This window comes from Peromyscus maniculatus, chromosome 9, assembly GCF_049852395.1.
Source record: "Peromyscus maniculatus bairdii isolate BWxNUB_F1_BW_parent chromosome 9, HU_Pman_BW_mat_3.1, whole genome shotgun sequence".
Lineage (NCBI taxonomy): Eukaryota > Metazoa > Chordata > Mammalia > Rodentia > Cricetidae > Peromyscus > Peromyscus maniculatus.
The window spans coordinates 77842694-77914406 of NC_134860.1; the positions used below are offsets into that span (position 1 = coordinate 77842694).

The following is a 71713-nucleotide window of genomic DNA, read 5'->3' on the forward strand; positions in this document are numbered from 1 at the left end:
ATCCAGAGGGCATATATCTCTTAATACCAGTATTCCAAGCAAACTATTTTGGGAGACATTCCCTGCATTTTTCTGACGGGAACATCATCTATCTCTGCATCTTACTGAAAAGACAGTAACATCAGAAGAGTGAAGTTTTCATTGTCCACAGGCAGGAGGAGCCCATGGTAGTTAGATCCTAGGATCCTTCTTCCCCTGTCCCCGTGTGCATTTTCAAGTTATTAAAGAGCCACCCAGTGCCAGAAGTCCCAATGGGAAGATAGAACCCCAGTTAGGTCTGGGGGAGGCTTCTGTTCAGTTCCCATCACCAATCAGCTGTGCCCTGTCCAGCCAGCCACGCTCATTCTTTTCCTTTCCTTTGTGTATGAAACTAGTGGGTTTCTCTTTCCTTTCTTCCCCCTTCTTTTCCTTCCTTCCTTTCGGTGATGTGTGTGTACGTGTGTGTGTGTGTGTGTGTGTGTGTGTGTGCAAAATTGATTAACCGATTTAGTTCCACCCTTCAGTAGAACTAAACACATTCATATTTATATGCTACTGACATGACCATCTTCCCAATTCAGACTCCACAGCTGTGAGTTAAGAGCGTCTCCGTCCCTTCCCTCCTCCCTCCTGGAATTCTTTCTAGCTCTATGAATTTGACCACGTGTCCCTCAGGTAAGTGGACTCTCAAAGCACTTTTCCCTTTGTCTCTGGCTACTTTCAGTTTCCACGATGGCTTCCAAGTTCATCCATGCTATAGGGTGTGTCAGAATTTCATTCTCTTTTTAAGTACAGAACACTCCATCATGTGTCCAGATCGTATTCTGCTTACCCATTCATCAGTTGCATTGATCAACTTTCTACTACTATAACAAATGCCCGAGACAACCAGTTTAAAAGAGAAGAGCTGGTTTGGGGTTTTAGTTTTTTTCCCTCTTTCTGGCTCTGTTTTCAGGTTTTCTAGTGGATAATTGTTTGGAGCTGTTGCTGTGGTCCTGCCATAAGGCCACAGATCACAGTGACAGTGTGTGACAAAGCTATTTATCTCATGGCTAAGACTCTGAAGACAGCGAGGGGAACAGGAAAGAGTGAGTCTTAGTATTTTCTTCAAGGGCATGTCCTGAAGGACAAAACTTCTTCCTACACCCACCTCTAACAGTGCCCACCACCTCCCAATAGTGCCAGTCTGGGAACTAAGTTGTTAACACATGGGTTTGGGGTGATGTTCCTGACTCAGAATACAGCATCTGCCAATGGACATTTGGGTTTTGTCTTCCGGTTGTTGTGAGATAATGTTGCCCAGAACACTGCTGCACAGATATCTGTTTGAAAACCTGCTTGAGTTCTTTCGTGTTTGTATCCAGAAGTAAAATTGCTGATCATACACAATTCTGTACTTTTTTTTTTTTTTTATAGAAATTGCCATGCTGTACTATGAAACTTCAAATTCCTACTGGCAATGTACATGGGTTCTGATTTCTCTTCATCCTTTCCAACACTTGTCCTTAGATATTTTGCATTTATTTATTTCTTTGTGTGTTTACTTAAACAGAATCTCACCAAGTCATCCAACTTGGCTTTGAACTCCTGGGCTCTGGTGATGTTCCTGCCTCATCCTTCTGAGTACCACAGTTGGCTTATTTTTAGTTATTGATGATAGACATTTCTAGTGGGTCTTAGATGTTACCTCATGCCTTTGATTTGTATTTCCCTGGTCACCAGTGAAGATGGATATATCTCATTTTGATTATATTCCCCCTTGGCTGGCTTTTGGTGATTCCTGCCTTAAAATTTCTGTGCATCTTAACCACGTGACCTGCTAACTCAGTAAACTTTGTTTTCCGTCATGGGTGAGGTAGAACCTGGCTCCCTGACTGGCAACATCAGCATCACCTGGGAGCTTGTTAGAAATGCAAGCTCTTGGGCCTTGCTCGGACCTCTCGAGTCAGAGCCTGCGTCTGCACCAGCTCCCCAGGGAATCTGTGTGACGTGGAAGCAGAAGAAGCACTGCTCAGAGGCAGTGTGGCTCTACCAGAGCAGAATGGGAATTTTTTCCCCTTTTAATTTTGGTTCTAGGATGATCCTGATCTGGTATTTCCACCACTTCTTGTATTACAACTCCAGAACTCGAGACCAAACTGCATTTCTGATGGTGCAGGTCATAAATGTCTGGCCCTTCTTAACCCTGAGATGAATAGTTTTTCACTAGGATTTAATCAGATCAGTCCATGTCTACACAGTTTCTATCTATTTCTCTTTCAAACATCAATGCAGCCAGTAGCTGCACCTTCTGTTTCTTTCCAGAAGGTGTGTATGGGGGTCGGGAGGGGGAGGCACATATTCCCAGGTTTGCTTTTGGTGGCCTGTCTGACACTGTGTTTTATTTCTTAACTGCTCTGTGTAAAATGCTTGTAGGCAATTCCCTTCTTAACCTCCAGCTGGGGCTTTGTGCAGCTGAGGTGGTTATTAGCTCAGCAAGTTAGTGACATCAATCCATTCCTTGTCTTGTGGGACTGTATGCCTTTAATGAGACCACTCCCTGAGTGTCCACTTCTGAGCTCCTGGGACAGGCACAGAGGTCAGAGGTGAGGCACTTCTTGTACAGTGTACAAAGACCCTTTGAATCAATGCCACCGTGTGCCACACATGGCGCGCGCGCGCGAGATCATTAGCTTTCGAAAACAGTTTTGAATCAGGTCGGTTTCTGCAAATGACAATAGTGAACGTGATACCCATCCTAGTAGGTGCAGTCCCCTTGAACCTGGGGCTGGCTTCTTCTTACCGTGTCCTCTCATGACAGATGTGCTCTCAGTGGCTTGCTGAACTCTCCTTCCACTGACAGCTGTCTTAGTGACGTGAGCCTTATTCTTGTTTGAACTTAGTTTTAATCACATGAAGTACTCGTGTAGCAAGAGTTTGAAGCTAAAACAGTTCACTTCTTGCCATGCTTAGGCAGAAGGATGCCCGAGTGGAAGGACTGGGAGGGAGTCATTTCCACGTAAATCGATTCTCAGTGCCAATAAGTTTACTCTGCTATAGGTGAGTGTCTACTCAGGTGAGTGCAGGAGAGGGCCTTTTAGGGCGTGGGCAGCAGAGCTTCAGCTGGGCTGGATCTGCACTCCCTCCTCTAATGTCTCCAAGCCCACTGCGTTCACTCCATTCCTCTGCAAGCTGGTGGCTGCTTCTGGCATGGCCTGGGATGGAGGGAGATGCTGCGATTCCAGCGGACAGACTGGGGATTCTGGAGAGGCTTTCTTGTTCTATGAAAGATGGTTCCTCCCCATCATGTTGCACCTGGAGGTGAAGCTTGACGTCTACCTGTGGCATTCCCATGAGTCCAAGCCTGCAGCCAGAGCTGTCAACAGCAGAGGAACTGCTAGAAGGACTGGGGACCTCTGTGGCATCACTGAGCAACATACACTGTTGATCCTGACCTGGGGTGTCTGTTGGTGAGACAGTAAATGGCCTCATTGTTTCAACCAATTTCGCTTGAGATTTTTGTTTCCAGCAGCCAAAGGCATCCTAAGAGGCACACGTAGAAAACAGGATAGCTCCCCAATATTTTAGTCCTTTGGGCTACTTTAGTCTTCAGCACTAGAAGCTTCTGGGAGGAAACAGATCCATATTCCAAAGGAGACTACGAATTCCAGACACAAACTAGAAAATGTTACGTTTACTTTCATGTTAGGTTACTGACTCTGCACTTCCCTTCACTAACATAGACAATTAAGATTTGGTTATTTTATGTCCACTGACTTCCATGCCTTTTGGATGTGGAAGGTAAATGTATATCTAGTGTTGTGGGATATTATTTTAACTATGTAAAGATGTGTTACATTTGTTCATGCTGTGGGATATTGCTTTAACTGTGTAAAGGTGTGATACATTTGTTTCTGCTGCATTTGTTTAATGATGTAAGGATGTGTTACATTTGTGTGTGCTACATTTGTTTAGCTATCAAAGATGTGTTGCATTTGTTTCACCTTGCCTGCCTAAGGCACCTGATTGGTCTAATAAAAAGCTGAATGGCCAATAGGTAGGCAGGAGAGGTGGGTCAGGCAGGCAGAGAGAATAAGTAGGAGGAGAAAGCTAGGCTTGAGAGAGAAAAACAAGAGAGAGAAGAAGGTAATGAGTGAGAAAAAGAGAGACATGCTTGGGTCCAGAAGCCGCCAGCCAGACATGAGAAGTAGTGAAAGTAATATATACAGAAAGAAAGAAAAGAGAGAGAGAAAGAAAAAGGTAAAAAGCCCCAAGACAAAAATGTAGATAAAGAGAAACAGGTTAAGTTATAAGAGCTAGCAAGAAACGAGCCTATGCTAAGGCTGAGCATTCATACCTAATAATAAGTCTCTGTGTCATGATTTGGGAGCTGGTTGGTGGCCCAAAAAAGAAGACCTGGTCCAGTCCAGTATCTTTTATCTCCCTGGAGTCCATGGGGGAGCTGTGGGTTCATCTACCACACAGCTCACAGGCCCTCTTAATCACAATATATGTTTTAACTGCAATGCTTTGGTGGTAGGGGAAATTTTATTTGTAAATTAATTTGAGGTGAAATGTTAGTATTCTTCTGAATAGTTGATTCATTTACATGGTGCACAGAGTTCAGAAGCTTATCCATAGTGATGAAGAGGTCATTTCCTTACTCACAGCCCCAGGCACCCAGTTAGTTCATTGTCCTTGTGGCACTTGTGGGTTCTGTTTCCTTAAAGGAAAACCTATCTCCTGATGTGTCTGCCGAGGCCTCAGGTCCACATACCACACCAGCCTGCCAGGTGGCTCCAGTCTCCTGGAGAAGATGCACGGAACTCTAGATGGAGACTGGCGGTGTTTGCTCTGGTCCTGCTGGGAGGGGGCAGAGGAGTCACTGACTGGGGCTGCCTGTTGCGGACCCTGCTGGTTCTGTTGGCCTCACCTGTGGAGCAGGGCAGCCGAGCTGACGCTGCTCTTGTCAGTCTGCTACTGAGACAGCTGAGGTCACGCTGAGAGTTCTCCAAGAAAATGGGAGTCCAACACCAACTGATTGCAGAAAACTGAAAGCAGGTCACCTCACTGGGGACCCCAGAAGGGATCAACATTTTCTTTGAATATTTAGAAGTCTATACCGCTTGAATAACTTTTGTGTGAGCTAAATAAACATAAATGTGAAAATAAAGGGGTATGGAACCACTGTCATGGGTTCAAATTAGTTAGCTCTGCTACTTAATATCCTTCTAGAGGTCCAGGAAGTCTTAGGGTTTGGGTATATTCCGGCCCCCAACTCCCCCACTCTAGGCATTGAGTTTTTCTGTTGGCATCTTGTTGCCAAGACAGGAGTAAAACATGGAAAATCAGAATCTAATTTGTATAGTGGACGATTGCTATCATCATCTGGAATAGTGTGTGGGTGAGGAGCATCAGCCCAAGAGGAATGTAAGCCTGTCGTCTTCCCTAGACTTCGGGATGACTTGCTGTTAGGTATCTAGAGAGTGCGTGCATGTGTGCTGGCCAGGACCGTAGAGTAAGTGCCGCTGGGAAACAGAGCGGTGGCAGGACTCCTCCCACGGGGCCACAACTGTTCCAGAATGAGAGGAATTACAAGGCAGCCTCTGTGAAGGCTGTGGGCAGCTGAGTAGAACAGTATCAAGAGCCAGGGGCTTAGCTTGGGTCAATAAATGACAGTTGACTGGCTTGGAAAAAGCCAGCATTGTGAGGGTCCAAGCGCGGTCCGCCGTGGGAGACCCACAACTGGAACGGGATCCTGTCATATTTGTTCTGGCAGCTTCTTCGGTAAAGCCACGCTAAGCTCCATCTGGGATACTGTCAGGTATGAAAACCCACTTCATCTGCAGACGCCTTTCACAGGCCTCCAGGCACCGGCGGTTTAATCTGTTTAGATTGCGAGGCCGCCAGAGACACTGCCCCTCTGTGGAAGGCTGCCACAGCTCAGAGGGACTCTGATTTGCTTTATTTCATTTTTTTTTTTTTTCCTCTGGAAAAGCAGGCCTCTCTGAATTAAGACTCAATCCACTGGGCCAAGAATTTGTGGTCGCCATGGCAACTGTACCTTTTCTACCCGAGAAGGTCCTTTTCTTTCTCACAAGGCGGTTTTCTGAGATCCCCCCAGCCCAAAGAGGCCTCCCCGTGGGCTCAGAGGATCACTTTAAGAAGGGTGCTGTGGGCACCATGTGCCGATGTCCCGTTGACGGCGTCCTATCTGTTGCTTTCTACTGTCCCCCGCCTAGGCCCAACTCAAACAATTATTTGTAAATTGGGTAAAATTGGGCTTTAGCAGTTGGCCCTCAGCTTTCACATCTCTTCTTCTTTAGCCGAAGTAAAGCTGCCAAACTTCTCCTGGAGCGGCACAGATAGGAATTACGTGGAAGGCTCCAGAATTCAAGGGCCTGCGTTTGAACCAAAGCCTGGCCATTTACTAAGCTGCTTTTCTCCGGTAAGGTTTTTCTTCTATAAAATGGGGCTAGCAGGACTTTCCTCACTGGGCTCGGAGAGGATGAAATCAGGATTTGGTATGGGAAGTGCTTGGCGTGGTGCCTGGCAAGTAGAGAGAACTCCCAGAGAAGCCGTTCTGCTTATGATAATGTGCTGAGTGTGCGCATGGCTGTGTCGGCCTGAGGTGATACAAGAGAGCCATAAAAAGAGGCTACCTGTTGCCACAGGCCTTACCCCACCCCAGCGATGGGCAGGCATCCCCAGCAGCTTCCACACTCACTTGGTTCCCAGCCTGACCCCCGGGGCATCAATTGCTCGCAGACTTGCCTTTGCCACCCACAGTCTAATGTACATATCTTGGCTTGACCCGATCCTGATAACGGCTGCTCTTCTGATAGCACAACTGGATTGTTTCCCGGTTCTCATTCTTTCTTGGTGTGATACCGTCTCCAGAGCTGACTTTCTCTTCCCCATGCAGTTAGAGGTGCCCATAGAGAAGACTCTTATTCTAGATTTATGTGTCCAGCTCAGCATCTCTGCAAGCGTCTTGCAGTCTCTCCTTTGTCAGCCCAACCCTTCCCAGTGGACACAGTGGGGGAGCTCAGGCCAGGGCACTTGCCATCGTGACAACTACCTGTATCCTTAGGAAATGCCCACTTTCTACCATATACCTGGTTTGCCTCAGCCCAAAGCTGACCTCTCGGATCCTCCTGGCTCCTCTTTTTTTTTTTTCTTCCATTTTTATTTATTAAGAAAATTTCTGCTCCACATACCACCTACAGACCCCCCCTCCTCCCACCCACCCCCAGCCCTCTCTCCCAAACCAATCCACATTCCCACATCCCCCAAATCAAGGTCTCCCATGAGGAGTCAGCAGAGCCCAGCACACTGAGCCTAGACAGGTCCAAGCCCCTTCCCACTGCACCAAGGCTGTGCAAGGTGTCACACCACAGGCAACGGATTCCAGAAGCCTGCCCATAGACCAGGGACAGATCCCGATCCCCCTGCCTGGGTGCCCCCCAAACAGTTCGAGCCAAACAACTGTCTTGCCTATCCAGAGAGCCTAGTCCAGTCCCATGGGGTCTCCATAGCCACCAGTCCGCAGTTCATGGGCTTCCACCAGTGTGGCTGGTCATCTCTGCATGCCTTCCCATCATGATCTCCACATCCCTCGCCTGCAGAATCCCTCCTCTCTCTCATCAATTGGATTCCCGGAGCTCAGGCTGGTGCCTGGCCATGGATCTCTGCATCTGCCTCCATCAGTCACTAGACAAAGGCTCTATGATGACAGCTAAGTTATTCGCTAGACCAGTCACCAGAGTAGACCGGTCTAGGCACCCTCTGGACCACTGATCCCGGCTCCTCTTTACATAATGGAATTTCCTGTGTGCTTTGGGAGTGCTTACAGACTTACATTCTTCTTCATTTAGAAGGCTGCTTACAAGTTAGTGCCTTCAATTCAATGTACTGAGTTTTATTTGACAGATACCACTAGGCAGTTGAAGAGATGAAGCAACTGCAGTCAGTGGCAAAAGCAAATTCTCCACCAAGCTCCAAGTTCACTTAGTAACAGCACCATACTCTGCCATTATACTGTGTTATAGCTTACCATACAAATTTACACTATTTATTAGTGTGTTTATTAATTTATGAGCACCAGCATTTATTTGTACTAATAAGGAGTTTTTGGTATGTGGGTTGTCTTAGTTAGGGTTACTATTATTGTGATGAAACACCATGACCAAAAAGCAACTTTGGGAGGAAAAGTTTTATTTGGCTTACACTTCCATATCACTGTTCATCTTAGAAGGAAGTCAGGACAGGAACTCAAACAGGGCAGGAACCTGGAGGCAGGAGCTGATGCAGGGGCCATGGAGGGGTGCTGCTTACTGGCTTGCTCCTCATGGCTTGTTCAGCCTGCTTTCTTGTAGAACCCAGTGCTGTGGATATTGCTCTATATAAATAAAACACTGATGGCCAGTGACCAGGCAGGAAGTAGGTTGCCAGGCAGGAAGTAGGTGGGACAAGGAGAGAGGAGAATTTTGGGAAGCGGAAGGCTGAGGGGGAGACACTGCAGCCACCGCCAGGACAAGCAGCATGTAAAGACTCTGGTAAGCCACCAGCCACGTGGCAAGGTATAGATTTATAAAAATGGGTTAATTTAAGATAAAAGAACAGTTAGCAAGAAGCCTGCCATGGCCATACAGTTTATAAGTGATATAAGCATCTGAGTGATTATTTTATAAGTGGATTGTGGGACTGCAGGGCTTGGGGAACCTGGAGAGAAGTCCTCCAGCAACAACCCAGGACCTCTAGCCCAGGATGGCACCACTCACAATGGGCTGGGTCCTCCCCCATCAATCACCAATTGAGAAAATGCTCCACAGGCTTGCTTATAGCTTCATCTTATGGAGGCATTTTCTCAGTCGAGGCTCCCTCCTCTCTGATGATTCTGGCTTGTGTCCAGTTGACATCAAACTAGCCAGGGAAGTCTGAATTGAGATTTGCTGTGTCTATGAAGCTTACACTTGGGGTGGGTGAGATGCCTCGGTGCTTGTTGTCAAGCCTCATGACCTCAGTTTGATCCCTGTTACCTGTATGGTGGAGAGGATGGACTTTTGCAAGTTATATCTTCTGACCTCCACGTGAACCCTTCCACATATATACGCAATGAATAAAAAATGTAAGATATAAATGAACAGAAAGAAGAAATATATACTCAGGGGGATGGCTTGGTTAATAAAACGCTTGCTGTGTAAACATGGAGACCCGAGTTTTAGTCCCATCACCAGTATAAAAAGCCAAGCACTTCAGAAATCATCCTCATGCTAAGGGGCAAGAGGGGAGGTGAACACAGGGGGATTCCTGGAACTTGGTGGCAGGCCAGCATAGCTGCCTCAGTGAGAGAACGTGTCTCAAAACATAAGGTGGAGAGTGACGGAGGATGACACTCAACATTAACCTCTGGCCTCTATCTGCATGCACACACACACATATGCATGCATACCTGTGGTGGTAATCTAATTGTACTGAAATGTGATTTTGATTGTATGTTAATAAATAAAGTTGCCCGGGGGTCAGAGCTATTAGAGCCATAGACAGAGTGTGGCGGTGGTGGCACACGCCTTTAATCCCATAGATCTCTGTGTGTTCAGGGATACAGCCAGCATTGGAGACATATGCCTTTAAGACCAAGGGGGCTGGACATTCAGACAGTGACAAGGCAGTCACGTGTTTGGGTTTACAAGCAATGAGAAGGCAGAACAATAATACTATAAAAAAACCATACAGACAGGAAGTAGCTCTCTTTCGGGAAGCTGGGACACAGCAGGCGGAAGGGTGAAATTTTAGCTCTGAGCTCTGACCTCTCAGCTTTCTCTTTTACATTGTTTCTGTGTTTCTTATTTAATAAGACGGTTGGATACATCTACATCTGGCGCCCAACGTGGGGCTCGAACCCACGACCCTGAGATTAAGAGTCTCATGCTCTACCGACTGAGCTCGTCACGTGTTTGGGTTTACAACCCCCTTGGTCTTAAAGGCATATGTCTCCAATGCTGGCTGTATCCCTGAATACACAGAGATCTATGGGATTAAAGGCATGTGCCACCACCGCCACACTCTGTCTATGGCTCTAATAGCTCTGACCCCCGGGCAACTTTATTTATTAACATACAATCAAAATCACATTTCAGTACAATTAGATTACCACCACACATACCAGGATACACATATGTATATACAAGTGAGAATATACATACATGTAACACATAATCTCCAAGGCTTAGCACATATCATAATGATTATATGTCTATATATATATATATATATATATATATATATATATATATATATATATAGACATATATATGGGTTATTTCAAGATAGGGTCTCACTATGTAGATCTAGCTGTCCTGTAACTCACTGTGCAGACCAGGCTGGACTTGAACTCAGAGGGATCCGCCTGCCTCTGACTCCTGAGTGCTGGGATTAAAGGTATGAAGCCACTACACCTGGCAAGATGATAATATTTTGGTTATGTTCAATGGATATGATTAAAATCATTTCACTTATTTTTATTTGCTCTTTGGTCCTGAGAACTGAATCTAGGTTTGTACCCTTGCTAAGTAAGTGCTTACTTAAGCTACACTCTGGGCCCCTCTTTTCACTTTTTAAATATGATTACTGTGATAGAACAATTAAAATTATTCACATGGCTCATATTTCTACTGACTAGCACCGCTCTTCACCGGATTCTCTCAGCAATAACTTAGGAATGAAGGAAATAGATATTAGTTTAGGCATTCTAATCAGAAAGGGATTTAACACAGGCATCAGGCATTTACAATAAACCACTGAGAAGGCTGGAGGGATGAAATGAGTGTGTCTGGGCTCTCCTCACCTTTCGGGTGAGAATTACAAAGTCACTGCCTGGTGAGGGGGGTTAGAGGGCTGCAGGAACATTCTACTGGTGGTCCCAGGTGCCCCACAACACCCAAGCAGGTGACTGACAATAGATTTAGCTGGACTTGGCAAACACTCGCCTGTGAGGATGCCCGTGTGTCCACTATTGTTACTGGAGGAAGGACAGTGGCTATTGAACCTCCCTTCTGTCTTCCAAGTCTCAAACCCCATGCAACCCCTCTGACATCCCAGATTTTCCATGCCTGTAGTTCCCAAATTTCCAGCATCATAGTGTGCAGGAGAAAAAGGATTTATGTGGATCATTGAAAATATAAAGAAAAAAAAAAAGCAACCTCAAAAGTACCACCACTACCCAAACTATCAAAACCAAAAGCCCAACAAAAACCATAATACTTGGCGTGGAACTCAGAATCATATTCATCTTAGGGCGGGGCACAGTTCTTGGCACATCCATATGTTCAATAAATGTTGAAAAGTGCCCTCTCTCTCCTCTGTTTATGTTGGTTCTATTATTTTGATATTGTAAATAATGCTGTGATGGAGCTCGCTCTGGTGTGTGTGTGTGTGTGTGTGTGTGTGTGTGTGTGTGTGTGTGTGTGTTGGCTAGCTATGCTTGCTCGTGTAAACAGTTGTGGAGCTAGCGGCTGACATTGGTTATCTTCCTTGACCTTTCTTCACTTTTATTTATCCTGTGACAATTTTACACAGGTAAGGCTTGTATCCTGATCCTGCCCACCCTCATCCCCACTCTGTTCCCTCCAGGTAGACCTAACATCCCCACTAATGTCCCCCTCCCCACATCATGTCCTTGGTTCTTGTTGTTTATTGTTTGTTTGTTGTTTTCTGTTTAACCCGCTGAGTCCAATAAGTGCTGCCTGTTGGAATGGTGACTGATTTTGTTGGCCCGATCTTTCTGAGTTTTATTGTCTTGAGACAGGGCTTCACCATGTAGCCCTGGCTGGCCTAGAACTAGACTAGGCTAGCCTCATAGAGATCTACCTGCCCCTGCTTCCTGAGCACTGAGATTAAAGGAGTGTACCACGATGACTGGCCGGCCCTTTCATTTTTGAGTCAGGGTCTCTCACTGGACCTGGGTCTCATTAATTTGGCTAGACTGGTTGTCCCATGAGCTAGAGGGATCTATCTATCCCCATTCCTGCCCCCTCCACCTCCCACTGCTGGGGTTTCAGCGATACATTGTCATGACTGGCTTTTACATAGATGCTGAGGATCCAGACTCAGGTCCTTGTTCTTGCCCAGCAAGCACTGGACCCTCGGAGCCCTCTCCCCAACGCCCGAGTGTCCTTTTTGAAACGCGTTTTCTGGAGATAGCAATTCAGGAGCGGGATTGCCCGAGGTGGCTGTTGTTTGGTTTAGACATGAAAATTGTATAGGGAGGCTGGCTTCATGGCAATGTTACTAGCCTGTGCGCAATCCCCGTTTGCCCACTTTTGCTCGGATTTAATGGCTATGAGGAGAGCTTCCTTTGCTTTGGTTTGATATCAAAAGGGGCAGGGGTGGAGCGGAGCTGGCTGACCCGGTGATAGAAATCCCCATTCCTTTCAGCTGCCGAGAACTTTGTCCGGCTTCAGCCTTCCCCACTGTTTCATGGGTTCTCCTATTAACATTAACTAAAAGGAACGGAAAACTTTGAATTCCTGGATCCTTTCCTTCTGCCAGTGGGAGGTGAGAATAATTACACAGACATTTGACATTTGTGCCCGAGAAGGAAATGATAGTAATACCAAAATGAACCTTCTATTTTCTTCTCAGAATCTTGCTGGGTTTCATGGCAGGGGCCCATAAGGTGATGGCTTATATATTTACAAATTAAGAACTCATCATCCTTATTTCTGCATAAGGAGTGGGGGATGACCCTGAGGATGTAGCAATGAGACAGATGCAACCAGAGAGGGAGTTGGTTTTCTTCCCTGAACCATGGTAAAGGTAACATGATACCATAAAGGATGGTAAGGACATGGTAAGGAGTGACTATACAAATAATTCTTAGCAATGTGCCTGGCTCAGAGTTAGTAAGTGCGCAGTAAACAGTGGCTGCTGGAGATGCAGGTGAAGGTGTGTGAGTTCCCCACCTGAGCATGGACGCCTGCGGCCGCTTGCATCCTGAACAGTGCTTTATTTTTATGACCAGCAGTCAAGTGAAGAGAGTGTTAACACTGAGTTGGGAAATACAATCATCTGTAAAAGATGTGTGTCCATTCTGGGCTTTATGAGGAGGAAGATGTGTGCCAGGCACCCAGAATTACAATGTGTGGAGTCATAGAATGGCTGAGCTGGCAGGGATCTCTGACATCATTCATGTATAAATGGAGACCCGAGAAAGTTAAGCATACAAGATCCCCCAGCAAGTCTCCAGACCTCAGAGCACAAGCTGGAGCTTTAGACTCTCAGACCAGTATCTCTGCTACCAGGGTGCTGGTTAATGTCGTGGGCACAAGCTGGAGGTAATGGTGGAAAGCAACTCTGTCTCAGATATTTTCCCTGCAAAGAGAAGAGAAGATATTTTACTAGAGATCCAGCTTTCCTGAATTAGTGATTCCAATGGTGTGTGTGTGTGTGTGTTTGTGTGTGTGTGCGCGCACGCATGTGCATGCATGTGCGCGTGTGTGCATGTGTGCTTATGTGCACATGTGCATATACTTACTCCTGTGTGTGTTTGTGGTGTATGCATGTGTCCATGTTTGTGTATATGCATATGTGCATTAGTGTGTGTGCGCGCGCGTGTGCGTGTGTGTGTGCGTGTGTGTGTGTGTGTGTGTGTGTGTGTGTGTGTGTGTGTGTGTGTAGGGTAGAGGTTGACAATGATTGTCTTCTTTGGTTGCTTTCCAGTATATTTTTTTTGAGACAGTTTCTCACTGGACGTGAGGCTCATTGCTTCAGTGAGACAGACTAGCCAGTGAACTCTTTGGAGGGCTCTGTCTGTCTTTGCTTCCCCACATTGCTGGGTAATGTAGACCCAGGCTGCTGTGCCTGCCTTTTTACCTGGGTTCTGTGGATTCAGACTCGGGTTCTCATACTTGCACTGCAAGCCCCTCCTGAACTGAGCCATCTCTCTGGGCCCTGCAGTCTTTCTGAGAACAAAGACTATGTTTTCACGTTAACCCGTTACATGATCGCTCCTGTTCCAGCAGGTATAGTGGCTGTAAACTTGATATGCAGGCTTAGGGAAAGTGTACAGGAGTACTAGCCTCTAAGCACAGCATCACTCCACAGGGAAGATGTCCTTGCATTGGAAAAGTGGCTGCACCCGTATTGTGTATTCAAACTACCAATCATGACTGGACAGCACCTCGATTCATGAACAGCTCATAACTGCTACTACCTCATGAGATGACTTTCACACCGTGTGCTGTAGAAAACTGCTGCTTTCTTTTAGTTTTGAAGAGGTCCCAAAAGGGATCGTTAGTAAAAAAATAAAGGGGAGCAGCAGGCCAAGGTGAAGCTGTCATCTGGAAGAAATTGAGGTTTGAATAGAAAGAAAGTAAATAAAACCCATGCAAACAAAGGTCTTTCTTGTTCTGTCTTTTATGGGCAATGGTAAACTGATATCCAGTTTGAAATGTTGGCCTCCATTATCTGAAAGCCAAAGTATTTGGGGGCAGTTATGGTTCATTGACTGTAATGAAAAACAGTGACCATGAAAACTGAAGCTTCAGCATCCAGGCTTGGGCTTTTTCTGATATTAGACACTGGACATAGGATAGATTCACATTCAAAATCCCAGGAAAGAGCAGGAGGGCACAGGCAGGTGCCCCTTGGGGCAGTTTTGGGGCTGATGTGGCTGCGAGCGAACAAGTCAGCTAGCACCAGGACGCCCCAGTGGTTCCTCTTCATAAAATAAAGACACTAGAAAAGAATTGTCTAGAAGATCCATCTCTAAACACCACAAATTAACCATAGGTTGACAACAAATGAAGCAGTTTTCATTTTCTCTTCAAAATTTTTGGAGCTTTGGGTAAAGACAGTAGGAATCTGTGGCCCCTGCATCTAAATATGCTTCTGTCCCCTCCCACCAACTCAGCTGAACAGAGCTGTAGCTTTGAAAGCATGTAAAATACTTATTTTGGGTGCTTAAAAAATTGTAATGGCTGTAAAAGTATGTATCACATGATAGGTGCTCCATAAATAGCTTTATTATTCTTGTTATCTTGGTGTAGAAAAGAATTATTGCTAGGTTGATAAACCCAGAGCATTTAACCCCTCAGATAGTCACAAGGAAGGACATTGGGTCTAGTATTAACAATATAGGTGAAGAAACTATACCATCTGAAGTGTCCAACTGTGGCTACACCAAATGACTATAAAGTTTGTGGCTTCAGACAGTGTAAATCATTACTTCATAGGCCCATCTGGGCTTTCTGCCTCTAGTCTCTGATGGTTGAAATCAAAGTGTGGGCAAGGTGAGATTTCTTTCTGGAAACTCTGGGTGTGAATTTGCTTTTAAGCATATTGAAAACGTTACCTGAATTAAGTTCCTGGCAAGTTGTAAGGGCTGGCGTTCTTGTTTATATGATGGCTACCAGGCAGAGGCTGATCTTTTAGGATGCTGCTTGGATCCTTCTTATGTTTCTCATATTTTATGTCCTTTTTCCTCTGAGTCCTTTTTTGCTCAGAATTCCCCCCAATTTTTTCCTTTGCCTGACTCTCTTTGCCACATTGGGCTTACTGGATAACTGAAGCTGATCTCTGTGTTTTATAGTCCGTTATCTTATTCATATCTGCACAAAGTCCCCTGTCCACAGGCCCCAGGGATTAGGGTCTAGACATGTTTGCCTGTCAGGCCCTCTGGGGGACAAGCAGCAAAGACAAAGCCACATTCAGATGAAACTAAGGGCAGAAGACTTTGGGGGAATCTGAAAAAGTATGGCGTGGGTTAGCGGGGTGTCTCTAGAGGATCTCTGTGGGCTTTCGGTGTTTGTTTGTTTTGCACCCAACACTGGAAAATGTACCTTCTTCATGCTCTCTGGTGTTTGTGGGTTTGCCACCTACAGGGTTACCTTGACCCCATCACACAAATAGACCCATGGCCTGAAATGGGTCAGTTAGATGGTTTCTCTCCCAGGAACTGTAGACATCTGCAGGCACCGGAAGTAACTAGAATGTAACCCATGGGATGCCTGATGTCCTGGGGTGAGTGAGGGGTGGTCTGTGAGGGATGATGTGGATCAGTTCTTCATGGCGCCTGCCTATTCAGCTTGTCCCCCAACATGGGGAACCCCAGTGTTCTTCCGTGAAATCCCCTCTCTGGCTTGAGTTACTCCCAGTTGAGTTTTGCTGCTTCTACCAAACAGATCTTAACTGCCATGCTGTCTCTCCATATCCCGGCTGCTGCCAGCATTATGCAAAAGATCAATTATTCAGGATTCCTTGCTTACAACGACTCTGGGAACTAATCATCGACACAGTTTCTGGTGTGCAATAGTGTTTCTGACTCTGAACCATGTCTTTTTAATGCTTCCTTCATTAACCCTGATAAACTTGGATCAGACACACAGAAAAGTATTTAATAACATGGAATGCTTCAGAAAGCTGGTCCCATTAAAAGCATCAGCTAGCTGGTTAGAAATCACCACTGCCTTTAACCTGTTATTACCTAGTGCATACAAATTATTACTGCACAATGCCATTTTCACCCAGGATGATGGCCTACATTGTAAAACTTCAAGTATGAAATATTTTCTGTTTATTTCTGCTGGGAAGTAGGCAATACAACCAGCTTCCTTGTTTGTTTTTTATTATTCGCGGTTTTACGGGTAAGTCGAAATTACATGGCACATTCATTTCTCCGGCTCACTCCTCATGAAGGGATCAAGGCCGTGCCATCGTGGGGAAATTGAGATTCAAGTTGCATACAGGGAGGGCACCTACGGTTGTATTTCTGGCAGGGTGAGTCTAAGAGCATGTTCCCAAGATGCTCTATTATAGACAGGCGGGTCGAAGGAGGTCGCTTCTCCTCTTACGTTAGGTATGACCGTGGCTCTTACTGTGGGGTTTTGGGATCTGTTCCGATCATTTGAAAGGTAGTGATTATGCAGGGGCAGAAAAGTGGCCCCTGCCTGGCATGCATAAGAAAGGCTTTGGTGTGGAATATGATATTCATTCCAGTTCGTTCTTAAGAGAGTTACCGTGAGCGTGGTTCCACCCAGCCTCTCACAAGGTCACACATCAGTGCTCAAGTTAGTTCTCTGCAGATTAGGATGCAATGAGTGTGCCTGCTGAGGTATCTACCCAGACCCCTCACTATGCCTCTTCAGACCCCAGGAACCCAATTTTTCTATATAAGAAATTCAGAGAGACAATTCAGTTCCTCAGCCTAATTTCCCTCTTAGGTAGGAGAACACTCTCAGAGACAATTCTGTCCAGTAATGATAGTAATAGAGGCACATAACCACCTCCTGGATTGATATCATGCTGCCTTTCCAAGGAGACAGAGAGCTAGAAGGGCTTCTCTCATTCAGAAGACAAGGAGCTGTGGCTCCCTCTTGAGTTCCCAGGAGACCCTGTGGTGATTAGCCTGAAAGGATGCATGCTCTTCGCAAAATTCTCCCCACCCCTTTCTATATTTCCATAGCTTCTGTGTGTGTGTGTGTGTGTGTGTGTGTGTGTGTGTGTGTGTGCATATGAAATGACCAATGTGGGGGTGTTTTCCTTAGTTACTCTTCTACTTTATTGTTTGAGGCAGGGTCTCTCACTAGGCTGTCTAGCCAGCACACGCCCAGGGTTCTCCTATCTCTGCCTTCTTAGCAGAGATTACAGATACCCGCCACTGGACCTGGCTCTTTATTTGCATGCTGGGGATCTGGACTCAAGTCCTGTGCTTGCATGGCCAGCTCTTTTCCGTCTGAGCCATCTCTCCAGCCCTGCAAAGGGAGCTTCTGATGTCACCTTATGTGGAAGCCTCCCTCACTTTCTCTCTCTTCCTCTTCTTTCCTTTCTTAGAAGATGGTGCTGTCAGCATGTTATGCCTGCCATCATACCAGGTGGCTTCTTTTCCAGCTCATGGTAAATCCGTGGTGCTTTTCTAGTCTTGGGGCCCCTCAGGAGCCCTCTAGTCATGCACAGGACAATGGCCTCCTGGAGGGCCAGTCAGCTGCCTCTCCACTGCCCGGGATGCATTGTTTTCCTCTATGGCGACTGGGCTAACGTTTCATTTCTTTAACACAGAGGCATTGTTATTGACTAGTTTTGAAGGGAAATTTATTTTCCTCCACCCTCTTAAACCATAACTTTGACACCCCTCCTCCTCCTCTTCATAATAGGCACAGTAGGATGTTCAATTACAGCTAAAAGCCCTAGATTAAAGTGACAGATTAAGAGGCTCTGCAGGTTGCAGCTCTAATGTGCATTTCACCTGTTAGTTTATTTTTTAACCCTTAGGTGCCAGGCTTCAGAAAAGCCTTTTGACAGAAATGCTACTTGCTAGAACATCCTGGGTGGCTCAGACCCCTCTGCTGGTGCCAGGATTGACTTTGGGGAGAGCCAGGCACAGGGCATTGTGTGCGGGGTACTGCCCACAGCCACGGCGTTTGGGATTCCTGGCCTAGGTTAGAAGCTCCAGTCACAGAAAATGACTCAAGGAGTCCTCCAGACACCCCCTTCTTGCTGCAGCTGCCTGCCAGGCCCAGAGCCTGGCACACAGTGGTTCCTCTGTAAAGTCTGCAGAATGAAAGAAAGAAAGGGTACAGTAGAGAGGCGTAAGCAGCAGCTTAAGGGGACAGCCACTGACCCACCTATTCTTGTCTAAATTACAAAAGGAAAAAATAGGCTCTTTCCACCCCCTCCCCCCAGCTTGGCTTCCTCGGGGTTGTGGGGACTTCAAAGGGCATATTTCTTGCTCACATTCACTCTGCCCCTCTTCCTGCTCTCCACAAACAAGCCTTCCTGGTGAGACTGCGCCTCCAGAAAAATCAAAACAAACCAACATACAAACAAAAAGATTCTAGATTCTAAAGGCTGAAATTCTAGCTGTGGTATTCCAGATGCTCTTGGGGTCAAAAGTACCTCCAGAAGACTGTTTCTCAGCACCCCCTCCATCCTGTTTGGCAGGAATATGGAAGCCACCCCAGACCTAGTGATTTCCTGTGGATGTCGAGTGAGGTACTGTTTCAGGGTGGGCTCACTCCTGATTTCTACGGGGGGTGTTGGCTGAGCACATCTCTGCCTTCTGCTCAAGTGTCCCCAGATGGCTCACGGCTCCTGGATTCCCTGTGCTTACAGCACTGAGGAGCAGGAGTGCCATTGCAGAGTACTACCAGGCTATCCCCTTATTTGGGGGGGGGGGGCAGGGGAGGAGGGGCTTCCTTGAACCAGAGCAGGGTCTAATTTTTGTCTGAGTAGATCGCCTCTTCCAGCTGCTCCTGGGGTGCCTGTTACTTTCCTTCTGTGCATTTAATCTTTCTGTGGGTTTTATCCCCCCCCCCCTGAGCTTTTTATTCCTTGAGGGTGGACATCGTCTTTTCTATTTCACATTTTCAGTGTTCAATACAGGGCACAGGCTATTATAAGCATGGATGAAAAGTGTTGAGGAAGACAAGGGAGGGTATGACTGGGCGGGGAAGACAGAAGATGCCAAGGGAGGAGGGGAGGGAGAGGGGGAGGGGGAGGGAGGGGAGGGGGAAGGAGGTGGGAAGAAAGACACAGGTTAGAAAGCTAGTTTCTGTCTTTAATTAGTCCAGAAAGCGAGGGCTGTCCACATCCCCGTGCATGTGGGCTTCTGGCTTAAGAGCTGATGGTTAAAAACCCTCTCACTTGTCTCCATTATGTGATGGTACCATCATCACATCCAAGGTCTCCTTCTCATCTCCTCCATGGAGGAGGCTTATTGTTAGGAACGATTCCAGTCTTAAGCCCTGTTTTGAAGTCAGGGACTGTTGGTATTCTACATTTAGCCTTTATCAGCAGCCAGTTGGTGTCTAGTAATGGCAAATGATTTGAACAAGAGGCAAATTGTATAGCAAGGATCTGAAAAGGTCAGAGCAGTTGTGTCTAGAAACTGCCGTGAGCACACAGAAAAACCTGCACTCGGAACATTAATTGTAGACAATTACTATGCCCCACTAAATTAGATTAGAAGTAGATCTAGTTAGTTCCTGGCCCTTCTGCAATGAGCAGGCAGGGGTAGAGCTTCCTGGCATAAATGATGTGCCCATGAATGGGAATAGTGCTGGCCTGGGATGTTCCCAGTGGTCCTCAGATCCTGGAAAAAAAATATGATAATGTCTTAATTACTTTTCTAGTGCTGTGAAGAGACACTACGATGAAAGCGACTTATAAAAGAAAGCATTTAATTTGGGGTTCATGGTTCCAGAGGATGAGTACATGCCCATCATGGCTGGGAGCAGAACAGCAAGGAGGAAGGCATGGTGCTGAAACAGTAGCTGAGAACTTATTTACATGTTGAGACAATCACCACAAGGCAGAGACAGAGACAGAGAAATGGAGGGAGAGAGCACAGGGAGCTAATTGGATTGGCACAGGCTTTTAAACCTCAAAGCCTTCCCTGAGTGACGCACCTCCTCCAGCAAGGCCACGCCCCCTAGTCCTTCCCAAACAGTTTCACTAATGGAGGACCAAGCATTCAAATACAGGAGCCCATGGAGGCCATTCGCATTCAAACCACCACAGGTGACATGTCAGGGAGGGACTGAGCAACCTGTCTTCCTCAATTTCTGTGGTCGGTCCACCCTGCTGATAGCCTTGAACAGATGGTGGTGACTTTGGGGGCCTGGGAGAGCTCAAGCCACCCTGCTAAGGTATTAGCTTTGCCTTCACCTAACTTGGAATAGGATCCTTCTGTGTGCTGAGGTACAATCTACCCCCAACTGTGACACAGTCATTCTATGTGTCATGGTTAGTGTCAGGCACTTTGGAGTCACAGAAACCTAAGTTCAGGTTCTTCACTGTCTTTGTGATCATGGCTAATAACCCACACCTCTTGAGCTTCAACTTACCCTGTTTGTGAAAATGAGCATGCTAACACCCACATCATGCATGTTACAGCATGACAGAATGTGCGACTAACCTGTAGTAGAGGTTATGGGGCAGGCCCTCAGCCAAACATGGGGTCTGGAGACAGAGAATGTTTTGGTGGGTGTGTCCAACCTTTTGACTTTGTCAACATGACAACACCGTCTACAAAATTAATGCTTGGAAAATGTACAAATTAATTGGGGAAAAAAAAGAAAAGAAAAAGAAAAAAATAAGAGAATCAAATCACAACAAATCTCATAATCTTTTAAATAAGTTTATAATTTTGATTTCATAGTTATCCTCAGAGGCATACAGCCCATGAGCCAGAGGTTGGGCACATCTGTGTCTATGGCTTACTGCCCAGAGAAGAATGTGGAGTCCGGAGATCCCATAGGCCAAAAGGACCTAGACACCGTGGTCATCTGTCTGAGTGACTGGGTTCTCCCTCTGTGGGATGTCCGTGTTCATGAGATGTGAAACGTAGCATGCACTGACATCATTTTAATAAGGCTCAGGCACTTCCACAGGATGCTCCAGAGTCTTCGCTGAAACCATGCCGCTGTCAAAAGCTGACATAATAACCACATTTCAGAAGAGACTCCCGGGGACATCCTGCTCATTTCCTTTCAGGCAGTTCGTTTACCTGCAGATGCTGGACCCGCTGCTCTGCTCTGGAGCATCTGCCGATTGACACGATCCCGTAAGTTAATTTTGCAGCTGAGTGGACTGAGGTCCCAGAAAGCCAAGGGCCTGAAGTGGAAAATATCGAGCAGGTGACTCATTAAGCCTTGAGTCTTGAGGACCCGAGGCCCTCGGAACGGCCTATGCACGGCTGATCTTATTGGATATTAGGAAGCCTGATTGGACTGTGGCCTCATTTTAGGCCAGTGTGAGGAGGGAGGGAAGAGGGGTTGAGGGGGGGGGCGTGGAAAGAGAGAGGATGCTGCCAGGGTTTTAAATGCATTTATTCTCCCATTCAGCTTACTTTGAATTGCCATCATCCACATGACACTAAAACTCTCTTCTACCTTTATTGTTCTGTCTGGGGTGCTAGGAAACATGCCCATTTCTTTAACTGTCCTGTTCCCTGTCCCGATTAGGCAGGGGCCATGTCTTATGTCTTTGCTTTCCTGAGAGGATAAGGTGCGTGTTGTGATTTCTGGTCATCTCCCATCTACCCTAATGGACACCTCAACTCCATTTTCTGGTTTCAGGGCACATTCTCCTCATTACAGTCAGCGATGGGTGCCATCTTTTTGGTCTGGGCTGTGGGCTGTCTCCTTTGGTCTGGACTGTCCTTTTCTCTCCTCGATCCCCCTGGGCTTCAGGTATACATACACTCTACTCATATCAATCCAAGTTCTTTCTCCCTGTGAGCTTTCTAGGGGGTACTCTTCACCTTCACTTTCTCACCTGTGGGGCCCCCCAGACTTCCACTCCCCAGGGTTTCATGCATTATCCTCAGATTTTATGATCTTTTCCCAAGAACTCACTCATCCTTGTGCCTCCAGGCTCTGTGTGGGGGAGCAGTGACCCTCAAAGCTGAACTGGGATAAGGGGTGGGGGGGTTGATATGAAAATAGATATTAGTTGGCAAGGAAAAGAGGTATAGAGAATAAAAAAAAAGGAGCTTTCTTATTTGAGGGTTTCTTGGTATTTTGAAGGATTTCTCTAATCCAAACCGTAATTGTTCATTCTCTGGGTTCCTACTTCTTTCTTTACATGGTACAAATATTAATTTGATATTCTATATATAGACCGGAAATCAGACTTAAGCTGTGTTGTTAATTGGTTGCCTTCTGGTTGAGTTCAGGATGAGTGACAGGTTTCGAGCCTTTCTTTCTGGCTTGTGAAAGCTAAATTTCTGTGCTTCAGCCATTTGGACCAGCCATGAAGCAGGGGGCACCCACGAAGGGACCAGTGGGTGCTGGGACACACGTCAGGCGGGGAGTCACTGGTTTGTGTGCAAGGCCAGCCTCACCCAGCTTCATTGTCAGGAGTATCTTCCTGTGTTGGAACAGAGGGCTGCCTGGGATGAGAAAATGCCGCTTACCCCTTGTCACCACCCATCTCTCTTTTCAAAGGACCAACATTTGAATAACGCCCCAACCAAGCATCCCTGAAACTTGACCTTAAGACCAAGAGGCTTCCTTTCCTTGTGAAAACCAATCTCACTCTAAGTCGGCCTCTGTGTCTGTCTCCAGCTTCCCAGGAGATTTCTGTGAACTTCATCAACATCACTGACAAACTGGGAGATGCCCAAATCTCACCAGAAATCAATCAACTGTTACAACTTCAGGGGGAAAAAGTTGCTTTGTTTCTGACTTGTACCACAAACGGCAGCTCCAATCTGTCACCATGACTGAGAACATGTCACAACAATCTGTTTTTATTCTTTAGGAGGGAAGAACAACATCTCCCTCTCCTCTAGCTACAGCTAATTTGGAAAATTTGCAAGCTGACATGCAACTTGATTAAAATGACCTGGAGCCACGGATTCTTTTAAAATGCAACTCAGTGCTCACAAGCCCAGACCTTTTGTGGTCCAGTTAATCTCCTTCAAAGCTCTCCCCCCTCTCTCTCCCTCTCCCCTCCCTCCCTCCCTTTCCCTCTGACTCTCTCTCTCTCTCTCTCTCTCTCTCTCTCTCTCTCTCTCTCTCTCTCTCTCTCTCTCTCTCTTTCCCTCTGTCTTTGTCTCTCTCTTTCTCTCTCGTGCATGTGCGTGTGTGTGTGTAAAGGAAAGAGCTGTGAGTTCAATCCAAAAAGATTTTAAATTATTTTCCTTTTCAACGCTATTGTCATCGTGGTTTTCCTTCATAGGACAGGAGAAGGAAAACAGGGTGACATGTCTAAAGGTTTGTGTGGATTTCCCAATCCTGGGCAAGAGTGCAGATCCATGGTGCAAATAATGCATCATGTTGAAGCTGGAGACTATTTCGATGCACTTCACCCCCTTCCCGTCATTTTATGTAGGGATTTGTTCTGGTTTGAATGAGTTTCCTCAGTTTGTCAAGCTCTGGCTACAGAGATTAATGATATTTCCTTTAAAAAAAGAAACAAATTGGGTTCTGGGGATGTAGCTCAGTTGGTAGAGTGCTTGCTTAGAATGTATGAAGGCCTGGGGACCCATAAGCTGGGTACGGTGGCACATGTCTGTAATCCTAGCATTTGGGAGATGGAGGAAGGAGGATCAGAAGTTCAAGATGATCCTTGGCTACATAGCAAGTTTGGAACTAGCCTTGGCTGTGTGAGACTCTATCTTTAAATATATAAAAATGAATAAATAACCAAACAGGTAAGACAAAGCAATAACCATTTGATTGATGGCAGTCTTGGGAAACACAGGGTTCTTTAAGTTGGAAACTGAGGCAGCATTTAGGAGTCAGAGTGTAGGTTTGTTTTATAAATACCCTCATGTGACTCCTTGGCTTTCTTTATGATTTCTACAAATGTGCATTTTTGGCCCATCATGGAGGAAGGGAGGGAGGTTGTTACTGTAAGAGGTGTTAATACGGGTTGACATGGGTGCCCACAGTTGTTTTGTTCACCAAGACAATGTATAATTATCAGGAGACAATATATAATTACATGTTGAATTGTGTGCTGCACACTGTAAGTGTTGGCGTTCTGATTCGGAGAGGGGAGAGCTAATACTGGCTGAGATCGTGCAAAGGCAGACACTCATTTGTCGGGACTGTACAGTAATGAGAATCATTCCTGAATCCCGTTGCCTTGGCAACCAATTCTAAAATGATGTCGATAAAGAGCTAGCAACACTTATCAATGAAGCCAGTGTGCCTTGGGAAGGACAGCTGCTGCAAACAAGGAAGCCAGCATCAGGCCAAACTGGCTTCTAGGGACATGTCCCTGTTGAAAGTCTGGTAGAGGTATGACATGAGGGGGTCAAATATGAAGGCCCTGGCCACCATCAGCAGCCCCCTCACACCCTGCCAAATGCGTGTCTACTGCTGAGATTGTCTGGTATTCATTGGTCTGCTCTTGCTCAGGGCAGATCTTTGGCAGGGGTCACTTTGGTGTGGAAGGGCTATCACTGAGATGCCAGAAAGGTATCCCAGGGTGTGTGAATGTGGAGCAGCACCCCTGTTTGTAAGGCACAGAGAGGTCCTGGGAAGCAAGGAGGAATGGAAGCCTTCTCTCCTCTGGCCTTTGTTCTATTCGGGTTTTGCAGGGGGTGAGGGAGGGTAATACTGTTAACTCCCTTTTCCAGATGAGCAAGGAGGGCTAAGTGTCTACACTGCATCTTAGAGGTGAGTGAGAGCTAACCCAGGGGCTCAGTCTGTCCTGCCCACTAGTCAGAGGTGGGAGTCTGGCCGGAACCCTGTTGCCTGCTCACCTGCCCAGACCTGAGCCTTTAGTCATGGAAGACTCAGCAGAAGCCTGGCAAGGGTCTCCTTGTGGTTCTGGGTTTAAATCCTGCCTGAGCCATGGAAACTGAACAAGGAACAAGACTCTTGGTGTGGGAGCAGGATGGGGATCGCCGACTCCTGTGTCCCCTGGGCAGAGGCACGTGAGGCACCTGTTCAGGTGACTCCTCTGCTTTGGAGGGTATCAAGACGGACAGTTCCCCTCGATATAATATTTCACCCTGGCAATGTCAATTTAAATGTTTGCATTTTAAATTAAAGGTTGCATTTTCAACGTTTCTTTTTTTATATTAGCCAGTCTTGTCCAGCTTTTCCTTATCCACTTTAATTATGCTGTTTTAAGTGATGTACCATCAAACACAGACTGGCTACATCCAGATCAAAACAGCAACCCAGCCATCTTCCGGATAGGAAACGTCGACAATTGTTTACATTAGTGTCAAGTCTGAGACGGGAAGAGTGAAGGGGGGTGATTTGCATGCTGTTAAAGGCCGTCTCTAAAAAAAACACCCAGGGAAAAAGACGAGAGCACAATCGCCTTCAGAGGCATCTGTTAGAGTCCCGGACTCCTAGGTGGAACAAAACCACATAAAACTCCTCTGTGCCCTTGTTAATTACAGAGTACCAGATTGGACGGTGGTACTCCCTCTATGTTTATCCCAAAAGCCACTGCTCCTTTCTCGCCCTCCCCCTTCCCTCCCTCCCTTCCTCTTGATCAAGTCTAGACTATTTGTCAAATACAGCTCTTTGTACTGGAGAACAGGCTAGAGAGACCCTGCTCCTACGCGGTTGCCCTTCCAGCAGTAAATACACACAGGTTTTAATGACCCCTGCTTAAAGTCTTATGGGCTCACAAAGAAGAGAACCAGACAGGCCTCGGGGAGCCACTTTCTGTCTCTGCTCTAGCATGAAAGAATTTTTGGAGAAAGGATTTTGTTCAAGGAGAGGCTTTTTTGGCAGAGGAATGGAATGACTAAAGGCATGATAATAAATGGGGGAGGGGTCTAGGGATTTGTGGAGATGGCTCAGTGAGAATTTTCTGTCAACCTGACACAAACTAGAGTCATCCGAAAAGAGAGAACCCCAATTGAGAAAATGCCTCTCAAATATGGCTATTGGGCATTTCCTTAATTAGTGATTGATGTGGGAGGGCCCAGCCAATTGTGAGCTGTGGTCCTGGGTTCTGTAAGAAATCAGGCTGAGCAGGCTATGATGAGCAATCCAGTAAGCAGAGCTCCTCTCCACGGCCTCTGCATCAGCTCCTGCCTTCAGGTTCCTGCCCTGTTTGAGTTCCTGTCCTGACTTCCTTCAATGATGAACAGTGACATAGAAGTGTAAGCCAAACAAACCCTTTCCTTCCCAGTTAGCTTTTGGTCACAGTGTTTCATCACAGCAATAGTAACCCTGACTAGGACCGACGTAAGTGCTTGCTGTGTGGTGGTACATGCCCTCGACCACAGCACCGGAGGGTGAGATAGATTCTGTGTGTTAACTGGCAAGCCTATATGACCAAAATGGTGAGTTCTCAGTTCAGTGAAAAACCCTGTCTCAAAAATAATGTGGAGAAGTATTGAAGAAGTGATCACTGGCTTCCACACTTGCCCACATGAATACCACCCCCCCACCCCTCCCACCCCACACACGGGGGGGGGGAGGGGAGAAATAAATTAATTATTGGATATAGTAGAGATACCTCACAAGAGCTGCCATAGAGGCACCCAGAGACTGCATGTCCCGTGCATTTGTATCTAACTGAAATGGGTGACTACTTCTCACCATGCTTAAGGTGATCTGTAACTGAGCCTGTTCTTCCGTTCTGTCTTCCAATCCATGAATTCTCAGCAGGGGAAAAGGTCGAGATTGTTCAGTGGGTAAAAAGTGCTTGCTGTACAGGACCTGAGTTAGATCCCCAGAACCCATGGTGTGGTGGTAGCTACCTGTAACCCCAATGCTGAGGAGACAGAGACAGGAGGGTCTCCGGGGCTTGCTGCCCCCCAGAATATCTGTCTGAATCAGCCAGCTCTACATTCAGGGAGAGACCCTGTCTCAAAATAAAATGGAAGCCAGATGTGGAAGACTCCTGACATCTGCCTATGGCCTTCATATGTACTTGCGCCCATGTGCATGCACACTTACACACACAGACACAGACACAGACACACACACACACTCACACTCACACTCAGGGAAAGTCACAAAGTGAGATAGACCCTGACTCCTACCTCCACACTGGTAACACTTGCATTGTACTGTCATGTGAGCAAAGAGGTAAAGAGAAAACGTGTATTCAGGAAGACACTGAATTTGTTGTTACGGTAGCTGTTTTTCTCCCAACAGGGCCACTTGTGCAACTGGGTGGCATCTGAATATTTGTTCAATTAAAAACGGAAATGAAAAAAATTTCACAGTCCATTTTGGGAAGCAGTGAATTCAACATAGTTGCAGAACGCTGCAAAGTTTTAATTTACCAAAGCATCTTCACAAATCCCCAAGAGCTCTGCAGAGAAGTGTTTGCTAAACATCTGGCCATATGACCCATTCCGGGCTTGCCATCCCATTGCCATCCGCAGACATCAGCTAGAGGAACCTGGGGTGCCCTGTGGGGTGAGTGTGCCATAGAAGAGTGAGGTAGGAAAGATGAGAGTGGACTTCCTTCCTTCCTTCCTTCCTTCCTTCCTTCCTTCCTTCCTTCCTTCCTTCCTTCCTTCCTTCCTTCCTCCCTCCCTCCCTCCCTCCCTCCCTCCCTCCCTCCCTCCCTTCCTTCTTTCCCTCTCAAACTCTGGCTCTCTGGTTTTCTCTTAGCCCACACGTTTCCCGTCTTTGTACACACAGCTCTGCCTTGGTCATTCTTCATTCATATACTCAACTTTTTTCTTCTTAAAATCCAGCTACCTTGTGAACTGTATCTCTCCCCACCCCTAAGTCAGAGCAAACCCCTCCCCCACCTGGCCTTGGTAGTATATCACACCTGCCTCCATTTCCTAATGACTTGGTTCTCCTGTCCAGTGTGGGAAGTGACTCAGGGTTTGTGACCCTCATTAGAACCAAGTCCCCTATGAAGCCAGTGCATCAAATGTCTCTGTTATAACCTTTGTACTGAAGTTTAGTGTACTCACAACACAGTACCCATGGTGTGACTACCAACCTGAGTAGATTTCCATGGCATCATCTCACTCGAATAACCAGTATTCCAGTCAAGAAGCCGTAGTATCAGCACTTGAGCCCCTGGGTCCCCCTTCCAGTCACCTTCCTGACTAGGGCAGCTTCCAGCCTGCTTTCCACCTCCGTAGATTACATTTTCCCTTGCAATTATATTGAGTAGGAATTTTGTGCATTTTAGACAAATGTTGTAGGCAATGATTTGTTTCCCATCCCCAAGGTGAAGCATCATTTGCTCACCTGCCTCTGCTGAGCACTGAGGCGGTGTCCAGTTTTACTCTATAGATAAGGCAGCTGTTTGTGTCTGTTGGTGAGCACAGGGATGCCTTTCTGCTGGGTGTGGTCTTGGAAGTGGGATTGCTGGGTGGCCTGATGCGGCTGTGGATACTGTGAATGATTTCTAAATCCGTTTCCATAGTTCCTCCCCCACCAGCAGCATGCTTGTTCCAGATGCTTTCTTGCAACTCTTGGCAATTCCTCGCATGCTCTTTTGGACATTCCCGTAATGCATTTCAGCTCTAGTCAACATTTCCCTCATGAGTGTTGAACACACTTGCTATGTATATTGCCCATCTGGATATTATCTTTTGGGATGTGTATAAACCTTTTGTGCATCTTCTATTGTTTTTGTGTGTTTTTCTTAATCCCTATAAAAGTTCTTTATTCTAGTATGAGTCTAGTTAAAAAATATCTCCTCAATGTCTGACCAGGTGCAGTTAGTTTCCACCTTCAATAAAATATTGCTATATCAAATAGATAAAAATGTCATTTATAGACCTCTAGTTCTGAGTGGACTTTACCACTAAGCAAAGCCTGTTCCCTTCATACCAAACCCCTACAGAATAGCTAAAGGGGGCATATCCATCACATTGCAAGTTTGGATGAGGTTCACAAATATCTTTGGTCCCAGGTAGGTCTCCTGATGGGCAGATACTGACAGCTCGCCCACAATGAGTGCTGGGCCATTCAGTCTAGATCCTGGAGACATTGTTCCAGTGATGGGATGGTCTTCATTCACTTACTCACTTATCCCATAAGTAGTTATTGAGTCTAGGCATTCTTGTGACTTAGGCTATACCAGTAATAAAAGTACATGCTTGTTTTCATGGAGCTTTCACTCTAGTGAAAGAGAGACAATGCACATAATAAGCACAACCTGCTCTTAAATGGTGCAGAGTCCTAAGCAAGAGATTAGTGAAGCCCAGTCGGGAATGTGTAGGGGGCAGTTGACAGTATGATAAGAGGGTGAGCTTGGGGGTTGGCAAGTTGGCTCAGTGGCTAGAGCACTTGCTGCTTTTGTTGAGGATCTGAGCTCAATTCCCAGTATCCACGTTGGGCAGCTCACTACTGCCTGGAACTCCAGCTCCAGGGTGTCTGACGTCCTCTTTAGGCCATCTGTACTCATGTACACATGCATGCACACGCACACAATTAAAATGAAAGAAATCTTTTTTTTATGAATATAGAACAATGAACACCTTTATTACATGAGCTATGAATGATGCTTTATTCACCTTTCTGGGCTGTGATCTTCCTCAGATAGAACTCCAGCTACTCGCCTTCTAGCGCATAGTCATCTGCTCTGCCACACTGGCCTGGTCTTGAGGCGATACAGGCAAGAAGCTTGCCCTGCTGGAACTGCTCCTCCAGAAGACTGCTGATTTTAGCGTTCTTTTTCCTTTCATCATATTTCTTTTGGAATTTCTTTGATTGTTTTTTGTTTAATATTTCTTCCTCTTCAGGAGTCAACTTGGCCCCCCTCTTGTGGCTCAGGGGCAGCGCCTAGTGAGACTCATACCACGGTCAGTATGGGTGCTGTCGATAAGCACGATGCAGTTCTTCACCAGGGTCTTGGTGCAGACCAGCTCGTTATTGGATGCATTGTAGACAACATCAATGATCCTTGTTTACCGAGTACAACACTCAGAGCCCCAGGAAAAGTTCCTCACATCCAATCTTAGGGCACAGATACTTCTTATTGCCTCCTCGGACTCGGACTGTGTGTATACGATGAGGGCCAATCTTCATGTTGGCAGCAGGCCGACCCAGCTCGTACTTCCGCTTCTTGTGGTAGTAGGGCTTTCTCTTACCCCCGGTCCTGCGGCGCTTGTGCCAGTTGTCTCGAGAGATGCCCATCGCTCGGCGCTGGCTGAAAGAAATCTTCTTAAAGTTAAGGTAAGCTTGGACAGAGAGTGAAGAAGAATGGGCAGCTGGGAGGATGTCTGCTGAGCATCCATGGAAGAGGGAGCTCCTGCCGAGGCCCTCAGTGGGAGTGTGTCTGCCATGTCCAGGGAGTATCAAGAAGGAAATGAGGTCACTGGAAGACTAAGAGAGACACCATGGCAGATCCTAGGAGGCCATCCAGAAGGGCTTGCTGTGACATGGGTCGTTGGTGACCTCAGCAGAGGAGTGACATGATCCCTTTTGTGCAGGACATTGCTCCAGCTGCTGTGTCAGGAAGAGAGAGTAATGGGGTCATGAGTAGACATGCAGAGACCCACTGGGGTCATGAGTAGACATGCAGAGACCCACTGGGGACTCGGGGCGGGTGAGGGAACGCTGCTGGCCAGAACCAGAGCTGCGGTGCCATAGGTGGTGAGGGGTGGTCAGGTTCCGAGGGCCTGGCGGGCGAGACAGGGGCTCATGGTGTGGATGCAGGTATGAGTAAGGATGGTATCAAGCATGTCTAAGCCTCCAGAAGAGTTTTGGTTCCAGTTTCTGCTCACAACGATTTCTCCTTTCCATGGGCTGAGTCAACCTCAAAAACTGGTATCTTCCTCTCAACCCTATCCTCCCCCTTCCTGAATCCCGAAGCTAACCCTCACCCAGGGCTGCCCCGCTTTCCTTCCAATCCATTATTATAACAAAAACTCTCCTCAAATTCCCACAGAGCTTTCCTCTGAGCTCTGAAAGTTAGTTCTGAAAGTAAGAAAATATGTCTTTCTTGGCATTCCCACTACAGCTTTCTTAATTTTCCCCTAGGCCACATGAATGCCTCTGATTGATCAAAAGAATGAGGCGCAGAAAGGGAGGTACAATTGATTAATATCTTAAGGTAACTTTTTTTCTGTTTACTTGCTGTTTACATATTTCTTTCCACTTGGAGCCGGGGGAACTTATGGTGTCAGAGCTAAGGATAACCAAAAGGTTATGCAACTGTGTGGAAAGAACGTGGTCCGGGGTGGTAAACCTGTCCAAGAAGGCAGACAGAAGCTACACAGGCTGACTTGGTTAATAACTGGACCCCACATCTTCCACTCTTAGGGAAATGATCCTTCCAGAGCAACCGTCTGAAGTCTGCTCTTGATGCTGAACCTTTTATCTGGGTCTTAAGCACCTTTTGGACTCTCTCTCTCTGAGAGCTCTCTCTCTCTCTCTCTCTCTCTCTCTCTCTCTCTCTCTCTCTCTCTCTCTCTCTCTCGGCTCTTTCTGTCTCTCTCTCTGGGCTGTCTCTGTCTCTGTCTCTCTTTCTCTCTCTGTGTGTGTGCGTGCGTGCGCGTGTGTATAAGTATATGGGGGTCAGAGAAATCTCGGGTGTCGACCCTCGTCTTTCATCTTGCTTGAGACATGTTGGTTGTTTGCTGCTGTGTATACCGGCCCTGCTAGCTGGCTAGTGACATTCTGGGGACTCTCCTCCTCTCGTGTCACAGCACAAGCACCGGGATTACAGAAATATGCGACCACGCCTGGCTTGATGTCGGTTCACAGGATTTGAACTCAGGTCTTCAAGCTTGAATGGCAAACACTCTGCCCACTGAGCCACCTCTCTAGCTCCACTGTTGGCCCCTTACCCGTTGGATTCTCTCCCTTCCCGAGACCTGCTCTGCAGCTCAGGTCTCTGTTTCCATTCAGCCAGTCTCTTACAAAGTGTGCTCTTAGCAGATGTGTCCCCAAACGACCTTAGCTGTCTTTGGGTCCTCCTTGGTAAGCTGAGCTTTTAGCAGTTCCTGGAGAGTGCATGCTGTCTGGAAGGACAACTGTCTTTTGTCTGTCTTCCAACCCTTGGCAGGCTTTGTCCAGCTTGCCCAGGGAAGACTGCTTTGCTGGCCCACTCTTTATACAGACAGTGACAAAGGCAACTTGCTGCCTCCCCTCCGCCAGTCCTAGGCCTCTGTTACAACAGCAGTAGTGTTTCCCTTGGCGTAGATGGGTTGGTTGGCCTGAGCTTGAACAGACATACGCAAAGCAGCTGGTTAGTGGCATGAAAACAAATCGAACTGGATAGCCTGTGCTGCCACTACATCATTTGCAGCCACTTCTGGCTGCAGGAATCCAGGCTCTGGCCCCGTTGAACGGAGTTTGTTATTTGTACCCTCGGAAAAGGTGCGGAGTGTTGTTGGTTGGTCAGTTACTGATGGCATTAAAAATATTTATGAATGGAAGCCGTGATAATAACATGCACTAATTCGCAATGTTGCCTAGCAAACAAGGATGTCTGAATGTGCAGAGGGAGCACTGAGGTTTTAAAGACGTGAAAGAAGGTGACTGTCAAAGGCAAAGGCATCCATCTGGGGGCTCATACTCAAGGCTCGGATGACTCCACATCCGTTCTTTCCTGCAGCCTTCGTAGTCGGGGGCTTGGTGGTGTCTCTATAAAAGGCTATTCCTTGGGCTGGGGATGTAGCTCAGTTGGTAGAGTTCTTGTCTAGCATGCAAAAAGCCCTGTGTTCAACCTCTGGTACTGCATAAACTGGGTGTGGTGATCTGGCACTTGGGAGGGAGAGGGAAGATTCAAGGCCAGCCTTGTTACACGGCGAGACTCTGTCTCAAATAATAAAATAAACAACAGGGCTGCACAAGGCCCTCTGTTCAGTCTCAGCAGCACAGAAGGCTAGATGTGGTGGTTTGACTTGGTGGAGAATGAGATGTCTCCCAGAGTCTCGGGCATTTCAATACTCGGTCCCCAGCTGGTTATGTGGGGAGGCTTAGGAGGTGTGGCCTTGTAGGAGGAAGCGTGCCACTTAGCAGTGGACTTTAGAGTTCAAAGCCTAGGGCTGGTCATGGTAGCACATGCTGTTAATACCAGCATGCTAGAGGCAGAGGTAGGTGGATCTCTGAGTTCCAGGGCCAGCCTGGTCTACATTATTCCAAGACAGCTAGGGCTGCACAGAGAAACCCTGTCTCAAAAAACAAAACAAAACAACAACAACCAACCAACCAATTTACAAAAAACAAAACACAAACAAACAAACAAATAAAAAAACCCAAAAACAATAACCCCAAACAAAACCAAAGCCAAACCCAAACAAAAAAACAGAGTTCAAGTCTCAGGCCATGGTGATGCACTCTCCGCTACCGACTTGTGGTTTAAGATGTGAGCTCTCCGCTTGCTATTCCAGTCACCCTGCCTGCCTGCCGCTGTGCTTCCTTACTATGATGATGACAGATTCTTATCCTGCTGTCACCATGAGCCGCAAAGAAACTCTTCTTTCTCTAAATTGCCTTGGTCACGATGTTTCATCACAGGAATGGAAAAGTAACTTATACACTAAGCATGGTAGCCCATACCTGCAATCCCAGCACTTGAGACATGGAAGCAGTAGAATCAGGAGTTCAAGTTGATCCTCTGAAATATAGGGGACTAGCGGGTATCAGGGCTAATGTTATGTTTTAAGTTTACATGACTGTGCTTAAGAGATCTATGAAACAAAAATGCCTCTCACCTGTGAGCCCCACTTGCCCAAGGAGAGAGGACTTCCTGGAATGCTGGGGGCTGTTCCTGTAAGACAACAAGATGCATGTTTTCACCTTTGTAAACAAGGTTGGTGGCCCCAACTGCACAGGATGTGCTTGATCACACGTAGCAGGAGGTATGTCGGCAGGAAGTACGTCAGGATGTGTGCTTGCCCCTGATTGGATGAAGGTGGGAAGTATATAGCCTTGTGGGTTATGCCTTTGTAAGCACTGGACTAATGTAATCCATGGCCGTTCTCTGGGAATCCTGGGTATGGACCTGGCCAGTATTCAGTAAAGCTTGCTTCAACTTTGTCTTATTCTTGCCAGTGGGATTAACAAGGCTTACATATGTTACTTGAGACTCTCTTTCAAAAAAGAAAAATAAGTAAAATAAAAAGACAGGGTTGGCAAGATGGCTTTCCTATAAGCCAGATGACTTGATTTGATTCCCTTCACAGGGTGGAAAGAGAGAGTCAATAGCCCCCCCCCCCCAAGATGTCCTTGGATCTTTGTATGGATAAATTAAAAATGTAGTTTGAAAAAAGCAGATAAAACCCACCCAACCACCACCACCACCACCACCACCACCACCACCGACAACAAACCCCAAACAGATAATGATCTCTGTGAATTTCTGTTCCTAGGGTGTTAATGACCAGTTCAGGCCCCCCTAGCTGTCCTCCTTTTGGGGGGTGTTTGCCATTTCTGGGCCCCTGATTGTTCCTATGGAGCATTCATCTCTAGGCTCAGTCAGATCTGATTAATAACAGGGTCCTCTGCACCTCCCTCTCCCATTCTGTGGAGAGTGACAGCACACCCAGAGAAACTCAGGGGCTAAGGGTCATGTGGCTGAGTCCAGCTTGTGTGGTAGTGTACGACCTTGGGAACACTCCTGGACTTGAGCCCAATTTCTTCCTTCTGCAAACACAAGAGTAGGGTGGACATAATCTTTCAGGTTCCTCCTAGTTCTAAAATTCTGTGCTTATCTTTTAAAAAAAGCAAGCACACAGACTAAGCAATAAAGGGAAGAATATTTGCTGACAGACATACCCTCAGACACGCCTACCAGGTTGGCATTTGTGATTTGGGCATTGGCATTTATGAGTATGGTTATAAATGGTGGCTGTTAAAATTTTGTCAGAAATTTTGAGGCAATGCACGCAGGTCGACGCTAATCCCTGAAAGTCCTCTAAGAGTATTTCTAGTATATATTTTGCCAAAGATTTGATATTCTCTGCTTAGGTATTTCTAAGAAACACTCTCTCCAAACAAATCTCTTTGAAAATGCATTAGATAATGTGGTCCCTTCAACTCCCTATCTTCCTTGCTGTCTAAACTGAAAAAAACCAGTTTGCGTTATTAATGACAAGTCATTTTGCAGAGTGCCCGGGTTAATAGAAGAGATAACTGGAAAAATATAAATGTGTAATCCTAACATACTGAAGATAAAACAGAGGTCAGATGCAGAATGCAGAATGTAAAAGCGCAAGAAGTTCCTAGTGGGTGCAGAATTCCAGCAAAATGAACAGGGCAGTCATGGCTGTCAGCTCATCTGCTGCTTCACAACTTACTATTTTCCTGTCCCCTCTTTTTGGCTCTCCAGCACTCATGGAAATGATGGGTCAATTAGGTGGTCTACTTGTAATATCCCAGAACACAGGAGGCAGAGACAGGGGATCCTCAGAGAAAGCTGGCTAGCTAGCTAGACTAACTGAAACATTAAGTTGTGGATTCAAGTGAGAGACCCTACTTCAATTTATAATGTGGATAGCTATCGATAAAGACACTGGATATCAACTTCTAGTCTCCACACAAGGTTGCACGCATGTACCAATGCATATATGCCTCTCCAACCTCCCACAAATGTACAGGCATGAATACCCTGTACACACACACACACACACACACACACACACACACACACACACACACACAGTTGCCAGGCTCACGTGACTCAATGGTAACTCTTATTTTAGTAGTTTGTCTAGTATGGTGATTTGAATGAGAATGACCCCTCTAGGCTCATATGTTTGAATACTTGGTCCCTAGTTGGTGAAACTGTTTGGGAAGGATTGGGAGGTGTGGCCTTGCTGGAGGAGGTGTGTCTCTGGTAGTGGACTTGAAGTTTCAAGAGATTCCTGACATTCCTAGTGTGCTCTCTGCCTCCTGCTTGTGGATCAAGATGTGAGCTCTCAACAGCTGCTACCCCAGTGCCATGCCTGTCTGCCTGTTGCCACCATTCATCTACCATGATGGTGATGGACTCTTGTCCCTCTGGAACTGTAAGCCCCAGATAAACTCTTCCTTCTCTAAGTTGCCTTGGTCCTGGTGTTTCATTACAGCAATAGAAAAGTAGACTAACACATTCAGAATGGCATCACTCCAAGTGTGTTTGTCAGCTTTCAGCACCATAATAAAATGCTTAAGAAAATTAACTTCTAGAAGTTATTCTAAAGTTTATTTTGACTCACAGCTCTGAAGTTTCAGTTCAATTGGCGCTACTGCTTTGGGGCCATACAGCATATCACAGCAGGAGCTGCTCCACTCATGGTCAGGAAGACAAAGGGATAGAGGCGTCACAGTCTCCTTCAAGAGCTTGCTCCAATGACCAAAGGCCTACTGTGCAGATTGTCTCCTAAAAGTTTCACCACCTCTCAATAGTGCCAACATGGTGACCATGGTGGACCTTGGCGGGGGTGGGGGGTGGGGATGTTCAAGTTCTAAACTTCATTTAAGATATAAGGTGGGAGTGGTGCGTGCTTTTAATTCTAGTACTGAGAAGAGGCAGGAGGATGGCTACAAGTGTGAGGCCAGCCTAGGATGAATGAGATTCTAAGCCAGCTTAGGGCCATGTAGTGAGATCCTCTGTCAAACAACATCACTGAAAACTAAATTAATTATTGACTAAAAAAATGAAAAAGATAACAAGGTTCATGCCCTGAATTTCTCCTATCAGTTGAAGTTAGGGAGGCAGAGCAGAGATTTGATAAGTAAACCCAGCACAGTAGATCCACATCACAGCCCTACACTATGTGGCTGCGCGGCTTTGGTGAGTCACTCACCAGCCCCCCTTGTCTCTACCTGTCCTCTGAACTGTAGAATGAGCTGACATGGATCAACCCCTTTGAGGTACTCTAGTGAGGGTTCACCAGAGGAGCCATGGTGGCTAATATTTTGTTATTTCTCGAGTTCACTGGTTTTAGTTATGTTCCCTCTTTTGCTTAGATGGCTTTTTGAAGTCATATCTTGGCCAGAAAGAGAGGGGTGGGGGGAGGGGAGTGGGAGTCTTCAAGTTCAGCCCCAGAATCACACATTTCTCTGACAGCGCATCAGAAGAAAAAGTTGGCCATTCTCTGTGTGTCCTGAGAATTAAGACAAGAGGGAAGGCTCTGAAATGGTGGCTGAGGCTAATGGGTGGATTCCTTAGCTCCCAAAGTGTGGAATCTCCTTGATGAACTTGAAGCAGAGCCTGGGACCAGCAGCCACCTCAAGCTAACCGCATGGAAGCTGAGAACTACCCTAATTGACCTGACCCCTCGTGTCCTCTCCACCAGAAGGAGCCCACTGCAAATTTTAATGAATTGGCTTTGTTTTATTAATATTAAATGAGTTAAATTCCTTAGGTCCAGTGAAGAAGAAGAGGCTCATCTTCAACAGTCATTAAAAAAATTAAGAGTAGGATTGGAGTAGGACCACACTGCCTTGAGAGGCTGTGACTGTGAGTCTGGTATGCTTAGGTGTGACCTCGGGCATCTTCTTCAGTCAGGCATTTTCTTCTCTCACTTGAGTGAAGTGCTTAACAGTTAAGTTAGTCTAGCCTGCCAGCTTTCTTTCTAGACCTCAGTTTGGGCACCTATAAACCCGAGGAAATGGCCAGTTTTTTCTTTACTAAGGTTGTATGTAATAAGAGTTGATTGATATCAAGCATGTAACCAACCTATTGTCTGGCTCATAGTGAATTCTCAATCATAATGCTACTTATGATTAACTTTCTAAAATGTGGTTTGAAACAGCAAATGAACACTATCTAATCACAACCCCCCAGTATTAAAAACATTAAAAATGCCTCAGCACAGATATTCAGTGGGAAAGGCTTTTATATTTTATTTCTCAGTTCACTCTCCCAATTTTAAGCAGCAGCTGGGTGGTGTAGGTGCACATCCATTCTTACTTAGCAGGGCTCTTCTGAATGCCTAGCTCCCACCTAGACCAGGCTCTCACAGAACATCCTCTCCTGGGTCTGAATTACCCACACTACCTGGAAAAAACAAAAAACAAAGCTGCATTGATCACAGTTGATTGCATCGAGAAATAACAAACTGGCAGAATTCGGCTATTTCCTCCTCTTGCCCACCAGCCAGTCTTTGGGTAGATAGAACCTCACTGTGGAATCTGACTGGGCTGAACTCTGCAAAGCACAATCTTCAGGTATAAACAACCTGGAACACTTTGGGGAAGATCTTGAATGGTTTCCAAGCAGGAAAGGGAAGCTGAGAGAGCTGGGGTTTCAGTTTTGAGTGACCTTGATTAGCACACAGCAACAGAACAATCGCTGATTGTGGACTCTCATCCTCTCCTTGGCTGGATGATGTGGACCCATTCTTCTCCACCTGGAAAGATCCCTGCCAGAAATGTCAGGGGTAGCAGCCCTGCTTTTTATCACCAAGGAAGCTGAGATCGAATGAGTTCGCATAACCATCGTCTTTAATAATTTTCTCTTTGTCTCAACACATTTTCTTCAAGCAAGAGCTTTTGAGGCAGTTCCAGCCGTTTTCCAGCCATTTGCAACACAACAGAAAGGTATCTTTATTAAAATGTAAAAGTGGGCTGTTGACATGGCTCAGTAGGCGAAGATGCTCGCCATACAAACCTCTCAATCTCCTCTCCATCCCCACAACCCACTTAGGGGGAAGGAGAGAACTGACCCTACAGAGTTGTCCTCTGACCGTCACTTGTGGACTGTGGGACGGACACACACACACACACACACACACACACACACACACACACACACACACACACTCCCCTCTTTGGATCAGACGATGTCTGTGTACTTTCCAGTGAGTTGGTGGGGACAAGGTAGGGTATCCAGGATGGTGATATCCTGGAGGTCAGAGTTGGGGTGGGAGGGAGGGGGTGGGTGCCACTAGGCAGGCGCAGTAGCCCTTCACTGCCACCTTGTGGTCACCTGGGACCACAGAAGGTCATTCTTCTGGACTGTCTGCCTCATTGTCTTTGGCTACAAGCCTGAAGCCTCGCTCACTCTGCTCAGCATTGTTTCAATGGAGCTTTTGTTACAGTTTTTCTTACCAGTGCAGTTTTTACTTTCTTTAACCCCAGGAAAGGGGAAATTGTGGAAAGCTAGCACATTTCTATATTCTGAAAAAATATCTGCAGGGAGAAAGAGGTCAGGATCCACGAGGACTCTTAAGATGAAATAGCTCCGAGCCTTGCAAGATTCCTGTTTCTTCAGGCTGGAGTAAGCCTCAGCTGTAGCAGAGACTCGTGGGGCAGAAGGCAGGCCCTGGGGTGGCACCTGTCTTTGCTATCACCTGGTCAATTGAGGAAGTCAGGACAGATGAAGATCCATTTATTATCTCATTTATCACCCTCGTCTGAAGTCCAAATTAGTTCTCACATCACATTCTGATGATATCAGACTCAATATCATCAGTTGAAATACTAACAGCATTTTTCTGTGCAAAAAAAAAAAAATGACTTTCAAGGCATGTATTATGGGAAGGATTATAATAAATTAAATGCCTAAACTGGCAGAGTGCAAACAATTTTGACTCAGATCTAAATGTTTGCACTGGCTGTTTAAACATTTAATTTGTTAGAATGGAGGTAGCAGCACAGAATAAGCATGTTAATTAAACTCAGGCTTTGGCAACGTGAGTCCTGTGGACACAGAGCGTGACAAGCCAGGACTGTGAAAGCCATTATGCGTGGCTTCCTCGTTCTCCGAATGAACACTGCACATCCTTCAACCCTGAAGAAATTAGTGATTGTTAATGAATTGGTCCATCTCTCCGAGATGACTTTCAGATGATGCTGTGGTACTGCTACTCTGGGAAACAACCTGGCTAATTAAGTTGCAGGGAAGTTTATCAACTACAGATAATTGATTAAAGTGATTATGTGGATAATCTGTTCCATGTTCCATTAAAAATAGAAAATGTACAGAGGAGGGGGAGGTACGAAATAATATCCCCAAAGGCACCCTGCCTCAAATAACCTCCATCGTTGCCCTCGAAGCCCCCCCCCCCCATCATCAATATCATCATCACACCTTTTGGGGCAGTGGAAATGCTCAGGCGTGATTTTCTCGTCTGATCCTGGTTCTGCCACAGAATGGTACAGCATGATGCTGGCTAGGTTGCTGTCTTCTCTAAGCTTCAGGTTCCTTTGTAAAATGAGGGCATTTCTGCGATAAGGTAAGGCTAACTGATACATTCCCCAAATACAGTGATTTAAATAAGGAAGTGATTCAGCTCTCCTTCAGAAGTACCCCAGGTATTTTGGGCTGTCAGGGGAGCACTTGATTCTCTTACTAAAAAGCCGTTGGTAGCTCCCCACTGCCTGTGGAGCTAAATCCAAAGTCGTTCACAGTCTCACCCCAACCCACACTTAACGTATTCCTCCTTAGCCTTTCTGCTCCCATCCATCTTTGAAGTGCTGTCTCGCCCGTCTAGAGTGCCCAGCTCTCCTTCACCCCCTCACACTTTATTCCCTCTCCGTGATGTACACTCCTTCAAATGCCCCTTCTTGAAGCTGTATAATTACTCTCCTTTTGTCTCTGGCCGACTCATAGCATTCATTGTCTTTTTCTCAGCATTCTGATATCGTTGACTCAGTGTCCAATTCTGGCCGTTGTTTATACAAATAGCACCCATGTTTCTGGAAACAGAAAACTGTACATTTATTATTTATCTCTTGGAATTTTTATCTTATTTAAATAACATTTTTAAAATTTATTTTATATGCCGACCACAGTTTCCCCTCCCTCCTCTCCTCTCAGTCCCTCCCTCCCATTTACACACCCCTCTACTCCTCCTCCATCTCCAATCAGAAAGGGGCAGGCCTCCCATGGGCTTGAACAAAGCATGGCACATCAAGTTGAGGCAGGACCAAGTTCCTCCCCTTGTGTCAAAGCTGGGCAAGGTAATCCAGCATGGGGAACAGGTTCCCAAAAGCCAGGGACAGGTCCTGATCCCACTGCTAGGACCCTTACAAAGAGACCAAGCTACACAGCTGTCACACACACACACACACACACACACACACACACACACACACACACACACACACACACGGCTTAGCTTGGTCCCATGGAGGCTCCCTAACTGTTGGTCCAGAGTTCATGAGCTCCCACGAGCTGAGGTCAGCTGTCTCTGTGGGTTCCCCCATTATGACCTCCCTGGCTCATATAATGCCTGGGATTTTTTTAAGACAAAATTTCATGTATCTCAGGCTGACCTTAAATTCTACATAGCCAAGGATGACCTTGAACTTCTTATTCTCTTGCCTCTTTCATATTGTGAGTCCCAATGAATTGCTAGGGAGCAGACTTGGGGTTTCATGTATGCTAGGCAAAACATTCTTATCAACAAAGGTACACCCCCCAGCCTGCACACCATTTATCTTTACTCTCTGGTCCCTCACTCCTTCCTTCCTTTCTTTGATATCTAGCATTGTTCCTTGTGCAAAATAAGAACAATATTAATTAAAAATTAAATTTAAAAAGAATGTTGAACTAAGTGCAACAAAACGTTGTTACAGATAGGAAAACTCAGTCATCAAAATAGCAACCACTTGTTAACTCAAGGGACCAATTAGGCAATGGGTTATTCATTGGAAAATTCCAGATGTGGATCAAAACAGTTCCAATTAGATTTATATCCTGTGCTAAATTAAGAATCGTATACAGAAATAACTCCTTGGACCCCACATCCACATGGAATAGTGTGCCACTCACATACATTAAGGAAGACAGCACTTCTGGAGATGGCCATGAGTTTTCCTAAAACTTTTGTTCATGAACCATGTGGAAAAAAAATAGGGTTGCCTTAGATATATGCACATGGATGTTGTATATGGTATGGCTAAAGTCTATCTCCATTAGTGACATTTCTGCTTCTATTCTAGCCCCTACCATGCTAGATCTAAGAATGGACTGTGTGGCAGAGGTTCATTTAAGATGGTAACCTTAGGGCTGGAGAGATAGCTCAGAGGTTAAGAGCACTGGCTGTTCTTCCAGAGGTCCTGAGTTCAATTCCCAGCAACCACATGGTGGCTTACAACCATCTGTAATGAGATCTGGGGCCCTCTTCTAGTATGCAGGCATACATGCAAGCAGAATACTGTATACATAATAAATAAATATTAAAAAAAAGAAAGAAAGAAGATGGTAACCTTAGCTCACGGGATCAGGTCCAGGTGGCTCAGAGCTTGGGGCCCATTCTGTGGGTTTACTGTGCCATTGGGGAAACTCGGTCCCTTTCCTCAAACCTTATTCTTCTCCTTTGCAAAGGGAGCAGCTACCACGTCCCCCATCTCACAGGGGTGTTTGTGCAGATGTTGGCAGCTCATTAGTGTGGTGTTTTGAGAAGCTCACAGGACAGCCTGTTGGGTCCTGTTGGAGGCCGACCTCCAGGGTGAAGAGAGTGGATATTAAAGCCATGCATTTGCCTGCTCCACTCACGGAGCACACGCCAACAGTCGATCGGTTGTGTTTATAAGACTGCAGCTTTTTTTTTTTTTTTTTCCTGAGGAAAGAAATTAAATTTGCTTTTTCAAATTTTACAGATAAGCTGTGAGTTCTTCTGCGTGAATGAATTTCAAATCATAATTTAGTGAATGTCAGGATGGCAATAAAACTTGTGAAACCGAGCAAGGGCAGGGACAGGAGAAGGCAAGAGGGTGAGATCTACACAGCTGCACTTTCCTGCCTAGCAATTTTCTTCCTCCTCCCCCATGCCTTTCTTTTCTCTTGAGCATATAGACCTTTCTTCCTCTTCATTTTGACATATCTGGTGGGGGGGGGGCATTAATGCTCATATAAGCTAAGACTGATGCTGAGCCTGTCACCCAGTTCAGAAATCCTCAATTCTTTATGACTGTTATCCTACAGCTCACCTGTGATTGGGACTAATTTAACTCAAACTGGTGAAGTTCAGGATAGCTGAGTAGATGCCTCTCCTCACCCTCCAGCCCACGTGTTCCCACTCAGTTTATACATTCCAGAGCAGTGTGCGCTGGGTTCCTCTCCTGTAGGATCCTAGACACAGTGAGAACTCAGTGCCAACAGGGATGGCCTCTGCTCAGAGGTATCTGTTGGGTGTGGACTTTGTGGGTTCTTTTAGGAAGCTGGAGCTTCAGTCTAGTAACTAACCCATAGCAATGTTGTCAGTGAGGAAGTATGGGAGAGGATAAAAGATCCTCAAGTGCATCTCAGAAGTCACACCCCTGTGACTTAGATTTGTGCATAAGATATGATCTGAGTGCAAAAATAGCATTTGATTACTTCCATACATAAATAAGGAGGCCTTTGGATGAAATAAGTAACCTTTCTGTCCCCGTGGGCACCCCCCCCCCCCCCCCCGCCACAGGAGGGGCCGGGAGAAAGAAGAGGAGGAGAACATTCAGGAGCCATTTGGTCAGAATTTGCTCAAGCTGGTTTAGACAAAAGGAGAGTTTGTCTTACAAAGTGCAGGAACAGAGATGGTTGTGGAACCCTCACAGGGCTGAATTCTTTGACTCCAAAGCTACCAAAGGTCCTCAGAGTTTCCGTAGCTCCCCCTCCAGATGGAATCATTTCCTCCTCCTGTTGGCTCTCTTAACCCATCCCTGGATCAAGTACATCTGTATCTTTCTTGATCTATAGAGAATCCTGGGCTCCATTGGGAGCCTTGGCAAACTTCCCCAGACTAGCAGCTCTGATTGGTTAATAGGATTTGTCTAAAAGAAATCATTTGGCCAATTTGGTTCAATCAATGTGATCCAGGAAGGTTCCACCTTTACACCAGTCATCTTTGGTCAGGGTCTCAGTAGGCATCTGGGAAGGATTTTCTCCAGGAGATAATTTGCAGAGGGTAGAGAATGGCGTCTGTGGTCCATTATTTAACTCTTGGTTATTTATGAAAGCAGACTGTGTCAGGATCTCCTAGGCTATTTGTTTTCACAGCTCTTTTCCTTTCCTAACTTTGACGGTTCCCTAATTTGGGGAAGAGTTCTTCCCTCTACTTCCTACTAACATCGAGGGTTAACTAACAGTCTAACCAAGAAGGGCTGATGTAAGGAACTCATTCCTGGAGCCTACAATTTAGTGGGGAGACCGACAAAACCAAAAACATCTAACAGTAAACAAAATGATTACAAGTTGTGCTTCAAAGTGGAATATTGAATTAGATAAAACAGACTGAGGAGGAGGGGATCTGCTTTAGATGAAGTCTCAGGAGTGCTGCCCAGGGAGTACATTTACTACTGGAGTTGGGAGAGGGGATCCGTCATAAGAAGGTCATGGGGAAGATGTGTCCAAAAGCATTTTAGGGACAGGGAGGGAGGGAAGACTAGAGGAAGGTATAGGAGAGAGAGAGAGAGAGAGAGAGAGAGAGAGAGAGAGAGAGAGAGAGAGTTTATTTTTAATTTCCAATAATCTGTATGCTTCAACTTCTTCAAAACGCAATTGGAGATTTTGTTTGTAGACGCTATTAAATTTATTGCGAAAGATTAAACTCTAACACAGCAGATATTGTTTGCTTGCTTATTTCAACCAACACTCAATTTACAGATTTATATTAAAATGAAACCATCTGCTCCTTTTCTTGGAGATAGTCTACAGAGCATTTGATATGCTTGGGTTTTGAGACTGGCAAGGTCTAGGTTGGGTCTGGTCTTTGTTTCTTACCAGATTTGTGACTCCTGCAGGCTCTCTGCCCACCATAATTTTCTTCCCCTCCCCACCTCAGGTTTCATGTCTGGCTCATAGATTTTTGTTTTTGGGAGAATTAGACTGCATTAAATAAAGAACTGTATAGAAAGCGACACAGTATCCGACAATGTATGTTAAAAGTTCACGTTACCCCTGCATATAAATCAGATTCTGGAAAACGTACTTAGTGCTCCATGAGGGATTCAGTATGTAAGGGAACTGTCTAAGGAATTCCAGACACTTATGAGAGTGGATCAGAATGTGTGTGTGTGTGTGTGTGTGTGTGTGTGTGTGTGTGTGTGGCGGGGGGGGGGGGGGGGGGGGGTTGTGTTGGGGTGGGGGGGGGCTTGGGGGAGGCGGACAACTTTGATTCTATCCAGTTCTCTCAATGCAGTGAAAGACTCCGGACGAACAGAAGCACTCTTCAAGGGAAGAGGACTGGTCAGAACCGAGAAACCTGCAGGCCACACTCACCCAGGAGAAGATCCTCCAAGGTCAGCCTCAGCAGACAGCGTGGACGGGAAGGAGGTTCTGGGCAATGGATGGGGACTTAGAAGAACTGAGAAAATCCCAGACCGGAAGGGCCTGTTAGCAGCTCAGGCTGCGGCCTAGCAGGACAGCACGCTGCCCCAAAGCACCAGGAAGAGGAAGAATGCCCCACAGGGAGGAGGGCTCCTCCAGGGACAGGACGGTTCTGACTTCACAAAAACACACGGAGGCAAAAGAAATCAGGAAGGAAAGACCATCTCAGGGAGTTGGGAAAATTCCCTGCCTGCCTAGAGCCCTCTGACTTTGGCCCTCAGGAGGAGAAAGGACCCTCACGCCTGCGTCATGCCCAAGCTTCTGTGCCAGGGCGGATCTCTCAGAGAATCCTACCAGGAGAGAAACGTTTTAGAAAACCAGACAACACAATTGCCTGAGCTGCTATCTTGGAAGAAAAGAGAGACAACTCAGGAAATGAAAAGTAGGAAATACTTGTGAGTTAATTGTATTAAATCAAACAATAAAAAAAAAAGATTCAATGGAAACTTAGAACTGGGGAACATTTACCATTTGTTACTCTTATTCAAAATCTGATCTGAAAGGTTCAAAGAAGGGACCACGCGTTAGGACAGGTGACCAGAGTGATGTGTAAGACAAAGCTTAGGGAGGCTGTCAGGATCCTGAGTAGAGCTGCAAGGAGACAGAGAACACAGGGAGCACTCATACAAAAGAAAGAATCAATCCAACCAATCCGGGAAGGCCCAAATGCCAATTGAACAGGAATTCCAGAGCCAGAGAACAGAGGTAAAGGAGTAAGGAAATAATAGAAGAAATATTTCTGCAGACTAAAGGGATAATAAGGACCATTTATTTTAAAAGAGCCATTGAAAACCAGCAGAACCGACATGAAAAGACACACACACACACACACACACACACACACACACACACACACACAGAGAGAGAGAGAGAGAGAGAGAGAGAGAGAGAGAGAGAGAGAGAGAGAGAGAGAGAGAGAGAATCCTGGAGAGGAGCAGCTTTCAACCACATATATCTGAGATTGATAATTTCAGAGAAAATAAATTTCATCTGCTGTGGTGGACCATGATGTTCCCTGCTGTATGATTTTTGCTTCCTTTTTTTGTTCTTTTCTCTCAGAAAAGTCCACACTCCCTCCCTCCTTCTCCTCCCTCCTCTCTCCTCCAAATCTCCTGTCTCCCCTCCTCCCTTCTCTTTCTCCTGGTCAGTCCTTTGCCCCTCCCCTCCTCTTCCCCGCTCCTTCCGACCTCTTCTCTTTCTGTTTCATTCAGGTAGAACTACTGATGTGAGGATTATCCAGCTCAACCCAGGCCATGGGGACCCAGAACATTGCGTTTTTTTTGGCTGCTGTGATGAGGGGTGGGAACAAGAGCCAGGGGGTCCACTCAGAGTCTTGGGGTTTTCAGGAGTGCCTTCTTCCTTGTGGAGGATGATGGTGGGGGCTCCAGCTACAGGGATGGCTCCCAGATTTAGTGCCAACTCTCAGGAAAATGGAAATGAGAGGTGTAATTTCCAGACGGTTCAAGAGCAGCAACCCCATCCTAGTAAAAGACAAATGAAGTGATAGAGGAAAACACACAGACAGAGAAAGCCTCAACCGTGCTGACAGGGGTTAACCCAAGCAGAGCGGGCAGGGCAGCGGGTGAGCAGGTCAGTCCACTAGCACGTGAGTCCCAGGGAAGCAGGGGTCTGAACTGGCCCTACTCCCTGCTCCCTGCTGAATCAAGCAAGTATTTATTGGAAAAAAAAAAGATTGAATAGATGCTTTAAAAAAATTGATTTTCAACAATTCTGTTAAAAAAAATAAAACAACAGCGCCTTGCTCACGCATACTGTTTGGAAAGAAAGCAGTGGGAAAACATCTCCCAGGAAAAGTCTGGAGAAAGGGGAACGTGTGATAGTATCAGGTTAAAAAGCTGCAAGGTCTAATGTACGAAGCCGAAACCGAGGGTGGCATTTAACACGGCCTTCGAACTAGGAAGCAGCAAAATGTCTGACGGTGTTAGAGCCTGCAAGGGAGGCCAGGGAGATGACAAGACCTAAAACCAACACACAAGTCAGCAGCTTTTCTATATGCTAGCCATAGCCACTGGGAAAATGAAAAGGATTCCAAATTACTTTCACAATAACAACAGAATGTATAAAATGTCAACAACACTGTCAACAACAATCACTGAAACAAAATGAACAAGACAAAAACAAAAACAAAGAAACAACCCTGGAAAGATGCCAAGGAGCTGGAAAGACCTCAGCAGTTAGGAGCTTGTACTGCTCTTTCAGAGTACCTGAGTTTGGTTCCCAGCATCCACAGGGGTGGCTCACAAAGAACCCAACGCCCTCTTCTGGAATGTCATTCACTTGACACATGCATGCACACACGTACACACACTAACACATTTTAGAAAATTATTAAAAAAGACAGCGAGACCATTGCACAAACAAGAAACGAAACCCTGAAGAAATGAAGAGATACATCCTAGCCGAGTTGGCCAGCAATGTAAAGAGGACCGCCCTCACCAAACAGTCTACAAATTTAGTGCAAGCCAAATAAAGCCCTACGTTTGGTAGACTTACTGTAAAACTAATCTGGGAAGAAAAGAGCATGAGAATTACTAAGAAACACATCAAAATATGGGACAAAAGTTAAAAGAATCCAAGCAGGATGGAGTTAGTTCTAACATTAACAAACAGATTAATATAGAGCAGAGGGTAGAGAAATGGATAGGTCAATTGATGAGTCTTTAGTTAATGTGATAAAAAATGGCATACCAATTGGTTTCCCAATACTGTCTTAATGCTGTGATAAAACACTACGACCAAGGCAATTTATAAAAGAATGTTTAGTTTGGGGGCTCATGGTTCTAAGGGCTAGAGTGTGTCACCATCACAGTAGGGAGCACAGCAACAGGCTTGGCATTGCAGCAGTAGCTGAGAGCTTACATCTTGATCCACAAACATGAGGCAGAGAGAGCTTTGGAAACCTCAAAGCCTGCCCCCAGTGACACACCTCCTCCAACATGGCCACACCCCTTAATCCTTCCTAAACACTTCCACCAACTGGGGACCAAGTATTCAAATATAAGAGCCTATGGGGCCATTCGCATTCAAACTACCACAAATACCGAATGGTCACCCTTGAAAATATACATGCAAGTAACATTATACAGGCTGAGCAGGTGAGATATATATTCATTTTGAAAAGAGATTTGAAAGTGAGCAAGGTGTCTACGGGAGGGTTTGGAGAGAGAAAATAATGTAATTATAGTATAATCTCAAAATACACAAGAAATGATTTGAAAAACCCCAAACACATCCATCTTTAAGAAAATTGGCATCTCAGTTATTTGGAAACAATATTAGAGAAGATACTCACATGCAGCTTGTACCATGGCAAAAATGAACAAATGGAACGTTAAAAAACATACCATAAAACCTATGGACTGAAAGAAAATATAGAAAATATAAGGAAACTATGACATTGAAATGAAAAGGCCTTATGTCATACCTTAACTAAGACACCAGAAAAGATGGGTAGACTCCTTGAAAGTTAAAGAAATGGTCTGAAATGTAAAACTTCTAGCCAGGAGAAAATGCAAGATTGAAGATCCACAAAGGGTTCATGAATATTGTATTCAGAGCTCTTATAAATCACCAATACAACTCCAAAATTGATAAGAGACATAAGTGGGAAATTTATGAAAGAAATACAGAAGTTAACATTTTATAAATATGAAAATATTTAACACTTAGTAAAAAGAAAATACAAATGGTAGGAATGATCCTTTTAACTATAATAATACTGACAAAAACTTGAAGATGGAAACTTTTCAATAATGGGGCACATTTATTAGTAAGTTTTGGATCACAACTAGTCCAAGGAATTACTCATATTGCCTTGATGAGGTGGAGTATTGCTGTCTGATCTAGCCAAGTGTCCAGCTCCAAGTGTGTACTTCAGTGGCAAGTAACAGCACCAGGACCCCAGGCGCTCTCTCTCTCTCTCTCTCTCTCTCTCTCTCTCTCTCTCTCTCTCTCTCTCTCTCTCTTTCTTCTTCTTCTTCTTCTTCTTCTTCTTCTTCTTCTTCTTCTTCTTCTTCTTCTTCTTCTTCTTCTTCTTCTTCTCTCTCTCTCTCTCTCTCTCTCTCTCTCTCTCTCTCTCTCTCTCTCTCTCTCTCTCTGCCAAGGCTGTTTGAACGGCAGCAAAAAGTCTGAGGCCTCCAGATACTACATCCAACCCTGAAAAGGTTCTTTTTTTGGGACCCTTTGATTTGTTTGTGTTGATGGGACAAGAAGGCACAGTATGCATGTGGAGCTCAGGTTACACTCTTAGGAGGTAGTTCTTGTCTTGCACAATTTAGATCTTCATGATTGAACTCTGATCATCAGGCTTGGTAGCAAATCTACCCACAGAGACATCTCACCAGCTCTTGGGACCCTTTTAGAAGGAAGAAAACGTTTTCTCTTAGGTGTATTTCCTTCGTAGTTTACTGTCCCAGAACTAGGTATGGCCATCCTTAGGTCCTTCTCTGGAAATGGGAGTGGCTTTATCCTCATTGACTAGGGAAGAAAGCATCATTGCAGGGCTGCGATAACTCAAGAAAGAAAACAGTTTTTATTATTATTATTATTATTATTTGGTTTAGTTTTTCGAGACAGGGTTTCTCTGTGTAGCTTTGCGCCTTTCCTGGATCTCACTCTGTAGACCAGGCTGGCCTCGAACTCACAGAGATCTGCCTGTCTCTGCCTCCTGAGTGCTGGGATTAAAGGCGTGCGCAACCACAATTATTTATTATTGTTTTTAAGCTCTCAGTTTTGGAGGTTCAAAAGTATAGTGCTGGCCCTCCAGGTGCCTTGCATCATGGTAAATGGCAACCTGGTAGGTGTACTAGATAGAGGGAGAGGTCACGTGGTGGGGCACAGGAAGCCAGGACTGGGTTGGGGCCTGTCTTAGTCTTTTCTCCCAGTTCTCTATTAAGTACTAACCAGGGCTCTAGATGAACTGGTTAATTCCTTCAAAGGGTACCCATGGGATGATCTTATCACTTGCCGTGGGGTTCCAGCTTGGGTCATTATGAGTCAAGTTTTTAAGAACACCTAGGAGGGACTCTGTGTAGAGGAGTCGTCTTTTCTCTTAAGTTCTCTCTATCGCTCTCAGTTTCTCCTCCTCAGGAAAAAAAATATTTCCAGCAGATTCTTCCATCTGTTCCCTGCAGACTTTCACATAAGTTCCACTGACTGGTTCTAGGTCATCCCCATGTTCCCAAATTAAATCACCTAAGAGGAGGGCCTGGGGTCACTTTGGGGCAACCATTTTCCATTAACTGTGGTGAGAGCTTTCCCAGGATTGAGTTACCTTCCCCAAATAAAACCAGTGTCAAGATCTTGCAGGAGAAAGCGGTTAACTCCCCCCTTTCCCTTTATATACAAGTATTTCCCTACAGGGTATAGAGGATTATTGCTCATATTTCACAGTAAGAATCTTTCCTCTGACATAAAGGTACTTGAGTAGATCTGCGGCTGACAGATATTCAACAGTAGTCCTAGCAATAAGTAAAGAAGACAAAAACAGATTAGGAAAAAAACCTTGACAGAAATAGAATTGCTCTGGGGACTCTGATGTGAGGGCACGTGTTTCACAGGGACAGAATCCCACCAACTGGCTGCCAGATGTGGGTCTGCCCTGAGATGGGGCATACTGTTCTGCCCTACAGCAAATCAGATGTAGAGGCGAGAGCCATCTGGCATGGTACACTTGGCAGAGCCTGGAAAGATGGGCGAACTCACGTGGTAGGTTATTGTTATTATTCTGGGTTATTATGGCGCTTGCAGCAGGGTGAGCTCTTTACCCCCCTCCCTAGCTTCCCTTCTGCAGCTGCCCTGAAACAGCTGGCACAGGGTTCCTGGCCCCAGGGTGTCTTTCCTTCAGGCAGGGTGGATGGCTTTGTAGTTCCTAGGTGTTAAATGCTAACCTTTTCAGCTCTGTCTTCACTTACCGTTTCTCTCCTTTCTCCCGCCCCCCTCCCTGTTTTCTCTGCTAAAGAGTTTTCCTCTGTAGCTTGAAAGCAAGAGAACAGATCTTAAATATTGTATTCTGCATCCCTCTACGTCTAGCATCCTGCCTTGAACAAAGTAGGTGCTCAGTAGTTATTTCCAGCGTGTCCTCACCACAGAGAGGGACCAGAAGAAACCTTGGTGACATTAATGTTTCCACTCTCTACTGATTTCTACATAGCTATTTACTGGTAACAGCTAAGAGGGACCATATCAAATACATCTTTGGTGCACTCTTCAGATACCAAACATTGTCCAAACATCTTATTCACCACGATTTTCAACGATCTGTTACTAAGAATCAGAATGGGTTAGAGCTGGAAGGCATCCTGGAGGTGACATTTCCCAGAGAGGACCAGAGCTGTGAAGGATTTGCTCAAGGCCATGGTGCTAGTGGAAGGCAGAGCAAAACAGTTATTTATAATTCCTTGTATTCCTGGGAGGATGTCAGTGGTTTCCAGGGCTCCTAAAACATAAAAGCAAAATTACGACAATTACAATCAGGAACAAAAGAGAAACAGATGACTTTCCAAAGAGCTGAGAGCAAGGTCAAACAAACACACTAGAAAGACAAACAGCAAAACGATATCCACACACTTGCCTCTGAATGTCTATATGCCGACGTCAAAATAGAAAGAGAAATCCAGACAGACACAAATCCATGATATACACGAAAGAAACATAGACCAGGAACTCCAGGAAGCCCAGTCGATGTTGGCATCAGTATCTGACAGGTATAAAGAGCCCTGTGGGTTGTAACAATGGGTCCTTAACAATATCCTAATGGTGCATCCAACAACCAGCACTCCTCAGTGCGGGGCTGGTAGCCGGTGGCAACACAGCAAAGCTCAATCTGAAAAAAAAAAATCACTTTATGTGGGTGTAAGAGAACTGAGAGACAAATCCAGGATTACTGGAGAGGGGAAAAGCTTGCCAAATTGAGATGTGCAAGAACTTACCTCGGAACACTGTGACATCAGGAGTACAATAATAATTACTGTTCATAATTATGACCTAGAGGCACTGCAGACCCAAAAGTATTTTCTAAATCATCTAAGAGAAATTTTAAAAAGTTCAGTCTGGTTTCAGATTAATTTAGCACTTAATTAGATACTGTCATCTGTTCCAGCTTTTATTCTGCATATTTGTTTTATCCCTTTAATTAGGTTGTCATGTTTTTGAGGACGGGGGCCTATATCTAGGGGAGGTGCCATTTTACTTCAACAGAATATGAATCCTCGGCTCTTGGCTGTGGAGAAGGAGATCCCTACCTGGGAGGGATAGCTGGACATCCTAGCTCTGATTATTCTGAGCTTTTTGTGATTTTTTTTTTTCACTGCTTTGTGCCAGGAACAGGAGGTGGCTACTGCTTTATTATTAAAAACACTTCTTAATTCCAGTCCTGTATCTCAGAGCACATTGGAGACTAATTTGTAATATTAATAAGACTTTAAAGGGGCCTAAGATAACGAAAGGAAAATAGACTAACTTGAGGGGACAGAATCCCATTTATAACCAGCACTACTCATTGCTAATGTCAACAGACATGAACAGTGGGATTGGGAGCAGAGACTCTGGAGCCAAACTGCCTGGGCTGAAATCCCAGCTCTGCCACTCACCTGCTGTTCAGCCTAGAGTAGGTTACTTAACCTCATGGTCTTTTCCCTCATCTTCAGAAAGATGGTGATGGTACCTATAAAGTAGATAACAGTGTGCTAGTAACTCTTTCCATCCCTGTGACCAAAGCCCCGACAAAGCCACTGGAGGCAGGAGTTCTTTTGGTCCCTGGTTTCAGACTGTCCAGTCCATGGCAGCTTGGTGCTGTGAGCTTGAGAAGAACGTTATGGCAGTGGGATTGTGTGGTGAAGGACGTTCTTCACTTATTGGTGTTCAGGAAGCAAAGAGAGGATATTGAAAGAGGCCAGAACAAGGTATGGCCAAAGGCAAGCCCCTGATGAACTACTACCTTCAGCTAGGTTCCCTTTACCGCCTCCCCATAATGCCATGATATTGTGAATCCATTGAAGGACAGACCCATTCGTTAGGTCAGAGCCCTCATGGTCTGGTTGTCTCTGGAGATGTCTTCGGAGAGTCGAGAAGAAATGCACTTCGTGAATCTCTTGTATCTCCCATCCAGTCAAGTTGAGAATGAGGTTCAACCATCGTGGCAGTGTTGGGAAGGTAGAGCGAATATGGAAAATGGTAGTTTTAGACAGCAAATACCTGCTACTTATCAATATGGTAGCTAAATACTTTTTTTTTCCCTGAAAAAGCCTTCTTATGTAGCCCAGGATGGCCTTGACTTTTTGATCCCCTTGTTGCAGATGCCTCAGGGCTGGGATTATAAGCCCTTACCGCCACACCTACCCATTAAACACTTTTTATAAACTGGCTACTTTATATATTGTAATTCAGTCTTTAAATAATGTTCTAATTTGGGTACTCTCAAATATCTTGGTCTTTACACTCTTTAAAATTGAGGACTCTGAGAACTTTTGTTAATGTGTGTTATATCTAAATATTTACTTTATTAAAATTTAAAATGAAGAAATTAAAAATATTAATTAACTAATTAAAAAATAACAATAAGCCCAATATACATGAATAAAGTAACATAATTACTGGAGAAAATAACCACATTTTCAAAACAAAAACGCTTATGAGAAGGAGGCTTTGTTTTACATTTTTTGCAAGCTTCTTTAAGGCCTGGCTTAATACAAGATAATTGGATTCTTGTAATTGTTCCTGTGTTCAAACTGTTGCAGTGCTGAATATAATGTTTGGGTTTAAGTATATGAGGAAAATCCAGGGCACACAGATATGTAATTGGAAAGGACTGGGTTGTTTCTTTAGTCTGTCTTATAATTGCGCTCCATTCTGTGATCGTCTCTATACTGGATGGCTACAGGGTTCCTTCCTTCCTTCCTTCCTTCCTTCCTTCCTTCCTTCCTTCCTTCCTTCCTTCCTTCCTTCCTTCCTCCCTCCCTCCCTCCCTCCATTCTTTCTTCCTTCCCTCCCTCCATTCTTTCTTCCCCCCTCCCTCCATTCTTTCTTCCCTCCCTCTCTCCCTCCCTCCTTCTTTCCCCCTTCCCTCTCTCACTCTGTCTTTCAATACAGAGTTTCACTACCTATATAGCCAGAGTGGCCTTTCACTCATGATCTTCCCTACCTCAATCCCCTGAATATATTGGGACCATGGGTATGTGCCAACCATACCTGGCTAGGTAGATTTTTAAAGCTTAGCTGCAGTGTGAAATCTGAAACCATATTAATGAACTTTTCATCCTCCATTGCCTTAAAATATTGCTCTATCTTGCACCTTGAAAGAGTCGTTCATCTATGTATGACTTTTACAGCATTCGTTGGTCAATTGGAAAATGTTGATTCATTGAGTTCTATAGATCAGCTAAGTTTTGAAACATTCATGTTTATTAATATCAACACCAATCTCCTTAAAAATGTTCCTAAATATTGGACAGACATCATGTACATGGGTTTCTGCAGATTCTAATTTTCTTTAGAAAGCTCACAATTTATTATTGGAACAAATATTATCATTGATTCCTTCAAAATGACAGACTGACTTTGGCTATTTTTCAGGACAATGCCTGCCGAATATCTGAGTCCGAAGAGCCATAGTTTGCCTGTCAGTCACTCTATCCGGCCAACATGATATCCATCAGAAGTCAGTGAGCTCACTGGTCATTTAAGCATCATGCTGGTGTTTAGCTTGATGTAGCTGTTGCACTTAGGAGTACAGCGAAGCTTCTTTTCATTCTTCCAATTTCTTTTACAAACTGTGTTTAAAATCCATATACTCAATGGACTGAGATTTAATAAAAACAATCTCATTGTTTCTTCAGGTTCTTCTTAAGGCTACTCTCTTAAGGTGCAAGGCATACAAATGCTTGGCAGTAGGTGCTGTGACCTTGACTTGTACAGTGGCAGCAATAGTGTCATCTGCCATTTCATCTGCATCATCGGAGCACATTTCAGTATGTAAGAGCTTGGAATTGTTAGTGTGTTAGTGAATTTGCTAGTGAATTTGTTGCTGTAACAAAATACCTGAGGCAGGCTAACCTTATTCACAGTCACTGTATTGAAAATACACACACTCTGTATTGAAAGAGAGAGTGAGAGAGGGAAGGGGGAAGGAAGGGAGGAGGGCGGAAGGAAGGAAGGACGGAACCTTGTAGCCATCCAGTATAGAGATGACCACAGAATGGACCGCAATTATAAGACAGACTAAAGATTTACTGAAGGTAAAATCAGTACAAGGGTCCTAAGCAGATGGCAAGAGTACAAGGGAGGAAGCGCTCTCTGGCCAATAGGATGCCAGAGATCTGCCCCAGTGACTTACAGACTGCCCATTCGATTCACTTCTTAAGGGTTCCATGCTACTCAGTCTGCTAAACTGAGGACCAAGCCCCCAACACATGAAGCTGGGAGACAAACCACTTCCAAGGCGTGTCAATTCTGAATTTTTTTCTGCCTTTATGGATTGCCAAGAACCCTAGGGACCCCATTGCCATATTGAAAGCCATTCCTTTGACTTTCCATTTTCTAAGAGCTACCTTAAGCCCAGCTAGAATCTTTCATATCCAGATCTAATAGTCTGGGGCCAGTCCTCTCATCTCTGTTCCTGTAATTTGTAATCCAATCATGGACTTCAGCACCTAAACTTGGGGCAACAGCTATACTTTTGAAAGCAGCAAAGGCGTTCTACGCATGTTCCTGAATTCTCATTTCCCGTCTGTTCCTCTTCGGAATAAAAAGAAGCATGATGCTGCTGGGTTGGGTGTGAACACTGTACATTCATAGAGAGGTGTCTACATGCACATCTAGGGACACATCATACGTTGTCAGGCTCTGCTGGCCATCCCCCAGTTCCTCCAAGGACTGCCCCTACCCCTACATCTTCACATCAGTTGGATGGAGGTGAAGTTCCTGGTTTTGAAGTAGTCCCTGAAAGAGAGATGGGCTTTCAGAAGCATCACCCACATATCCCAGACCCTTCTACGGTCTTTATACACTCCTGTCTTTGGCTCTGTGATTATAGCTGTACATGATCTTTATCCTGCCCGGAGCCGGGCTCAGTTGGGGATGAGAAGTGGGCGATGAGTGGGAGGATAAGAGTATGGCTGCTATCACGGAATAAAGACCTAAGGAAGCCAGGGGGGAGCCAAGGAACGGAGTGCAGAGCAGCAGTCATTTGTTACAGCTGAAAAATTAAAAAATACATACATAACAAGCGCTTGCGTGGCCTCACCAACCAGAATTGACAAATGTTAATGTTTTGTCATATTTATTGTAGATCTATTCAAATAAAAGAAATAAAACATTACAAATAAGATTTAAGTCCCCTAAGTCTATATTCTTTAAATATTCATTTCACATTTACTTTGAAGAATGGCAGAGCACTGTGCAAGGAAGGGCAGAGGAGGATAATCTCTCCTTCCAGCAGTCATCCCTCCCCACCCCGGCTACCCATTCGGTGAACAAAAGCAACACCGTCACTGGACAGATGCCCCCAGGAAGCAGTGGAGTAGCTAAGCACCCCACCCCCACCCCAGCCCACAGACCAGCAGGACTCTGTCTGAGAGGTCATCAGGAATTCCCTGGATCCTTTTGCATTTTTATGGGGGTCTGAACGCTGCTCCATTTAAGCGGCATCTCTCTCTCTCTCTCCCCCCTCCCTTTCTTGTTCTTCCCCTCCCACCTGGTCTTATGCATTCCAGGCTGGCCTTAAAGGTGCTGTGTAGCTGCGGATGACCTTGAATATATGATCTTCCTGCCTCCACCTCCAGAGTGTTAGGATGAGAGGTCCATGCTACCATGCCCGGTTCTTGTGGAGCTGAAGATCCATCCCAGGACTTAGTGGAGGTTAGGCAAACACTGCCCGCTCAGCTACACCCCCAGCTGCACTGCCATCCATGCACTGCATAGACCTGCTAATTCTTCTTTGTCAAGCTAGAGCCCTGTGAGCCTACCAGTCTTCACATGGATGACTTGGCCAAGCAAATGGCAGTTGTCTGTGTCCACAGCCTCGGGAAAAAGAGAGCGCAAAGAAGCCAGCTTTCCTTTCCTCTCCTTCCCCTTCACATCATCTCTACAGCTACAATAAATCAAGCTGCCTGACTTTTTTTTTTTTCCAGTTGCATCTGAATCTAATGCCCTCAGTCCAGAAATCTCTGTTATATCACTCAGTGAGTGGCAAGAGCAATGGGCTCTTCTGATTAGTGAAGCTCAAGAGAAGAAATGAATCATAGTGCCTTTGTATTCTAGGACATGGGTCTGGGATGAGTGAACGCAGGAGGTCGGCCAAGACGCAGCCCCGGTGACTCAATTCTTAAATGATTTACAATGAACCTAGCCCTAGAGATTTATTCTGAATAAATATCCTCATTTAATAAGTATTAAAGAGAAAGGTAAGATGGAAGAGCCAAGGCAGGGGTGGGGGATGGAGGGGTGGGGGATGGAGGGGTGGGGTGCCGGCTGCCTGCCTTTGATGATCTCCCCATCTCAGTTTTGCTCTCTGCAGGATGGGGCTGCTCAGGAGCAGATTTTAGAGGTGATTGGAAGTGGCTTGGAAAATTCCTTATCAAAGCCAATTTCACAGGGAAAGAGTTGGGCTTTATGGCATTTCAAGATAAAATGACAAACAAACTGAGTCTCCCAAACCAGTCAAGCATCCAAGCAAGGAGGCAGGGATGACCCTGGTCCCTCAGAATGCTCAGCAGAATGCAGCAGCTCTTCCAAGCCACGTGGAGTTAAGACAGCAAGAAGGCTAAGCTTTCTATCATCTGAGAATCAGGAAAAACAGGACAGGTTGATCCAAACACCCCAGAGTGAATGTAAGGGCACACCAGGAGTCTGTGTAGAGCCTCTATATTGGTTTCAAGAGAAACAAACTGACCATCATGGTGTGTGTGTGTGTGTGTGTGTGTGTGTGTGTGTGTGTGTGTGTGTGCAGCTGGGAAGACCCCAAGTTTACCATGTGAACAGTGAAGAAAAAAGTGAAAACTTACTCAATACAAGGCTGCAGGCTTGAGGATGAGGTGCAGATGGGGAGTAGATGTAGGGAAGGTGTGTCACCATGCCTGGCTGTTTCCAATGTGGCCTTGAACTCACAGAGATCCAGAGGGATTTCTGCCTCTGGAATGCTAGGATTAAAGGTGTGAGTGCCACCATTTTCTAGTGTCTGTATCTAGTTATGTTCTTTGACCCCAGAAAAGTTTATTAGGGTGCACAATATTTTGGGGAACACAATACCACCACAGGGAAGGAGAAAGGTGAGATGTTGGTGATGCCTTTTAGATGAGACAGGGCTCTACCTCTTTAGCTCCACCTCCCAGTCTAAACTCCTTTTTACTCAGGGGCATTATGTGTATGCTTAGTCTGGAGAGAATGATTAAAGAATGTATTCTGTAGCTGAAATACTGTAGGGTGAAATCTAGCCAAATCCAAGCATGCTGGAAAGAATGACTTGGCCCAACACCACATACTTTCTACTTTGGGTGGTTCCCAAAGGCAGTCTTCAGGTTAGCAGCATTAGTGCTACTGATGAACTGGATAAAATGTGAATTTGAAGCCCCCAATCTCAGGCCTATTGGATGATAAACACTTGGTTGGACTTCTAGTACTCTGTGATGGAGCAACCCTTCCATGTGGTTGCAATTTGAAGATGGCTGGTATATTCATGCTTTACCCACCGGTACCCATGGAACTTGTATATTCTTTTCTTTCTATGAATGCTGGCTGATTATTGACTTGTAATAGCCCCCTTCCTGGAGGCCAGCCATCAGCCAAACAGGGAGCCTTTTTGCCAAGGGAGATAATATAGGCAACCCACCCCCTCCCTCAATGCAGAGGCCAATGACTGACACAGAGTTCAAAGGCTAACCCCTCACCACAGTAGAGAGCCAATTTGTGCTCTAGAGCTCCAGGTGGGGACCAGATGCAAACTAAGACCACAATCAGGGTACAACTTTCTTCCCCCTCTTCAATATCCTGCTTGCTTCTCTACCCTTCCTAGAATATTTTCTCAGAAAGTGATTTTCAGAAGATCCCCATCTCTGCACTTCTTAGGAACTTGACAGTCATCAAGATTAAGTGAAGAATTGAAGGATTTCTGAAGTAAATTTAGAGTCTCATAGGAACACCTGAAAGTATTTAGACAATTAAGCAGAATATGATTTTTGATTAGCTTTTACATGTATCATAGTTTGGAAGATGTGCTACCATGTACACCAGAAAGAAGAGCAGTGATGGAATGCTGGCATTCAATTTCTTTAGTGCCGGAGGATGGCTGACTGAGTCCTTAGCATTCTTGGAGGTGCTTAAACATCTTCATTAGTTTGTTCTCAGACTTCTAGAGAGGGTGGTGATTAAGGGCTTTTGGCCGATAAGAAGAATGAATCACAGGAAGGGTAAGTGATGGCTGAGAGCCAGTGACTAAGTGAAATGAAATTCTACTTCCCCACCCAACTCCACCCCCACACACTGTAACCCATCCCTTCCTATAATGATCATGTACAATCATTAGATATAAATCTTCACCCCTCTAGAGTAACTTGAAGAAAAAAGAATTTCTGGGCAGGAAATGTGGCAAAATAAAGTTTCAGTGAAATAAGGACTACCATCCATTATTTAGCATAGAAAACAGTTTGATGTTTCCATCCACATTATAGTTTTCTGTACTTGCACAGAACAATGAGGAAATTTGACAGTTATCTGGATAACAAGGGCTACATGGACTTGGAAGCAAAATGGGCAAGATTATTCCAGATCTCCATGGATATGTCCTTCTAAACAGGGGCTCTCTGGAGTTGTGTCTAAGGATAGACCCTACAGAATCGAAGACTGGGATTGGGAGAGCTTTGTTTTCTGCAGTCAAGGTCACTTGTACTTGGCCAGGGCTGATACTGGAATCATTGAAGTAGTCGGGGTGCATGGGATGCTGAATGTATTGAGCGGGTCTGAGTTGGAAATGTATTTAGCATGGGCCTTACGTGGGGAATATAGTGACTTGTGGATGTAGTCTCTTGTGTAAGATATGTCACTGTGACCTTTAGTGCTCTGCTCTGTGAATAATTCCATTTAGCAAGCGCTTTCTATTGAATTCCTGTTATGTACCAGCCAGTGTATCCAGTGCTGTGGATACAGAGATGGAAGACACAGGCAGGCCTTGACTTCCTGGCCTGAAAAGGTAAGATAGGTAAGTGGAGAAGACATTGCCTGTGCTTTAGACCAATGCTGAGGAAACACACAGGAAGGAGCTTTGTCTTGCCTGGCTAGGGGCTGGTAGAGCAGGCTACTGAACCGAAGCCTTCTCTAATGAAGTGACCTGTGAGTTGTCTTGAAGGATAAGAATAATGGACTAGAGACCAGAAAAGCTGGTTTGGGAGAAGAGGGGAGGTAGGATGTCACTCTCACTGGAAGGAACAGGGTGGAGAGATGAAGCGCAGTAGGACGGGAGAGTCGTGTGTGAGGTGGGGACAGCTATTGATCATGTGAGGCTGAGGAAGGATATGGGGTCTAGAGCATGAAAGGTCTACGATGCTAAAGACAACATCTTGGACTTTATCATAAAGGTGATTCTTAGTCATAAAGATACCAATTGGGTGAATGGGAAGAGGGGACTTTAAGAAGATTTTTGTGATAGAAGTATGGCAGTTGAGGGGGGTTAGCAAGGCAGAGACGACAGACAGGAGTTTGTGCTGCAATAGAGGAAAGAAGCAATGGAGGTTTGAGTAGGGAAGGACACCTCAGTCTTTGACAGATGGATTCTGATTTTAATATCAGCTCCTTTTCCAACCATTGTCCATGTGAGCTGAGGTAGCCTTAGTTTCTCCGTATGGAGAAAGTGTAAGGTTGTGAGGATTGGATGAGGTGTTATCAGTGAAGGGTTTGGTGTAGTGACAAAATCACAGAATACAATAAAAATGAAATGTAGGGCTGAGGGTGTAGCTCAGTTATAGATACATGTTTATTTGGTTCACAGTCTAAGATGGAGAGGTAAGACTGACCCAGCCTAGTGAGGACCTCTTTGGCTATATTTCACCATGGTGAATAGAATCTTTATGAGAAGTGAGAGTGAGAGAGATCCAATGGTGTGTGGTTTGAAAGAAAATGGCCCCCAAAGGGAACGGCACTATTAGGAAGTGTGGCCTTGTTGGAGGAAGTGTGCCACTGTAGGGGTGAGCTTAGAGGCCTCTTTTGCTCACGTTTCCTTCGGTGTGACAGTCAGTCAACTTTCTATTGCCTGCAAGATGTAGGACTCAGCTCCAGCACCCCGTCTGCCTGCACACCACCTGCTCCCCGCCATGATGATAATGGACTGAACCTCTGCAATTGTAAGCAAGCCACCCAATTAAATGCTTTCATTTATCAGAGTTGCTGTGGTCATGGAGTCCTTTCACAGCAATAAAAACCCAAACTAAGACACATGGCAAGACAGGAAATGAGAACAGAGTCAGGTCAGCCTTCCTTTTTAACAAGCTTCTGTCTTGGGAATGAAATGCATGCCCCCTTGGAATTTATTGAACTCTTTCCCGGGCAAGCCTTCCATTGCCTCATCAACTCAGACTAGGTCCTGTCTCTTAAACATTTCACCATCTTGTAACATTGCTGTGTAGGAAACAAGCTTCCAACACATACAACCCCCCCCCATCAAGTTGGACAGCCCCCTTGAAAGCAGAAACTGAAATAAAGGGTATGGGTTCTGGGAACACAGAGATGAAAACTACTGCCAGTCTCTGACTTTGTGGGCTGGCTGGAAGGAAGGTAAGGTGAAGCAGCTGTCCTCGGTTCAGGCCAGGCTGAGGAAACAGGATGTACCTTTCTCGTTGATGGGGACGACTTGCTGTGGGGCAACTTACAGGGGAGGAAGGATTTATTCTGCTTATTGTTTGGAGGGTTCAACCCCTCAGCACAAGAAGGACGTGGCAGAGTAACTCACTTTTCACCCCAGTGGTCCAGGAGGCAAAGAAACTGGTCCTCTGCCTGTTTTCTTCCTTTCACCCTCTTCTTCCATCGAAACCTCCTACCCATGGGGTGTGCTGCCCACATCCACGGTGGGTCTTCCTCCTTCAGTTAATCATCTTTGGCAAAGCATCACAGACACGCCCAGAGTGTCCTTGTCAATTTCCTAGGTCAGTCGTTCTCAGCCTTCCTAATGATTCAACCCTTTAATACAGTATCTGATGTTGTAACTCCCAACTATAAAATTATTTTCATTGCTACTTTCTAACTGTAATTTTGCTACTGTTATGAATTGTAATGTAAATATATGATATGTAGGATATCTGATGTGTAACTCCTATGAAAGGGTTGTTTGACTCCAGGGGGTCACAACCCACAGGTTGAGAACCACTGTTCTGGTTGAGTTGACAGTGAATATTAATTATCACACACTAGAAGCAGTTAGTCTACTTGGGAAGGAATCACAGTAACCATTAATGAAGGAATGAGGAGAGTGGAGCTGGGTGTCCTTAAAAATCCAGTAGAGGTAGGCAACTGGAGACCCTAGGGCGGGGGACTTCTAGAACAGAGCTCAAAACGTGCTTCTTCCAAGGCATGGGGAGGCTTTGGGCATTTCTGCCAATTCCCTCCCTCATTGGCTGAGATTTATAAGCTTGAAGTCTCCAGTGTGTTCACGCTGCTCTGTGCACAGATTGGACAAACTCCAGGTGGGGTCTGAAGCCCTGGGTATTTCTTAAGCTGCAGTGATGAGCGTTTAAGATAGACACTGTCAAGGGGCAACTGGAAGAGACTACAGTGTCTGAGATGGACTCAGACATCGGCAGAAAGGATATGGGTAGGTCACTGTATCTTTCACAGTTGAGGGAAAGGATAATTAAATAATATTTGGAAGGTAGAACCTACAGGTTTTGATGAAAGATTTGTTATTAGGGTCAACAAGATGGTTTAGTAGATAAAGGTACTTGGCACTAAGCCTATAATCTTAATTTAATTCCCAGGACCAACATGATGGAAAGTGAGAACTAACTCTTGCAAGTTGTCCTCCAATATCCACAAAACAAATAAATATAAATAAATAAGTATAATTAAAGCAACAAAGATGGGATGTTAGGAGTAAGAAATGGGGGATACTACTACTTCTAGGTGAATAGCTACACACAATAATGTCTGCTGAGAGAGGAAGAATCAGTCTTTTCCAGGGATCAGCCCCCTGTTAGGCTTTTCAATCCCAAGTAGTCCTCCCTAAACACATATATGTAGGAGCAACACTAGTTGGATTCAGCGGGTTGTATTTATATATGCATATATATGTATATGTATATACACACACATATATATAAATAAAACAAACACAGCAGAAGGGAAGAAGAAGTCATCGATTTGAAAGGGAGCGTGGGGGATACAGGAGAAATTAGAGTGGGGGGAGAGTGGGATGGAAATGATGTAAATATGGTACCCATGTATAAAATTCTCCAAAAAAAATTGAATAAAAAGGAATAAAAAAAGGGTATTAAAACAATGTTTATATTTTTGAGTTTGCATTTCCATTTACTGAGCTTTAAACTATTGCCATGGGGGTAGTTGGGGGTTAATTGTAGCAGAGCAGAAGAGATGATTCTCATTTGGACATGCTGAGTCGGAGATGTCTGCAGTACAGTCAAGCGTCAGCAAATGGGTTAGCAAATGGCATTTTCCTCTCTCCATGTTAAACAATTCAGGTTTCAATTTGAAATTTTTAAAAGAGGTTTCGTGGAGCAAGTCCCAATTCTGATAATGAATGAGGCTTCCCTCTCCATCCCCCCCACACTCACTGAAAGAGTGCATGTAACATGGGGGTTTAAGTGATGACTGTGAAAATAGCTTGGTGTTTGTTACTATCTGCTGCTCACTTAGTTGTTCTTGATCCTGTTGGTGAGTTCTATTGCAGTTTGTTCTCCTGTGAGGAAAGGGAACAATACACACTCGTTGAGTTACTGCATCGGTATGGAAAATCAGGGCAACATTTTGAGGTCTCTTCTGAGTTGTTGCAGAGCCCAGGAGTCCATTGAGTATTGTCGTACCCTGCTTTAGTTTGCTTTCAAAACTTACTGCACTCCAATTATACTGTTGTTGCTGAGTTCAGTACTAAAGCGAATGTGCTTGCTTTCTGAAATGGAATTTTTAGATGATAAGAGCTTATATTTGCCAAGTGTAATAAGCCAGATAGTTAGCTAATTATAGCATGGAACTCATCCTGATTATATATATTTTTCCTCTCCATAGGCATATATCTTTGCATTTGGAGACACGCATCCTGTTTTTGCTCTATTTCAGAATGCATTTTTCAATAGATGTTGAAACCACTTACATTTTAATTTTCTGAAGTGGTTTCTTTGATGGTTATTTTATTATAGGAAGAAGTTTAAGACACCCAAGCCAATGGAGCCAGAGACAAAGATATGAAAGAGGTAGAGTCTGGTTTGGCTTTCTTTCACGGTGACCTTCTCCTTCCCCAAGGGCCATCCCCTGTCTCAGTGCTCGCTGCCAAGGTGCAGTGAGCTCCCACCTCCAGAGAGATAGTTCTGTCAGAGTCACAGACCTGAGAGGCTTGTGAGTTCGCCTGTGGCATTTGCTTCAGTCATATTTGTCTGTGAACCATTGGCTGTGTAGGGGGCTCTGGTCTACTTGGTGAAAATGGAAGAGGTGGAGAGCAAAATGAGGTCACAGCAAGGCCAGATGCCCTGAGTCTACTTCTACCCTTGTGGGGTGGAGTGGGTGGAGACTCGGTCCAGAGGAAACAGCCAAGAGGAAGTAGGGCAGTATGTGGTGGGACATCATTCTAGACCAGGCATTTTTCTGAGTGTTCTGCACATATATTATTTCATTTAACTGAATAAGACAATACATTTTCTTTAAAATATAATCAAGAGTAGACATGTCTAGAGGCAAGTTCTGAAGAAAGCATTCCTCATGCTGGCCCTTGGAAGGGATTCCCTTCCTTTTTTTATGTAAATAATTTTAAGGAGTGATTTGTGTGTTTACTTTGTAAAAACACTGTCTTTTCTCAAAGAGAGACTATTATAATAAAATTAGAGGTTTTGAATCTCAAATTTTTGGGGAAATGAAATAGCTTGCACATTTCAAAACAAAATAATATTTCTATCATTTTATTTTGAAAATTTAAAAGTTACACTTGTTGGTTTATTTGTGTGTTGGGGGCACACACATGTGCTAAGGTGTATGTATGGATGTCAGACAAACAAGGAGGTCAGAACTTACAGGAGTCAGTTCTCTTCATCATATTAGATGGGGATGAGGATCGAACCTAGGTTGTTCAAGTCTTGGCAGCAAGCACTGTTGCCTGCTGAACCATCTTGCCGGCCTTCATTGTTTTTATTTGGAAGGCTCCAGCTAGCAAATACACAGAGACAGCATGCTTTTAGAGTCTTCTGCTCTACATTTGAAGGGACTGACTCAAGAAATGCTCCACTTGCTATGGGATAGCTCCCTAAGGATCTGTCTTCTACAGCTGCGTTTTCCTGGCTTGGGAGATAAGGTTGGTAACCGACAAACATTTGGTGTTTGCTTTTGGACCCCGAGGACTGGGCAGCCAGCTTGTCAGGCTCATGTGCAGTTTGGTTGCTTGGAGAAACCACTAAACTTTGCACAGGCCTTTGGTGGTGAAGCACCTGACCTGCTGTTCAGCTTAGAGCCACCACTGGCTTCAATTATGACTTCCACAGGCAGCTTTGAGGGATCCTCTATTCATTACAGCGACTCACTCTGTAATTAGTAATAAAGGAACACAGGCACTTACAAACACAAAGGGCTAAACAGTAATCAAGCGGTAAAGGCAAGACATTGGGCTTTTCCTCCTCTGTTTCTTTCAAGTTTGTTTCTTTCTACAAACTTCTTTCATTCCTTCCTTTAATGAGTAACCTGGGTTTGATTCTCATCCTGGACTCTTATGATGTATCTATGGTGATCATGCTTTGTATAACTTGCTTATCCCTCAGTACTTATTTGCAAAGTAGAGTTAACCGTAGTTCCTGTGGCATGGAGGTAGTTGGAGAATTCACTTCACACAGAACACGCTGTGAAGAGCTTTGCATATAGAAAAGCTTCCTCAGTAAATGCCAACTCTCATTATTATCTTCATTTCAATTTCAAATGAAATTGCGCAGAAGACATAGGCATAGATGGTTTAATGTCATTTTATCTTTTGCATTTTGGAGGCAAGGTCTTATGTAGCCCAGGCTGGCCTTCAACTCCTAGTCCTTCTGCCTCCATTTCCCAAGTCCTGGGATAAAAGTGCCACCAGGCCTGACTTAATGGCTGTCTTAAACCTTCCAAGGCACCCTACCCACTCTGTCATGCACCCATGCCTCCACTGATAATTAACGGTAGCATTTTATCAGTCTCGTTTCATACAGTTCCACGGTTTTTCTGTTGAATATGTTAAAGCAAATCCTGGGCATTGTGTCATTTCTTCCACAATATGTATTTCCCCTTCCCTTTTTTCTGCAGTGCAGGGGAATCCAACCCAGAGCAAGCACTCCAGCACTGCACCATGTCTCCAGCCCACTGTGCATCCTTTTGATACTACCACCTGAAGAAGCAGTTTGGATCTTCTTCAACTCAAGGCCAGCTCCTAAAGGAGTGACTGGGCTCTGCTAAAACCTCTACAAATGTTTGCTTAATTAGTGGATGAGCAACACAAATTTAGCTTTTCTTCCCTCTTTGGTAAACGCTCAACAGATATTTGTTGAAGGGGTAAACGAGGCCAGGAACTTCACATAGTAGCAGATGCATGTGGAGTCATAAATATTTTCTACAAAGTCAACAAATGTTCTTAGTTGTTGGGCAAAATTTTGCAATACCCCAAATCCCACAGGCTCAGCATCACCAGAAGCCCTAACAATGCCTGAATAATTAGCTCTTGAAAGGAGGTTTAATTCTGGTACTGAAATTATTTGTGAATGTCTGACTTCAGGCAACTCCATGAAAAGCAATTAGCAGATTCTTCAAATACATGACAAATCCTTTATTACTGTGCTTATAAGTGACACGGCTTACAGAGAACCAAATGTAATTAAATAACATCAACTTGAAATCTACCACAGACTCAAGATCTACAAGTTGTTAGACTTGGCAAGGCAAAAACTTCTCAAACATTAGGTTGTTTCTGGTGAAAGGTAAAATTCCATTAAGCAATTCCAACATGTTTTGTTTTTTTGTCTTACAGACAATCCTTTGGCAGTAACTTCCACTTAGCTTTTATTATATAAAAATATAACAAAATTTCAGTATATATACAAACATTACATTACACAATGTACAGGTTAAAAACACTAAGAAAATGGCAAGCCACAAGTGAAATTAAAGTAAATAGCATGATAAGAAAAATTAAATACTGCACACATTTCATAAAAATTACATTAACTACATTTTTTTTTGTTTGCAAATACCAAACAGTACCAATGTGATTGGAAATAGCTTCCAACAACTTCATTTTAAGGCACATCTTGCATATTTATATATACAACACTGAAACCGGTCAATAACTTAGGGACGTCTCAGGGTGACCTGTATATGTGTGTGTGAAGACATGCAGCATAAGATTACACATTTTCATTGGCTCCCTTCTTTGGGGACACGTATCTGCCACCAGGAGGGGACTCATAGAGGGGGACTCCAATCTCCTGCAGGTCTGGGAGCCTCCCTGGACGGGGCGGGGAGAGCAAAGTGACAGTCCTGTCATAGTCCCTATGCAGAACTTTCTCGTAGACGCTCTGCAGCCCCACTGTCTTGGGCAGCTGGGCTTGGTAGTAATTGTCCCTGCGCAGAGGATCCCGGGGCAGGGATGTGCTCTTACAGAAGGTTGACATCTGGGCTGGGGGGTGAGGAGGCGGGTGTGCATTGGGCCCGGAGCAGGACGGGCTCCAGCAGCGATCAGAATGGCCCAGAATTTTGCACTCAGCAGTGCACGCCCACAGTCCTGGAAAAGAGAAAGAATTTCCTGAGGTTAGTACACATTACGCCTCCACCTGCAGAATGCCAGCCAGGGTCAGGGCAGCTGAAGAGGAAGGTGCGTTTAAGAACCGAAAGGCACATACTTGCTATAAAGATAACTTTATGTAATGCAAAGCTTTTGTTGGGAGGAAAACAGCAACAACAACACGAAGAAAAAAAAAGCAGAATACCCTGCATCCATGGCTAGCATCACATCTAACAGGATGGGGGTCCGGCTGGGGTTGGAGTATTGAAGAGAGGGATGAGGGAGAGGGGGTGGGAACAGAGGTTTGGAGCAGGCAAGCAGCTGGGAAGGGAAGGTGGACCGCTGGCTTGGGCTGGGGAGAAGCATCCTCACCACTCTGCATGTGGTTGATGAGGTCCTTTTTCAAAGCATCCCCGCTGATGTCGGAGTCACTGTCATTGAAATCACTGTCTCCTTTCCCGCTGTCTTTGCCGCTGAACTTCTCAGCTTCTCGGCCAGAGATGGTGTTGAATGAATGGCCCTTCCAAACCGCCACAGGGGGCGCAGGCTCCTTCCCGAAGCCAGGAGAGGCACCGTAGGGCTGCAGCGGGGAATGGGGTAGGGGGGAGAAGGTGTGAGGGTTGGACAAGACACAAAAAGAGCAAGTGCGACAGGTTAAGCGTCTCCCTGAGAGAGCCCACCCTTACCCCTCCTGTCTCCCTTCTCCCAGCCTGTCCGCGGAGCACGGAGGGGGGCGCCCAGCCGAAGGAAGGCCTCACCTCGGCGTGCGCGCCTCGGAGCCGCTGCTGCCCCTCGAAGTGACAGGCGCTTTCCCCAGTGGCGCTGCCGCCCTCCGAGCCCGGCACTTCGGCCGCGGCGACCGCGGGCGGGGGCGCGTCGGCCGCGGGGCTGCCAAAGGGCGCTTTGCCGCTGCCAGGGAAGGTGAGCACGTCGAACATGTTGGGCCTGGGCCCAGCTCCCCGGGCGGTCTCCTCCGGGGAGCCAGGGGCCGAGGCTCCGCCGCCCGCCGCCCCGGGCCGCTCTTCCCGGAGGGCCCCCCCTTTGCGCACCTCCTTCTTGCGGCGGTTGCAGGTGGTGGCGATGGCGATGATGGCGGCAAGCAGCAGCGTGCAGCTCCCGGCTAACACGATGATGACGATCAGCGGCGTGTCCCACTGCAGCGAAGGCCCCGACGGCGCGAGTCGAGAGCCAGGTGGCCGGGAGTGCTCTGGGTTCCCGGCACTGGCAGGCGCAGCTGGCCCGCCGCCCGCGGTTACCACGAAGCTGACGGTTGCTGTCGTGGTGAGAGGGGGGCGGCCGCCATCGGATATGACCAGCAGGGCCCTGAACACGCGGCCGGGAGGCTCCTGTGAGAGGTCTCCGGTGAGCACGATCTCCCCCGTGCGGCGGCCTATGGAGAAGGCCTCGCGCGGCTCCTGCTGCAGCAGATCGAAGGCCAATTCCCCGTTGGCGCCTTCATCCGCATCCCGGGCCTGGATGCGCGCCACAGCTGTGTCCTTAGCAGTCCGTCCAGGCACGGCTACTTCTAGGGAGCCATTGGCCGGCGCCGGGTGCACGAGGACCGGAGAGTGGTCGTTCTGGTCCAGCACCCGCACTTGCACCAGAGCGTTGCTGGAAAGCTGAGGGGATCCGCCGTCGCTGGCCTGGATGCGCACGTCGAGCTGGCGCAGCGTCTCATAGTCAAAGCTACGCAGAGCGTAGATGGCCCCGGTAGCCGGGTCTACTGAGACATACGTAGACACGGCTTCCCCAGAGCGACCCACTTCGGCCTCTACCAGCCTGTAGGTGACCTGACCGTTGCGGCCCAGGTCCGGGTCGCGGGCGGCCACTGTGGCCAGATAGGCACCTGGGGGGTTGTTTTCACGGACTGATACCTCGTAGACTGGCTTGGTGAAGAGCGGCGCGTTGTCGTTCTCGTCACCCACGCGCACGGTGTAGGGCCTCACGGTGCGCAGAGGGGGCGCGCCACGGTCCTCGGCCACCAGCGTCAGGTTGTACTCGGCGATGCGCTCCCGGTCCAAAGACGCCGCGGTGACCACCAGGTAGCTGCCCGCGTAGGCCGGCTGCAGCCGAAAGTGCTCGTGCCCGTAGAGGGCGCAGCGTACCTGCCCGTTTGCGCCCGAGTCCCTGTCCGAGGTGCTGACCAGCGCCACCAGGCTCTCGCGGGCCGCCCCCTCTGGCACCAGCGAGGTGGCGCCGGCTTCCTGGGTCCCGGGCCCCGCCGACGAGGCCGTGTCCGCTCCTCCGAGTGCGGCGGCGGCAGCGGCGGCGGCGAAGGGCGAGGCGCCTGGAGCCCCCGGGGCGGCCAGAGGGGTGATAGAAATATCGGGAGCGTTGTCGTTGACGTCTCGGATGCGCACGATGACCTTGCAGGTGGCTGTCCGGGGCCCCGGGCCTCGGTCTTGAGCCCGTACGTCTAGCTCGTACGTGTCCTGGCGCTCGTAGTCCACCTGCCCGGCCAAGGTGAGGCGGCCAGAGCGCGGGTCGAGCCGGAAGAGGTGGCGGGCTTCGGGAGGGGTGCGGGCGCCGAAGGTGAACACCACGTCGCCATTGGGACCCTCGTCGGGGTCCGCAGCGTCCAGGTCCAGCAGCAGCGATCCCACAGGTGCGTCCTCGGCCAATTCCACCTCGGCCACGGCACCCTGAGGGAAGGCCGGGCTGTGGTCATTGGCATCTAGCACGCGCACGCTGAGTGCTGCTGTGGCGGAACGTGGCGGTCGCCCTCCGTCCTGAGCCACCAGCTCCAGGCTGTAGGAAGCCTGACTCTCGCGGTCCAGCTCCTGTAGCAGCACCAGGTCTGCACACTGGGCACCATCCGCGCGCGTCTGTAGCTCCACGCGGAAGGGGCTGTGAGGCTCGGCCAGGCGTACACTCTGCAGCCCGTTAGCACCCACGTCCTCGTCCACAGGCACCTCCAGGGGGATGCGCGTGCCTACGGGAGCACTCTCTGAGACCTCCACCGGGATCTGGGCTCGGGGAAAGCGGGGCGCGTGGTCGTTTATATCCCTCACCTCCACCTCCACGTGCACCAGTCGGAACTGCTCCTGCGAGAAGCTGACCACATCGAAGGCCAGCACACACTGTGGGGCCTGGCCGCACAGACGCTCACGGTCCAGGCCCGCGTCCCCGACGGTCAGCTGCCCGTCGCCCTCGCGCACCCGGAGCAGAGAGCTGTTGAATTGCTTCATCAGGCGGAAGCTTGTGTCT

The 71713-nt window shown here is 46.1% G+C and overlaps 1 protein-coding gene, 1 long non-coding RNA gene and 1 pseudogene across 3 annotated transcripts in view; 1 reads left to right on the top strand and 2 right to left on the bottom strand.

The window, feature by feature from the left end:
* The first annotated feature begins 5324 nt into the window (after positions 1 to 5324).
* LOC121832384 (uncharacterized) lies at positions 5325 to 46488 on the top strand. Its single transcript, XR_006076035.2, has 3 exons — positions 5325 to 5782; positions 6285 to 6406; positions 45368 to 46488. It is a non-coding gene; the product is annotated as an uncharacterized LOC121832384 (long non-coding RNA).
* Positions 29871 to 30508, bottom strand: LOC102926551 (small ribosomal subunit protein eS8 pseudogene; annotated as a pseudogene).
* Positions 46489 to 67537: 21049 nt separating the features above from the next.
* The window catches only part of Pcdh8 (protocadherin 8), a 4554-nt gene continuing 378 nt past the window's right edge, over positions 67538 to 71713 (bottom strand). The window contains exons 1-3 of one of the 2 annotated variants that reach the window (XM_006989541.4): positions 69556 to 71713; positions 68879 to 69086; positions 67538 to 68506 (exon numbers count right to left, since the gene is read on the bottom strand). The exon at positions 69556 to 71713 is cut by the window's right edge and continues 378 nt beyond it. In XM_006989541.4, coding sequence (XP_006989603.1) covers positions 68130 to 68506; positions 68879 to 69086; positions 69556 to 71713 — 2743 coding nt within the window. In that variant the 3' untranslated portion in view covers positions 67538 to 68129. Of the gene's footprint in view, positions 68507 to 68878; positions 69087 to 69264 lie in introns of both variants that reach the window. The other variant, XM_006989540.4, reaches the window with a different exon arrangement.